Source organism: Haliaeetus leucocephalus, unplaced genomic scaffold, assembly GCF_000737465.1.
Source record: "Haliaeetus leucocephalus isolate CR32 unplaced genomic scaffold, Haliaeetus_leucocephalus-4.0 Scaffold167, whole genome shotgun sequence".
Lineage (NCBI taxonomy): Eukaryota > Metazoa > Chordata > Aves > Accipitriformes > Accipitridae > Haliaeetus > Haliaeetus leucocephalus.
Window position 1 is genome coordinate 925,946 of NW_010972603.1, and position 64,996 is coordinate 990,941.

Sequence of the window (64,996 nt, forward strand, 5' to 3'; positions counted from 1 at the left end):
GCGAGCCGTCCGGGCGCGGGGCAGGGCCCGGCCGCCGCGCCTCTTTCCTCGCCTCCAGCCCGCCCCACCGCCCGGCCCCCCAGTCGTGAGGCGGGAGCATGCGAGGAGGGCCCCGGGAGCGGGCCTCGGCGGCAGGCGGGGCTGCTCGCCGGCGGGTGGCTGGGAGGAGGGGAGGCTGCTGGCTCAACAGGCCAGAACGGGCTCGCTTAGCCGCGTGGGCGGCCCTGGAGGGTGCCTGTGCGTGTGTGTGTGTCCCCTGGCGGTGCGGCACAGCCCCTCCGTCGGATGGAGGGAGGCGCGCCCGGGGGCTGAAGCTTTTCCTTCTTCGCTAGATAAACCAAAGCTCAGCCGCGCTGTGGGTAGCTGCGGCTTAGGGTTTGAGGGCTGCAGCTTTGGGCGACGGTCCATTAGATCGTATTAAAACATCCCTTGCACGCAAACAGGTGAGCGTAATTCAGCTCTGCAAGGTGAAAGCCCGTGATACTGACTCTCTTCTCGCTGTACGAAAAAAGCGGTTTCAGTGTAGAGAAGCAGTAACAAACCAGACCTGAATCGAGCGAGTACAGTGAACAGCAGAGTGCAGACGGCGTAGACCTTCCTGTGCCTTTATGGTAGTCTTTTAGCATTCAGTCCTCTCGACTTTCTCCACAGACTTTGAACTGAAATAGTAATGATCATCACTGGGCAAAGGTGACTGTAACTGAAGCAAACTGTCTGTGAACGGAGATAAGATAATAACATAGTGTGTTTGTAGTGGAAATAAAGTAGAAGCAGAGACAATGTGAAAACAAATTTGCCCAAGCTCTGCAAGGTGTCTAAACGTGTGCTTAGTTTCCCATGCTGCCTTAGGGTAAAGTACATAAAGAAGCACAACTTACTGTTGCTGAATCGTTGTCTTTCGGCAAATATATTGTCCCATTCCTTTCGACTTTCCATCTGCGGGCTTTCCTGTCGATACTGTTGTAAACTAAGATGAATAATTTTTCTGTCTTGTGAGGCATGCAAATTCCTTATCCAGGTTGGTTCCTAGAATTTTGAATTTCTGTTTATAGCAAATTCATTGCAACCAATCACTAAAAATGCCTTTTTAACATTTTCATTGCAGGTGAAGAAACTTGGTATTGTTGCTGTGAGTAAGTATGCACAGATTGTTCATGTCTGGGTGTTTGGGTTTTTTTTCGGTAACACATCTGACATCTGCACTTGATTCTCAACTCAAAAATGGAAAATTAATTGTGTGTACTGATAGCTACTCTGAAATATGTTGAAAGAAGTCTCAGAAATATCAGATATCAATTTGGAAATAAGACTGCTGTTGCAACTGTAACTTAGTTCTCTTAGGGATATACCTTGTGAACCTCCTGTCCTTGTCATCTTGTTCTTCCAAGAACACCCCTAGGCCTTAAGGAGTGAGCGGTGAATAAAGCTGTTAATTCCAGATCCCTTTTTTTGTTGTTTTTGTTGTTACTAGAAGGCTGTGTTACAGGAAGAAAACAATTACAGGAACAGAACAGGTGTGGATGGGACTAGAAGTCTTCAGGGAGTGTTAAAAACTGGCTGGACCACTGGATACGAAGGATGTGAATTGATGGCTTGCCATCCAGTTGGCAGTTGATAACAAAGCGTAGCACCCTAGGTGTCAACAGCAGGGCCCGTGTTGTTCAGCACCTTCACCAACAGCCTGGGTGATGAAGTGGCATGCACTCTCAATAAAAATTTGTAGACAATACTATGTTAGGAGGAGTAGCTGACATCCCAGAATGGCAGAGCTTCAGTCCGGAGAGGTGTTGCAAAACACTAGGCCTGGGCCAACAGAAACCCCGCCAGGTTCAGCGAGGGCAAGTGCAGAATCCTGCACCTGGGACAGAACAAGCCGGGAACTGACTGGCTGCGTGGCATCCTGCTGAAAGGGAGCTGGGGCTGTGCTGGTGCCAAGTTGAACATGGATCAACAATGCAGTAACTGTGGATAAGGCAAGCCGCGTACTGAGCTGTGTTAGGAATGTGGCCAGCAGATCAGGGAAAGCTGTTATTCTCCTGTACTTTGTGCTGGTGAGGCCATACATGGACTGCGATACCCAGTTAGTGTGGTTCTCCCCCTCCCACCACTCACTCCCCTCTCTGTTTCAGGAGGGATGCTGAGGAACGGGGGAGTGTCAGGGGGCCTACAGCACACAGTATGAGAGGGGTCATTGATGTAACGGGATTTGTTCGTTCTTGCAAAGGGAAAAGCATGGGGCAACCTAGAGGCAGCCTGTCGTCTGAAGGGCAGCTACAAAAATGACAGAGCTGAATTTGTGGTAGTAATGGTAGACAGAGTAACAAGGGGCAACAGCCACAGATTGCAGCTGGAGAGGGTTGCAGTGGAGGTGAGGAAAAATGGCCCTAAGAGGGAACTGTAGTACGGTGTAGAGCTTGAGCAATCTCCTTCCCCAGAAGTTTTCAAGACTCAAGTGGGCATAGCTGCAGTTATCCTGATGCAGTAGTGGTGATAATCCAGCTATGGGAGGAGCTGGGTGGCAGGTTGAACTAGATGATTTCCAAAGGTCCCTTCCAGCCAGCGTTTAGATGATTCAGTGAGATGCACGCTGTCTTGAAAAGCAGCTTTTTTACTTCAGTAAACCACAAAGTTTTTACACAGACCTCATAAAGCAAAATATTCTTCATTAACAGAGCACGTATAAACTTGAGAATAAATAACTGTCACACAACTGGGACTAGATTTAGAAGATCAGTGAACAGTGACAGCTGTAAACACATTAATGTAACTTCTGTTTTCAGCTTACAAAATTGTAAAAACATTGCATGTTCTGTGAAGTCCTTTTCGGTAGGCTACATCTTCTTACAGACCTAGTCATTTAAGCTTTCTGAGAAATTGAGATGTTTACATACAAAATTGTGATTGAAAGAATAAATTATGTGCCCCTCAGTGCGGTGTTGTTGGTTTATTGATGTTACGTGGTTAGTGCTCTGAACATTTTGATTGGAGTGTGCCTAAAACTGTCTTGGCCTAAGCAGACTCACATACAACTCATGTGGAGTACCAGGTATCTGTAACCTGATTATAGACCTAAACCACTTCAGAGGCTCTATGGGAAGATGTCTGACGTGCTCAAACAAATGAAACCTCTCATAAAGTGCAACCTTTTTTATCTTCTTAGTTTAGTTCTTCCCACTGAAGCTGTGCTGCAGAACAGCAAAGGGTACAGCATTCTTTCTGACAATAATTCATAATACAAAGGAACATTGTGGGGAGGGCTGCTGGGTGACTAAGTTTGTACCATAGGTACGCTCCTACAGTCACTGATTTTTGATCTGGTGTTTCTCTGTACAATTGCTAAGCTCTGTGATTTGCATTTTTATATTTCCCTAGATTGAGAGTATTTTTCCCTAGAGTACGTTTCTCAGTTTTCTACCTTTTGGGACCACACCAGCAGCTTCTCAGTGTGGTCTGGAGCTTTGACTCTTTTACCATTTGAGCTAGTAAAGTCATAGATAACAATAATAGATACTCTTTCTGAACCAGTCACAAGGTGGGGAGTGAGATGTATTCTTAGAGCAGTAAATTCCCCGTGTCTTTAGCTGTAATTGGGGAACAGTTGCAGGAGTGGGTCACTAGCTTCCAGGTCTGCAGAATGGCTTAACTGAATAGGCATTGCTAATTCTGAGAGTTGTTATCTGTGTTTCCAGTCCAGTGGGCTGGGGGGATCTGACAGTCCAGAAGTGTTATGTTGGGATAACTTCTTCATAAGCCCTCACAAAGCTAACGCGAGCCTTTACTTACAGTGATAATTCAGTAATTTATTATTCAGTTTTTCAAAAGAACCACCTTGTGATCTGTCAATCTGATGTTACTCATGTTTTTGTTACTGATGTGATGTTATTTATAGTAATGCTTGCATTCATCTGAAATGTGTGCATGTCTCTCAGAAATTCAACAGAACATTCAACAGGAGAGCTTTCTTGGTGGGTCACCATGATAAATAAATGCACTGTCAGGCTTTCTCTCTTGTTACAAACCTGGAACTTGTTGAACTTTTCTTCTGTTTGATTAACAGGTAATGCTTTGCCACAAGACATTACATGTTTGGCAGCAGACCGCATGTTGATATTTGCTTCGTACGACAATATTCTCCATGCTTTTGCCAGGAACAAAGAGGTTTTTTATTACTTATTACTACAAAACAGTTGTGTAGTGTTTGTGTTTTCAAGGCACTTAATTTTCTACAAATACCTATTTTTGTAGATGTTTATTTGTGTACTTCAAATGTAGGGAAGCAAAAACTGTAGAAGGAGCAATAAAAAGCTTAAAATACGACACTGTAAGAGCAAATTCTGCAATGGCTGATCTGTGTTTTATGTATTAATTATAATAAGTAGTTAAAGATAAAAAATAAATCATTAATTCATGTAAATTAAATTAATTAAAATTAAACTAAATAATTAAAAATACTTAGTTACAATATTTTTGCCAACAGTTTTAAATATCAGAGAAAATTACCTATCTTCCACTTAAAGTTGTGTGACCTTTCCATGTATTTTATTTAAACTTGTTGCTGACTTGTGTTAGCTGTCCTCAAGTACTATGTTAACATGATATGCTACATGAACAGCATATATTGAAAACATTTCTATTTTGAAACTCTAGGTGGTTCATACCTATGAAGGTCACAAGGCAAGAATACACCTTCTGCAGCCTTTTGGTGATCATGTTATCTCTGTGGATGTTGATAATGTTCTTATTGTCTGGGATATACAGTCAGAAGGTGAGAGACACTTTATTTTTGTTATTACTTTATAAGACAGCATTGTTAAACAGTAATTTTTAAAAAAGTTTTTTTTTAAATGTGCATGTTCAGAAGTAGTTTGTTCTTAAAAAAGGAAAAAAATCATTAAATGATAGCGCTCAAAAGGTAATCTGAAGTCCTAATCCTACAATAATTTTTCATGAATGGATCTGGCACCACATGTAGAGACTCAGTAAGGTTCCATATAGGCCTAAAAAGATATGCTTTTACAGAAATTGCATTTTAGTGTTGCATTTTCTGGTAAAGACTGTGGTACAGCAGCTTTGGCACTGACTCTGAAATCCTGTAGTTCCTTGATACTTACTGGTCTGGGTAAGACTAAATTCTTACGAATGATCTTTTGATTGTGTCAGCGTTTCTCGTGCCATTGTAAAGTGCCTTACGAAATCCTGCTTCAGTGCCCTGGATTTTTTTCTTTAGAAAGCATCCTCATGGGTGTCACCAATGTCATTCCCTGGATGCTGGGTCTTGAAAGTCGCTGCAGACAGGCTTTAGAGATTTGAAGTTGCTATAACAAACAAAAAGCATGCTAATCGGGTGAGGTGTTTTGCTCAGGCAGGAGCAGGAATCCTTCAGAAAGATATAAATCACTACACTTTTGCCAGAATTGTTGTGCTAGGTAGGCTTATGGGGAAAAAATATACCTTCAAGCCAACAGATGTTATAACATAAACAAGTTTAGTCTGTCCTGTTACGCATTAGCTAATCCTTTAATGCAAGAAACACCAGTTATGGGATTTGTACAGAGTAAACATCAGTTCTGCCTTTACATTTGCCAAGGGATGACAAGCCTGCAGATTTGTAGGGATAGCCACACTAACAGTGTTTCTTACTTTTTTGCAGAGGAGTATCTTCAAGTGGATTTTGATAAGGCCACTTTTGCAGTTTCTGCAGTTCTGCATCCCAGCACCTATTTGAATAAAATTCTCCTTGGGAGTGAACAAGGGAGCTTGCAGCTATGGAATATAAGATCCAAGTAAGATTCTTAATAACTTGGGTATACTTCATGCTCCAAGCAGTTTCACATGCAACAAAAAATACTTTTAAGTACAGTAGGTTTTGAACATGGAATCTTTTACTGAGTCCTTTGGCACAAGTTTTCAGTTGGTCTACCTCCAGGAACAAAGAATGCTGCTGCTCCCTGAATGCTGATGCCTTTCAAGTTGCGTGTTGTTTACTCTCCCTGCAAAATGTCAGGGATTGTTCAGGAATTTATTTTTTTTTAATTAAATTTTTTTTTTAATTTCTTGGAATCACATACCTTTCCAATGAAAATAATTAAAATAATAGTAAATGCATGTTCAGGCCTTCTGCCTCCCTTCTTACAAGCTTAATTTTTTGATGATTGTGGGTCCAAGGAAGTGCTGGCAGGTAGCATGGAGGTAATTACTAGCATTTGATCCTTACACTCAAGTAAGAGGTGTGTAGATATGTAGTTGTTCCTGAGCACATCCCAATAGAGGATCATCCATAATGGCAGTATTTCATGCCTACCATGATCAGCTGCTTTTCTAACTCATGAAAGTTACAGCTACAGTTAACTTCCCTGCATGTTAATGTGCATACTGCAAGTAGATGTTAACTCAACTTGAGTAGTTCAGTGTTTTATTCTCATGACTACTGTATATTTTCAATGATATCACTGCTAATTTTTTTGTTCCATATTCTAAGGTTTTGGAGGTGCCATACATGCTGTGCTATATAAATGAGGAAGTAGGAATAAACTAAAAATACAGAAAAGTAAATGTCTCTACTTACAGTAGTCTTATGTCTCTTCATCGCCTGTTGCAGCATCTGAGATCCAATACATCCTAGATGACAAAGAGTCTTCCTTAGATGGCTTAGTTTCTCTTTTAATTGTGTGAAAACTTACAGGGCTGTTACTGCTCTTTTAGCAATGTTGTTGGTTTAAGCACTTTCTATTTTTTGACTGTTTGTTCCCTTCATAGATTATATTGTAGATAGGTATGGGCGCAATTAGACAAAAAAATAAATTGGAAGAACTGAGGGGAAAGTCTCATGGTCTCTGGCAAGAAAGGACAGTGAGAGGTGGTAACACATGGCTGCTAGCAGTCTTTTAAGAATGACAGCCTCTATCTGTGGTGATGGAATAATTTTTTTAATCATGTCTGTTCTTAAATACCGTCTTCATAATTTCACCTTTAAGTACTGCATGACTGCCTTGTTTCTGAACTGTCCTGCTTCACATTTTGGCTGTTACCATTTCTGAAAGAAACAAGATGAGGTGTGCTTGTAATACGTGTTAGTGTCTTCATTTAGGGAAGGTACTCTGCAAATGAAGGATTTGGTTTTTATTAGAAGTTGGACCAAGAGTGGCTTTTTATGTTGATGTTAAGAATTCTGAAAAGGTGTTCAGAGCAGAAACGTATGGGGAGCAACTGGTGGAGAATGGGTCTTCCTCCCTATTCATGTTATGTAATTATGTCACCTTTTAGGTATTAATCATGACACTAACTTGTTCAATAAAAATTAACCATAAGTTTTATTCTTAACCTCACTTACTAGTATTACAGGGGTTTTTTTCCTTTTAACTGATTTATGAGGACAGAAGGCTGATGTGCTTTCCTGTGTAAGTGCATAGAAAGCATCCATTTTGTTGTGAAAAATCCCCAGGGGTTGATTGATTTATGTTTTTTTTTTGTTTGTTTTCCAGCAAACTCTTATACTCATTTCCAGGATGGCACTTAGCAGTCACAACTCTTGAACAAGTTAGTATTTTTGGTATCTTATTTTCTCACATAACTGGTCAAGAATAGCAGGCAAAATATCCTTGCTTAAAATTACAGCAATGAAGATGACTTGTATTCTCTCAGGTAATTTTAATAGCCCTCTCTTGAGCATGTTAGGCATTGAAGAGAGGTAGACTTGGAGGTTTATTATCTGCCCTTCCTCTAGTCCTAGTTCCGTTGCATTTAGCATCTTAGCTATCTGGTGTTCATCACAGTTGTAGTGTTTTTTCACTGAATGATGTAATGAATCCACAGAAACAGTTTGTTTGAAAGATGCAAGTGTATTGTGTAGCTTCTGTTACACTGGTAGCTTTTTGCTAAATTTATTTTGCTTTGGAGGTTACTAAAATGTAGGTTTTACTAATTCAAGAAAATATTTTGTAATTTTATTTGCTGTATTTTTGTAGATATAAAACTTAATTGAAACGTATTGGTAGCATTGATGACAACTTTGAAAATGGTCTGCAGTTGTCCTGGATAAAACTTGTAAATATGGGGGTCTGTGGCAGGGTATGTGTATAATGACCCACGAGAACTACTGAAAACTTAGTGAGGTGTTTTTCAAAGGAGTTCCAGCTTCTGGAAACAGAATTGTTTCATCCAATGGAGACTAAGCACAAAATCTTGCATCTTATTTTTTGTGCGTTAAGGTAATATAGATGTCATGTGAGATGCCTGATTTGTTTCTTTTTTATTTGTCCTGGACTTATATACATTGTCTTGTATGTATTGGTATTACTAGTGTAGCAGCAAGCTTTTCCTTTTTCATTTCAGTTGCTGTTCAATTTTTCTTGCAGGCTCCAGCAGTGGATGTTGTTGCAGTCGGTCTTGTATCTGGTCATATCATTGTACACAACATTAAGTTTGATGAAACTCTGATGAAATTTCAACAAGATTGGGGTCCCATCACAGCAATATCTTTTCGTACAGGTAAGTCGTAGCATTTTTAGTGAAAATATGTGTAAAATCACTAAAACTAAGTGGAAGGTAGGAAAATATGTTTTGATAAAATGTTTCAAAATCAAAATTGGGGCTGAGATTTTTAGTTTTCAAAGGCGTCAGATAATCTAGAAAAGTTACCAATAAGTAAGGGACATCATACATCTGCATCATACTGGCTGTTTTGTAGCATTTTCTTGTGTACTGACTCAGTGTACAGGAAGTGTGACATACAGTAGGTACTCCTTTTCAAAGAAAAGTAAGACAGTTTATATTTACAACATGCCAAGAACTAACTAACACAGTACACAGTTACCAGTTACTGCAGAGAAATCAGTACACTGCAAGTTAGCATCCAAACCTACTTGTCAGTAGTGTCTTCACCCTCCAAAACAAAGTTAGAATGTTAATAGTTGGGTGACTACTGAATGGATGTTACTGGAAAACACTGTTTGTATTCACAGCTTTTTTTTCTGTAACGAGCTTGTACTAATTACTAAAGCTAGTTACTTTAATGATGATCGTGCCTACAGAGCTGTTGATACTGAATCTGATCTCTCATTTGAAAAGACAAATTTGGAAATCTTAACAGAACATAGATTGATGCAGACCCTGTTGAGGAAGAATGCTCCTGGAGAGACTTGTGGAAAGACTTGTTAGAAGTGGAAAGAGTGCCTTTTCATGTCAGCCATTTAACTCAAAACCTTAATAAAGTTAAATAACTTCCATTGCCTGCCTGAAGGTGTGGCTTTCAGAGATTCTCTAATCTCTCTCTCTTCCTGTCTTTAGAGGTAGGAAATTTAGTGTAAATATAACCTGGTTGGTTTGAACTCGGGTACTCATGTTAGTCTTTGAGTAAAGTGCTCTTCATTTAAATTAAAATGAACTTGGCATTTACTTACCTGTGAAGCTTTACCAAAAAAGAAAACGCTAGGCCTGTCTGGTTTAGTTATCTATGATGTGTGTAATTGCAAATTGGAAACTGGCTTTTTCCTGTTGTTGGAGCGAAAAGATTAGTTACCAGTTATGCAGGATATTTGGTGGAATTTTATCTTGATATGGTAAGTTTTAAAACTTGAATATTTGTAGTACGTTTTTACGAAGTTAGTATGATGTGTTTACCTCTTTAATATTAGACAGGATAGAGCAAATAGAAGAAAATTAGAAATTCTGTGAGCTGAGGTTTTTATTACTTCTTAGAATGATGGAATAAGCATATAATCAACTTTTGGAATTTGTTTTTGCAAGCTCTGGAGCCAAAAACTTGAGAGGTTTTTAAAAAAGGACTGGTAACTTCTAGAGTGCTGATAGAGTAGCTCTCACATCCTGAAGTGTGCAGGCTAGTAAGTTTGGGGGAGAATCTGGGATGGAGAATAACTTTTGAAAATGGTACAGGTACAATATTTCTTGTGCTTTCAAGCAAAACCTCCAGCATCGGCTGCTGGATTTAGATATCTCTGTTATTATCTGATATGATAACAATCCTGTTTTTATTATCAGTGAACTTTGTTTCTTTTCCGCTTGAAATACTAGAATATTTCAGTTAAAACATCCTATTTTTAGAATCAGCTTGAGTATTTTTTTTCTTGTGATTGTAGCCTTTTCTTGCATCAGTTTTAAGATGTGAGAAGTCAATAAGGATGACCTGAATGTCAATAAGCAAATTTTTTTTTTTTTTTTTTTTTTTTTTTTTTTTTTTTTGAGTAGATGGACACCCAGTAATGGCAGCTGGTAGCCCAATTGGACACATTGCTTTGTGGGATCTAGAAGAGAAGAAACTAATGTGTCAGATGCAAGAGGCCCATTCCACAGCAATAGCTGGTATGTCGTTTGTCCCTGGAGAGCCACTTCTTATTACTAATGGTGCTGATAACGCTATACGGGTAAGTTACAATAGCTGCTGCTATGTGCTGTTACTTTTTTTTTTTTTTTTTCTCTTGTAGTCCTCCAAAGTGTAAATGTTTAGTTTGGATTGAAGTAGCAGTTCTCAAATGAAACAAATACGACAAAACTCAAGTTACTGAAGTTGCCAGCTCTCAGCTGATCTCTAGTGGGGCAGTTTAAGGATTTGCTACCATGATGTCATTGCTTCATGACAGCCTTGGAGAATAAAGCTTTGGATCCGCTTTTCCAGAACCACACTTTATATCCTGGTGCACGATCTTAAATCTTGATCTATTTTTATAATGTTCTGGGTCATGAGCAGTTACTGTTGATAAGTCCCTTGTGCTGCATGTCCTCTGATGCCATTAGCCTTTGGTGGCGGGGTAGAATGAATAGTGGGAAACTGTCAGCTGCTGTGGTGGAAACTTCCAGAGTTCTAGGATTAAGGATGAAAGCCAATGGGTGAAGTTTGCTGCACCAGCTCCCAGCTAATCCTGTTCCACTTATTGGCAGGGCAATGTTCATCAGCTTTGTTTTTCTGCTTTTTTGGGGAGGCAGGTGTGGATTTTTGATGGACCTGGTGGTACAGGACGTGTATTGAGAAGCCGAATGGGACATAGTGCACCACCAACAAAAATCAGATACCATGGGCAAAATGGAGAGCAAATTCTTAGTGCAGGTATGAATTCTCATTCTTCTTATTCAGTCTGATTTCCTGCTGTGGGAAGGAAAACATGCAGAGCTAAGTGTCTTTGTTTTATTAATACAATAGATTATCTTTCATGTGTTGTGTATGTGTATTTATGAAACATAGTAAGTGATTAGTGTAGACAGTATCATTTATTACTGTATCAAACTGTTTCACAGTTTCCCTAGAGGAACATACATCAGCAGGTAGGCTGACAATCAGTTACGAGCAGAAAAGCTTAGGAGCTGCTTTTGTCATCCATATTTATATGTCTGATGAATAAAAATTGTTGCATTATCGCCTAAGGAACTATCAGCTGGACAAAATGAAAACCTGTAGCAACTAGGGAAATTCTGTTGTGACAGGGGAAAAAACAAGCAGCATAATGCATTTAAGTAACTTAGAGGAGCCACTCCACTTTTCCCAGTAGTTTTAGCAAGTTTTGTGTGTTGCAATGTCTTTGTAATTTGTTACAGCTCAGTTGTGTCTGTAATAAATATTCCCAAGGTCACTTGTTACTAAGATGTTAATCTAAAAGTGTAAAAATGCATAAATTACTACCCTTCCTTAGAAGCTAGCATATTTAAAAATCTGTACATAGACCGCTTAGGAAATGAAGTACTAGATCAGACTGTTTTGTGGCCCAGAACACTTCAGTAGTGGGATAATAGAGACTCTTCACCTAGCCTTTAATTACTCTGAAGTAATGAAATTGTGTATATGGGCAACATTTGAAAACATTACACCACATTTTGATGAAAGTTACACCTAATATGGCACAGCAATACTCTGTGCTAAAATCTTGGTGGTCATCCAACTAGTAACTTGGATTCAAGTAACTAGTTACTTGACAGTAATTCAGCTCACACCAGATGAACTACAGTAACAATCAGGAGTTGCTTAACAAATCCTCACATTTGCTTTTGCTTTACTGCTTTGTTAACTGCAGTGAAACATACAGAGAGGGCACAGAGGCAACTACTAACGTGAAAAGGGTCTCAAGCTTTGAGATCTCATTTATCTGCAGTGTAAGGAGACTGACTCTCTATGTTCCTTTCTGAACCAGTGGTAAAACTTTGTGCAACAGGAATGCAGTAGTAATGCTGTGGGGTGCCTTTCAAGTACTACTGGTTTCCTTACAACAGGCATCTCCACAAATCAACTGTATAAAATTTCACCAATGTCACTGGTTTTCATCCTGCTTAACATTTCTCCCAATTCCCAGTATATACATCCTGCCTTACTTCTGCAAGGAAGGGTTACTTGAATACTATAATTGTTCCATTGTCTTTCAGATTCTCTAAGTTCACTTTGCCTAATTTTCTGTTTCCTTACTTGTTTGGCCAGTAAAAATGTTCTGTGATTCTTCTGATTTTTAAAAATCATCTCAGTGCCTTTAATTTTACATACGTTGTGCAATTTAATTTTCTGTTAGTTTCTGGTTCTGCCTTGCCCACATCTCCCTCACAAAGTGGACCTGTTTGCTAGTTTCAAATTTGAACCTTCTGTCCCCCTATTAAATTAAATTCCTATCAGTTTTGTGAACATTGGTCACTGGGTAGAGGAGGGAAGTCCCATTAGCGTCCTGGTTTACAGGAAAGATGGACAACTCAGCTTTTGCCATTTTTGTTTGGGTTAGCTTACTGGCTAATCTAGGTGTAGTCCTTAACCAGCCACAGCATGTGTTGGTTAGACAAAGTATAAAGAAAGGAATATTGTAGTTGGTGAGGGAGTATACGGGGTCATGGGAAAGCTTTGGAAGTATTATTGAGGTATTTGAAGGATGTAACAGTTTATTTAAGGTTTTAGTCATTGAAAGCTAGGAACAGCTAGATATTGTGGTGGAGAAAGGAGGGAGGATAGAGGAATTGAACATGTAGAAGATATCCATAAAAGAGGTGTTATTCTGATCACGTGTGGGGCAAAATAGTAGGAATGGGATATAGGCCATAGAAAATTAGGCTCCATTAGTTCTGCTGCTTATAGTGTATCTGTGTTTTTTCTTGGATGAGAATTTTTAATAAACACTTTTATTATGGTGTTTGAGGTTTCATACCTTCTGCTTTTCTTGCTCAGATAGCTTGAGCAAACCCTTCACTGCTCTCTGCTAATATTTTGTCAGGTCAAGATGGAACATTGCAGTCTTTTTCAACAGTGCATGAAAAGTTCAATAAAAGTTTAGGACGTGGTAAGTATTTCAGTGAAAGTACAAATATTGGTGAAAAAAGCCCTGAAAAGTATTTATGTAAACAGGAGCTAAAACAGTCCTTATTTTCACTTTAACTGTTGTATGAAAACTGTTCATCTCAGTTGTTCTGCAAACTCAGTCCTTCCTCATGTATATAAAGTGTATTCTGAGATTCGTTTGTACTTAAGATAATTAATTTCTCTAGCCTGGCAGTGTGTGTTATTTCACTGTGGGAAACATTGGGCATGATTTTTTTAATTGAAAATGTGCAAAGCAGTAGCTGACATTTCAGCACGCATAATTACAACTGTTTACCTCATTCCCCTTCTATTCAGTTGACTAAATTATTAGTTAATTCATATTTCTTGACCTTAGTTCCTTTGATTTAATGTAGAATTTAATTTAAAAAACACATCTACCACACAATGCTGTGGTTAAGGGACACTTTCTTGAACAGTTCAGAGAGCAAGGCTCAGAAAGACTAAAATAATTATTATTTTTAAATATCTGTATGTTGATATATATGTATTTAGATAGATTTGAATAGACAGATATAGATTAATTGATTGTATATATCCTTTGGGCATAAATCTGAAATTCCTGACTCTTTGGTTTTTGAAAGGTCTGGGTGTTATACATTGCTTTATATAGTGATGTCTGTATGACCATTGTTTTAGCTGTGATGGGGGAACCTCTGCTTCAGGTTGTAAGCACAAGATCCTGCAACAAATAGGTTGAGTAGTACATCTGTGAATGTTATAGGCTAGTGATGGGCTCAGCATCACATGAATTTTGACAGGAACTCTAATAACATTCTTAGCTCTTCAAACCCTAGGTAACAGCAATGCTGTGTTAATGTAAGCCAAATTTTTCTAAGTTTTATAGGAACTTCACATTTAGTAAACAATCCTTTTTAAAGCATTATTCTCAGATCTAGCCATGAGACTGAGACACTTCTTTTTTTTTAAGGTTCAATTAACAAAAAGAAGTCAAAAAAGAAAGGTCTTAAGCTTGATACAATGGCACTTCCACCAATTACAGTCTTTGCTTCAGGTAAGTAGTCTTTGAGATGTGTTACATAGCTCATTATATCTTCATTTGGTTGTTTAACCCTCAAGACACTACTATTTTGAAATCCCATGCTGTATCAAGATGAGATTATTGAGATTCTGTGACCCTTCATGAGCTGTTGAGTGACAGTTTAAAATGACACTTTACTTGGTAAACTTTTCTATTATTTCAAAAAAGAGCATTTTATTTCAAATGTCTTTGTGTTTAACTGGCTCTTTGCTTGAAAATCTCCAGCATGGGAGCCAGAATCTTCTGATGTAGATACTGTTCCAGGCTGGAGAATGAGCAATAAGGGGGCTGAAGATCTTTGTCAGCTGAGGAAATCTTAGTTATAGTGGTTGATCTGGATTCCCCAGTTCCTTTATTTAAGTCACTTTTCAAAGTCAAGTTTCAATTACTCTGTCTGTTTGTAATTCAGTATGCAAATAGTGAACCTTACTTTTTGAAGCAAAATTGCAGTTATCTTTGCTTCATCAAAATGTGTTTCTTTAAACTAATGACCTCCTCTTCAGACTTGAAGTCTGTTTTGTCTTAAGTCTAGCTATGCTTTGGTCTTCCAAGAATGGTTGATTGTTTCATATGTTGAAAGGTTTGGATTTACAATTTCGTGTAGCCCTTTGACTACTTATGGTATTTGTATTTGGAGACCTCAGTGATACAGACTGTCTGTACATACTTGTTGCAAATATGTGAGTGTGTGTGTATATATATATATGCACTTTTAAAATTGGTATTAGACATGCCTGATTGATTTAAGGTGGTAGAACTACCTTAAATGTGTTTGGAGACATGAGAAAACAATTATTTAAGTACATTTTAGAGTGTTTCTTTTTTGCTATCTTGTCTTTGTTTGGTGAAGTGAACTAGTTTGTATCCAGTTGTTTTATTTTTTGAAGTTCTAGAAATACCCAATTTCAAGCTCTCAATTTTTTTAAACGTATGAATTCCAGGAAAAAAGCAAACTTGCTCATTATTTAGATCCTCACATATCATATTTTACTACAAAGTTTGGACACTGAGCTTTTGAGGAATGGTTTTCCTGCAAATGCAGAAAAGTCTTTTGCTATGTGAAGCAGACTTAGCTCTTAAACGCTGCTTTAAGATGTTAATCTAGTGGCTTCTGCTGCTTCAGCAGCTGAAGAAACCGTTAAGAGACTCAGCTGGAAATGTGTACAGATTGAGCAGTTTAAACCATTTAAGTTTAAATATGCTTTTCAAATCACATAGACTCAAATATACAAAGACATGAAATACACCAAAAGAATGCTTGTGGGTTTGTTAGCGTTTTAGTACACTAGCATATGCACAGTGGTTTGCCAGGTGTTTTTTATGGTTTGCCACGTTTTTTATGAATGGTAGCCTTTTGACTGTCCAACAGGGACACTAAATAAGAACTGTTCTGCCTAAAGGTATTTCAAAGTACTCTTTCTTATTTAGAATGATTCATTGTTACTAAAAGGAATATGTGTTACATTGCAGAAGTGGCACATCAGAGTGACTGGGATAGTATTGTTGCCTGCCATCAAGGGTATATAACCTGTACAACATGGAACTATCAGAAAACTTCCATGGGAGCTCATAAACTGAGGCCAGAAGAATTTAGCAAACACAAACCTATTGATATATATGCAACAGTAAGTTTATTTAGGATAATGTTTCTTCAGCATTCCAGTATATGCTATTTTGGTTTATATTTGTATAGAAGCAATATTTAGAATGAAAAAACACTATCTAGACATGTTCTAGTTGTTTTGCAGAGTGCCTTCTGCCAGCTCAGTGTGGCCTACTAGCTGTTTTGTAATGCATATGGTCTTAAGAAAAATGCTGTATATGCATTTTTCCTTAAACATCCAGGTTAAGTGCAGATTTTATTTTCTGATTCAGATAGGTGGTTGGTGTTTTTAATCTGTCAATGGGATGTAGAGCTGACTGTATGCCTGTGATGATAAACTTGCTCTGTGATTGCAAATTGCCGAAGATAGTTGGTTTTTGGCAATATGGAAAACTGTATTTCCAAATTGCAGGCAGGATATTCCCTTTAAAATGTCTTACAACTTGAGCTGGACACAATGAAAGTCAAATACTCAATGAAAGAGATTACAAATGTTTACTGAGGCTTATGGGCTTGCAAGACAGGTAGTTGCTGTGGCATACTTCATGTGCTAGGTGTTCATACTACTACTGTATCTTGTGATAAATCATTTTTCTAACCTTATGCTTAGTAGTTCAGTGATAGACAAAATCAGTTCATTTGTAAATACCTGGTTTTCTTTTAACTACTAGATTCTTTGGGCTTTATCTTTCCAGAGACATCTAGACCATTGTTTCTTTGTTTCTTACTATTTAAACTCTGTGTGAACTTAACCTATTTTGGGGTGCCATTGCAATACAGGCATTGAAACAGGCATGCAGTCAGCATGCTTGGACTTTTTCTTAGGGATTGAATTTGCGGATGTCTTGATTATATAGGTTACTCATTTAGGTTACAGTGTTGATATTATTAGATATGACTTCTGATGGGTGTCACTAAGTCAGTATTTCATTATCCTTCATAAGGATATGCACTGCCATATTTATTATTTGCTGACTATTTGCTTATTTTAAGAGCTCCTCTACTTTTTTGAGGTGTAATCTGTTGTTTGTTTTGTGCAATTTTCCTTGAAGTCTAATAAAAACATACTAGTATTTTGTATTCCTGATATGTTATGTTTCTTAACAACTTTGCTAATTACATAACACTTAAAGAATTGTTTTCATAGGTGATTGTTTTTTCCCCCCCCCCCCCCCCCCCCCGAAAGGCAGTTGACATTACCTCATGTGGGAACTTTGCTGTAATTGGGCTGTCAACTGGACGGGTAGATGTGTATAACATGCAGTCTGGCATTCACAGAGGGTGTTACGGCAAAGAAAGAGGTAAGAACTTCTAAAATACTGACTCTTAACAGAACAGCAACAACTTGGTGTTCTGTCTTCTAGGAAATTTATCATAGAATCGTTTAGGTTGGAAAAGACCTTTAAGATCGAGTCCAACCATCAACCCAACACCACCATGCCCGCTAAACCATGTCCTGAAGTGCCTCGTCTACGTTTTTTTTAAATACCTCCAGGGATGGTGACACCACCACTTCCTGGGCAGCCTTTTCCAATGCCTGACAACCCTTTCAATAAAGAAATTTTTCCTAATACCCAATCTAAACTTCCCCTGGCGTAACTTGAGGCCATTGCCTCTTGTCGTATCACTAGTTACTTGATAGAAGAGACCAGCACCCACCTCACTACAACCTCCTTTCAGGTAGTTGTAGAGAGCGATAAGGTCTCCCCTCAGCCTCCTTTTCTCCAGGCTGAACAACCCCAGTTCCCTCAGCTGCTCCTCATAAGACTTGTTCTCTAGACCCTTCACCAGCTTTGTTGCCCTTCTCTGGACATGCTCCAGCACCTCAATGTCTTTGCTGTAGTGAGGGGTCCAAAACTGAACATAGTACTCAAGGTGAGGCCTCACCAGTGCCGAGCACAGGGGGACGATCACTTCCCTGCTGCTGCTGGCCGCACTATTTCTGATACAGGCCAGGATGCTGTTGGCCTACTTGGCCACCTGGGCACACTGCTGGCTCATATTCAGCCAGCTGTTGACCAGCACCCTCAGGTCCTTTTCTGCCAGGCAGCTTTCCAGCCACTCTTCCCCAAGCCTGTAGCATTGCATGGGGTTGTTGTGACCGAAGTGCAGGACACAGCACTTAGCCTTTTTGAACTTCATAAAATTGGCCTGAGCTCATCAATCCAGCCTGTCCAGATCTCTCTGTAGAGCCTTCCTACCCACAAGCAGATCACCACTCCTGCCAACCTTGGTGTCATCTGCAAACTTACTGAGGGTGCACTTGATCCCCTCATCCAGGTCATTGATAAAGGTATTAAGCAGAACTGGCCCCAATACTGAGCCCTGGGGAATGCCACTTGTGACTGGCCGCCAACTGGATTTAAGTCCATTCACCACCACTCTTTGGGCTTGGCCATCCAGCCAGTTTTTTACCCAGCGAAGAGTGATTTAGCATGGCTTCTGAGTTGAATTTGGGAATCTTTTCAGTTTCTCTAATTACCCTACAGTGTCCTATCTTGCACTGTAATCAGAAGTAATTTGAAACCTGCTTTGAAGGACAGGATCCCTGCTAGTTTTAACAGCTCTGATGTTAGCATATGTTTGGTTTTATTTAACACAAAATTGTCAGTTACCAAAATAAATGGTTAGCACTAAAATGAGATCCTCTGGCCTCAGCTCTTTTTGAGATAATCACATTTCCAGTACTCAGCTTCTTGTTGCGGAGTTCTATCTCTGAGACAGATTTTCCCTTCTGTTTTGTGCTCCTTGCTTAAAAATGAAAGAATACTTGGGAAAGTATTCCCATGAAAGACATGCATGGGAAATGGAAATCCTGAGGAAGTCCAGTTCTTTGCATGTGCTACTGTTTTCAATTATGCAGCTGCAAACTCAGGGCTTAATGTAGGCGACAGTGTTCAGACTTTTCCTTTTAAGGGTTGCATACATGTATTTCATGTCATGTATTCTCATGTATGTTTGCTGTTGCTTTGTAAGTCTGCAATTTATAATAGGGCCCTCGTGATCTGTATTATTTTGTTGTAGAAACAAGGAAAGAGTCCTGATGAACCCTTAAACCTTACTGGGTTTCTAAAAGCCATCTAGTGTAGCAAACATGAAGTGATCTCCCAATAACATCATTGCTTGATAGTGGGATGCATTTTATAAGTTTGATTACTGGCCAGTAGTCCTAGGCATAGATTAAGAAATAAAATTGATCCCAAACCAGAGGAGCTATGCCTTATCCTTAAACTGCAGTGGAAAGTAGCCTAGGAAAACTCTCAGACTTTGGGCCAGAACTGAAACTGTTAAATTCAGTCTGGAGTGGTCACCCCTGCTGGAGGCATTCCATAAGTGATTCAAAAAGCCCCTCAAATCTCTCATTCAAAGAAAGCCCCCCAAACTGAAAGCAGAAATAAAAGCTAATATTCAGCTTCAGTTACTCACAACTTCTGTATTGTATTCTAGGTGCTTACTTGAAAGAAATTTGGTTTCCGTACTGATAAAGAAACTTCCAATATTCGAGCAGTCTTGTCAGGTGGCTTTAGAATTGTTTGTCACATGCTTACTGCTTAATTAGTTTAGTTAGGCAAAGACATACAGAAAGGTGTTTGGCATGCTGCTGATTTCTGTGCTATGTTTAAATTCTTAAACAACTTTCTTTTCCCTTGATTTGCAGCACATGAGGGGGCCATTAGGGGGGTAGCAGTGGATGGATTAAACCAGCTGATAATCACAGCTGGTAGTGAAGGATTAATTAAATTTTGGAAATTCAAAACTAAAGATCTAGTTTACACCACTGAGCTTTCTTCTTCTCCAAATGGAATTCTGCTTCACAGAGACAGGTAAGAAACTGAAGCTATTTCATGTGCTTATTGTTTTGCTGAAAGTACATAGGTCTAGGTTGGCAATCAAATACTCTTATAAAGTTTAAATTTCTGATGCTTAGAAATACAACTGACTATGAGTTGACAAAACAAAATGACTGCAAGACATTTTATTAGACTGAAGGAATGTAATGCTGTTTATCTGAGATTATCTTGGGTTAAAAGATTTTTGGAGCAATGTTAGAATGTTGTTTTTATTTTTTTGTCTCTTGGGTATTTTACTATCGTGTGCTAATGATTCTTGACAGTGGTATTCTGGGAATTGCCTTTGATGACTTCAGTATTAGTGTTTTGGATATAGAAACCAGGAAGATTGTCAGGACATTTGCAGGACACCATGGACGGATTAATGACATGGTAATTGTTAACTCATTTTCTGTAACAGGTGACATACAGATACGTAACTCATTTTAAAGATGCTGAATTTCTCTGTGTATATTAAGTCACTGAGTATTGTGTTCAGCTGTGACTAGTAAAGTTGTAGTTGAGCTCTACAGCAGTTTTGGCAGTGTTAGTTTTCAAGTTAAAATGCATAGCGTTCAAATGGCCATGTATTTTTAGTGTGCTTTGGGATTTTACTATAACTTTGCAATAAGCTTATTCAGGGTGTAACAAAAAAAACCATTATCAATAATGAAAACCACCTTGAGGAGCAAAATTGTGCAACAGTCTTAACTGTATATATAGAAAAGATAAGCCAGGTAAATAAAAGGTGTAAACGTGTCTGAGATTATGCAATGCACTGGTAATTCCTTATTTTACATCTTGTGTAATAGTGCTTTGTAGTGTTCATTGAAATAGTTTTCAGTTTCTGATTTAATTCTAAGTGCTCATAAGTAAGTATTTATTTGATCAGTTTTAAGCTCAGTGGTTTTCATCATTAACAAAAAAGCAAGGACCAAAGTGCTTTTAATAACAGCCAGATGTATCCTCTGTCATATATTTAAACCTGTTCTGAAATAGTTTCCATTTTTGTCTGTTTCTCACTTTCAATAAGGTAGTGTCAGTTTTGGTTTATGGCCAGACCATTTCATCCTGATGTTAGGGAGTAGTCTAATCTTGAACTGTGTTAAACAGGACCTCCTGCAGGGACTGACTTGTTAGTTGTGTCTTTAAATGGACTATTTTATTTCAGACTTTCAGTCCTGATGGTCGTTGGCTGATAACTTCATCAATGGACTGTACCATTAAAACTTGGGACCTTCCCTCTGGATGGTGAGTCAGTTTAAAAACATATAGGAGAAATGTATTATAATCCCCTTTCTGTCTGTTAAGTGGTAAAAAGCCTTCTGGCTTGATTTTCTGTCACCCAGTTGTACGATGTGATATTCAGTTGTACATGGTGTAACAACTCAGTACCCAGTATTTTGGTTGTGTGTGATGCTAGCAATGTGTGCCTTTTTCTGGGTATACAGAACAACAATGTCCTGAAGATCTAGTGATGAAACCTGGAGTTTTCATGTAGTGTGAATGAGTGTGAATTTGTTCTTTGTCTGGAAGCAGCACTATGATCTAAATGGCAAGAGATTGCTTAAGGTGAATTGCTGTGTGATATGCTGAAGTATTCAGAGTCATAGAATGGTTTGAGTTAGAAGTGACCTTCAAAGATCTAGCCCAACCCCCCTGCCATGGGCAGGGGACGTCTTCCACTAGATCAGGTTGCTCGAAGGCCTGTCCAGCCTGACCTTGAACACTTCCAGTGATGGGCCATCCACAACATCTCTGGGCAACCTGTTCCAGGGTCTCACCACTCCCACAGTAAAAAATTTCTTCCTTATGTCCAACTTAAACCTACCCTCTTTCAGTTGTAAATCATTGCCCCTTATCCTGTCACCACAGACCCTTTTAAAAAGTCTGTCTCAGTCTCTCTTATAAGCCCCCTTTAAGTATTGAAAGTCTACAAGAAGGTCTCCTCCCAGCCTTCTCTTCTCCAGGGTGAGACTCTGACTCTGAGCCTCTGGTGAGGCTCCAACTCTCAGCCTTTCTGCGTAGGAAACATGTTTCAGCCCTCTGATCATTTTCTTGGACCTGCTCTAACTTCATGTCTATCTTCTGCTGGGGGCCCCAGAGTTGGATGCAGTACTCCAGTTGGTTGTGTAAATAGAAGGCTGTTCTCACATTCATCTTGGCAACACAGTAGGCTTTACCTCAGTTATATTTTTCATTTGTGCATGCTTGCAACTGCCAAAAACACTCTTTTATGATCCATTGTGAGTAGTCTTCTCCCAATATGAAATTTGGCCAAGAAGTACACAAGTACACACAAGAAGTTCAGGAGCCTAGAAAAAACAGGCTGAAAAGTAACTTCAGGTTCTGTCAGTGCATTCTTTTAGCAGCACATAAGGTAGATTTTTAGTAATTTGAAGTAGTGCTATGCAGTGTGCAGCTCTAGTCGTACGTGGGACTGAATGGTTTCATTTGGATTGATTACTTTTGTTGATGTGGTTTGGTAAATAATTTTGTATACTGTAAAAGTTTTCATTTTACTACAAAAAGTGTGTTGAATCTCAACAAACAATTGACGTATTCTTACATGATGAATGACACTAGTCTAAAATGGGATGGGATGGACAGTAACTGTCTTCTTTCCAGTATAAAAGGGAGGGAAATTAGCATTCTGTTTGGACTTCCTCTTTCTAACCCTCTTTCCCTTCCAAAATGATGTGCCTACAAAAAATTGCAGCATTAATTAGAAAACTTCAGAAATGTTACTTTTATCTTCCATTTCTATAATAACTAACACTTTACAGTAAGAATCCACCCATACTGGTTTTTAAAAAGTAATCTAACACTAGTTCTTGTTCGCATGTAACACATAAGTAAATATTTTGTGTCTTCTCTCTTAATTAACTGCAAGAAATTCTGGTAAAGTTGAAATCTAGGCAGGTACATGACAAACCCTGTTTTTGAAAGTAGTTAGGTTAAATTGTTCTTCCAGAATTTAAAGGAGAGGTTTTCCCATAACTGTAGGGAGAGGAGTGTGTTGAAAAGGAAGAACAGCTTTTAATAAAAAGCCAGATGCTTGATTAACTTCTACTGTGGTATATTTGCTCATAAATAGAAGACATGAATTACAAACTGTGCATTCTAAAGACTCAGCTTTGATATTGTCCTTCTAAAAGGATGGAACACATGTTTTTAGATGACCAAGTCCTACATTATGAAAAATACCAACTGACTTTAATAGATGTCATACCATTTACTTACTGAACATCTGTTTTTACTTGGGAATGCTGCTTAACTGTCCTTACATAATGTAAGTATTCCTAGTGCATGTTTTTTAGGTAGGGCTTTTTGAGAAACATGTTGATACTGTAAGCTCAGCAATTTTATACTTTCCATTGCCTCACTTTTGCAGTTAGGCAGGAAGTGTAAGGGTCAATGCATTCAGTCCCCATGCAGGATTCATTTAGCAATTACTGTACGTTTTGTGTAAAAATCGCAAGCATGTCTCTCCTTGTCCTATAGTGGATTGATTCCCCTCCCTGCGTCCTCCCCCCAGTCTGTAATTTTAATCATGGTATAAATTCAGTAAGTAGAAAAATTTAATTTAGTGTTAACTTTGTTTTGCAGTTGTTCCTTACAGTTGCTTTATTGAACAGTATTTCTCAGTTACTGATAAAGATTGTGGTAAAAGGATAGGTTTGAAACTAGAAACAGTATTTATGGTAAATTTTCTAGCCATTATGCACTGTGTGCAAAATGTGTCATGTAACTGATACACATTCTGGCATTTATGGGTTTAGTGTTTGTATATTTTACGTTGAAAGTGATGAATGATGTGGCTCTTAACCTGATTACTTTTTGCTTGTAACGTGTGTCTAACAGCATGCAGAAGGAATAAAACGTTCCATTTGGTGAAAAAAATGGCTTTTATTTTTAACATGGTTTGTCAAACCGTTACAGGAGTGCTCAGTACCTAAGAAATACGTGCCTACAAGATTTTACATTTTAAACTGCTTTGTTACATCAGTATTTTTTCTATGCTTAGTAAACACAACAGGGTTGTAGAACTAGTTGCTCTTGTCACTTCTCACTTTGCTTTTGATTTTGGTCTGTAAACAAGAACAAAGTATTCGAGCTGTCCATTTGTTCTTTTTGTTCTCTCAGTGAAGTAGTTGTCAAACTTAACTGCTTCTTACAGTTTGAAGTAACTGGAATTTATACCTCAACAAGTGACAAGCAGTGCTATGAACCTGGGGTTGAGTGGAAGTCTACTAGGGTGTCCATCATCCAGGATTTGTGGCATCATCCAGAACTCAAAAGTGGCTTATTGTTAAAATAGTCATGTACTACTGAATATTTAAAATTCCTTTTTATGTGGTATTTTTTCAGTTTTATGCAATAGGGAAAGAAATTACCAAGCAATGGTATATCAGGCTGAAGATATGGTAATGTCAAAACAAACTGTTGCAGATAATCAAATTTTGCAGCGTACGGTTCATTCATTGCTTTAGGAGCATTAGGTTCTAGTGTTACCCAGGTGTATATGAAGTATCTTGAGAGAGGGAATTGACAATTAATGGTAGAGCATTAAAAGATTAGCTCAGAGCAGCATGGGGCTGATTGGAAGTATGAAATTTATGGCTCCTGAGAAGGTTAGTGTTAGGCATAAGGAGTTAAATGTGAACAGATGGTTCATCTTATTTTCTACGGAATGTGGATGTCTAAGGAGGTAGCTTTAGCTGATTTTGGAGAATTTCATAGAGGTGGGTGGTTTGTTGCACAATGCCATACATTTGCTAAGTTTATATGTCGTATTTGAATACTTCTAATATACTAGTTCGTATAAATACTTCCAGTCTCCTGCTTGCATTCAGTCTCTGTTGTGGTTTTTTTTTTTTCTCCTTAGCCTCATAGATTGTTTTCTGGTAGACTCTGCAGCTGTGAGCCTTGCTATGTCTCCTACAGGAGATTTTCTGGCTTCAACACATGTGGATGATCTTGGAATTTATTTGTGGTGAGTATGTAATATAGCTATTTCTACACAGAATTTCAGATGGAGAAGAATTCTTTTAATCACCTTTATTGCAAATAGAGAATTGTTCTGCGAGGTATCATGTCTGGGGTTTTGTCTTCTCTGGTTCTAATTAAGACAGGTGTTCTGCATTGTTGTGGTTCATAAATCTTAAAATCTCTTGCAGTTAAGATATTTATTCTGATAATTAAATGTTCTTTTTTTTCTAAATGTTTCTTTCTTACTCTGAAGAATTTGTATTATGCCATTCCTAAAGTTTTTCTTTTACTCTATTTTTTTTTTTACCCCTTTTGAAATGTCAATGCTCATATATTGTTACTTTCTGAAGGGCTTTTCTTCTTGCCCTGGTATACAATGTTGTCTGAGATTTCTCAGTATAATTTGGAAATTGTGATTATTTCTGTTTATTAATGATAGATCAGCACAGATGTAAAATGTGTTTTGGTTCAATTTCCTCCTGATACGAGTTTAAAGCAGATGACTGGTCACATCCAGTACTGAAGTAACACACCTTTTAAGTGGTTTGTTTGATTTTTTTTTTTTTAATTTTTTTTTTCCTTTTGATAGATAGATCTTTCAGGTTACATTTGTTGCCTGTAGTTTTGCCTGAGGGGTGTTCAGCTGTTAAACCTTTCTATGCTTAAGTAAAAGTGCTTCACTGTGAATAATGACAAATTTTTTTCCCTAGCCCTGGTTTATATTGACAGAAAAGATCATTTGCCAGAATGACTTGTGTGCATGTTCCAAACCCCAAGAAAATTTGCTAAGAGTACTACTCTTAAATTCTGTGAAAGCAGGATGAATCATATATATTTGCATAATGTATTGTACATATTAAGTACAAAGCAAGCTTTTTAGATGGGCAATTTTGCAATTTCAAGTAAGTACAGTACCTGGCAATGATTGAAGTAATCATACTTGATAATGCTGTATGTATTAAACATGCTTGGCAATAATACTTCAGCATAACTTTTATGTTTCAGGCTTTCAGATGATGTGTATTGCTACGTTTCATATCTTGTTTATCTGGTAGATGAGGAAAACTAATCTTGAATAGAACCTGTTGAATTACCATAGTGCAGTAGTATTAGACTGTAGTAAAAATTATGTCTAAAATACTTGTTGCCATTCACCTGAAGATTGTTTTTAAAATGCCTGCCTTATTTTTCAGGTCAAACCGTTCTCTGTATTCACTTGTCTCTTTACGGCCTCTGCCGGCAGATTATGAACCTTCTATGGTGACACGCCCTAGCACCTGCCCTGTGCAAGGTAATCTTCAGGTGAAAGAGTATTTTATTTTCAGTTTGGTATTATATTTCAAATAGAAGATGGTTTGCTTCCTCAGTAAAAACTCACTGCATCTTAGTATTCTTTCTCTGAGCTGTTCCTGTTGCTTCTGCTGGCTTTGGCATACTTACTCATATGCTGATATTATTTACTAAAATCTAGTCATGTTTCTATGTTTAGACATAAAGAATTACATTGTTATGATCTCTGCATCTTCAAGGAGATTTTGTAGCTAATAAAAACATCTGTGCTATTTGTTGGCTTTTTTTAATCCCAGACTTGTGTAAATACCTTCTGTTTTGACATCTGTGAGGCCAGTTTGAAATTAATGTTACTGTTTGGCTTTGGGAAGTGGATTGTTCTTTGTTCCACTTCCCTCCAACTTTTTTGTCTGCCAGTATGCCATCGTAGTTTCACTGCTGTATATTGTCTTGTTGGCACAAGAATTCAGTTCAGCTGACCTGCCGCATGTCTGTGCTAGATTCCCAGTGAAAGAAAGGCCTAAATTGCATTTGTGATATTTAATAGAAATGGTTGTGCTTCTGAAGGCCTCTAGATGGAGATCTTGTCTGCCCAAGTTTAGCAGTGCCTACATTAGATCTCCATCTGGAGGAGAAACACACCTAGCTATTGACTGTGTAAAAGAGCGAGGAATATACTAGATGATGACTGCTTTATTAAGCACACACTCATTTTAGATACTTAAATTAGGGAGACAAGATTTAATCCGAAAACTTTGAATGTTTTAATCCTATAAACTGATCCTGGCTGAACGGTTTAATTCACTGTCTGTCTTCAGCAAATGTAAAGTTCCTGTTTAGATGCTCAGAGCTTTTAATGGTTTACATTTTTATGTTGTTTTAGGCTTTTCTATCACATCTGTGGTTTTAGCCACATGTATTTTGCAAAAAGGAAGGGAAAGTAGAGGTGTTTGGTCAAGACTACATAGGAAGTCTAGAGAAAACCTAATGACAGGCTGCATATCTTCTGTTGTGTGATGCTGTGCTTTAATGTTGAGATTTTCTTCATTTTTATGTGCCACTTCAGTCATACCTATGAAGAGGTTGTGAATAACGTGTGTATTTAAATGCAAAGATTTTGCAGATTTGTAACTAAGAACTAAAATAGTCATGCATATATTTTGAAACAGTTAACAAAATTTTAAAAGTAATCCATTGTTCTTCATTTAGGACTTCTATAAATTGCTTTTATATCATTTCAGCCAAAGCGGATAAATCTCGTTAGTCTTCAAAATCTTGTTTATCCAATTCTGCATTTTAGCTATAATTGTTTTCAATTTAAATTTCATATTTCATAGGGTTAATAAAGATTGCTTCTGTAGCCTTTCAGCTATACGGTATGCTAGCACCCTTTTATATAGCTGTTATGCATGTGTTTTTCAAAAATTGCAAAAGAAATAATCGTGTTGTTTTGGTTTTTAAACAAATAAATATGAAGTATGTATGTTCATAAAAGATATCTGTTCTTGAAAGATGTGGATGTGGCAGGAGATGAAGAAACATGTGATGAAATGGTAGAATATGTCTCGCCTGAGCAACTGGGAGAGCAGCTGGTGACCCTTTCCTCATTACCGGAATCAAGGTGGAAAAATCTCCTCAGTCTTGATGTTATCAAGGTAATGATATTAGGTACACCATTGCTTATCTACTGTAGTATTTGGATTGTATTTTTTAAGAAGGACATAAGGGCTATTTCCCCTGTAACGTAAAACAGACAATTGTCTTAACCATTTTCTTGGACATTCAAGAAGTCTTGAGGAGGAAATGTTTCATAACTTTCGCCATTACTATTTCTGCAACATGCAAAAGAGATGTCTGGAGGCAGATACTTTGATGTCAATGCAGCTAGTAAGTGCCTGTAAAGCTGTTCGAGGTTATGCCTCCAAATCACTGTTGGACATTCTCATAACCAGAAAAAGAGGGAATGTGCAAAAAATAGTAATATACAGCCAGATATATTTGCCCTTGTTCTATGAGCTGCATTTACCTAATCACAATATTTGATCCCACTTTTCAGGTATTTTTCAAGATTTTGCAGTAGAAGATTATATGGTGCTTTTCACAATCTCTGGGATTTGGGAGAGGGGCTGTTTTTCTTCTAGATAGTAGCTTCCTATTTAGTGGTAAAACATTTTACCTATGTATTTACTTTGCAGTTAGTCCTTGCATTTTTCATAGTATTTAAAAAATAAAACTCCTGACAGACAAAATTCCCACATGTTCTTACTATGATGATGATTTTAATTCAAATATCTAATTAACAGAAAAAAAATAAACCGAGAGAGCCACCAAAAGTTCCCAAGTCAGCCCCTTTCTTCATACCAACAGTTCCTGGTCTTATACCCCGATATATTGCTCCAGAGGAAGAAAATGATACACAGGTAAAAACAAGAATCAATATAATGGTGTTTATATAGTGTATTTTAAAAGAAAATTCTTAAATGCTTTTTAGTGCTGAGTGAAATCTTGCTAAAGACTTCAAAGTACCAGTTTTAACACATTTACATTAATGCTTTCTTTCTGAAAGTCTTTTATTCTGTCAGTAGGAAAAGAATCTAATGGAGATGTAAAAATATGTTTGCGTATTCATGTACACTCTTTTATACTTTCATGGTCTAGTCAAAGGTCGTAAACCTTGGAGTATTGGCACAGAAATCTGATTTCTACATTTATCTTGAAGAAGCCCTGAGCACTAATGAATGTAAGTTAAGTAAACATTTCACTAAAAATGTAGATCCTAATAATATTTTGATATATGTTTGATTTCTAATGCCAGAATTGTGTGTAACACTTATGAGGGAAAAAATATGCATAGTACAGTAGCAAAGGCAAAGAGAATGACCTGTTATGTATAAAGCTGGCTAATACGTAGACAGCCAATCTAGATCAAAGATCCTTTGGTACTCCAGCTTGCCTGCAGCATGGAGCCCAGTTCTGGCTAAAACCCACACAGAGAAAGAAGGTAACGTTCCTAAGATTGTTAGACTTTTTTGGACATTTTGATGATCTCATGCAGAAGAGGTGCTATGTATTACTTCTAGGGTAAGAAAGGAAGGGAATGATCTGGTAAGCAATAGTCGTGATTCACCGAAACATGAAAAAAATAATTTGCCTAGCAAGTTCTATTTTCAAGGGCTACTTCACTAAACATTCAGCAAATATAGAGCTTTAATTGATTGCTTTGTAATTTAAAGTTTAAGAAGAAATAATTGACATAAAAATAAGCTGTTGGATTTTTTTTAACATTCAATTCATTTTGAAATTCAGTCACTTAAGTTGCCTGTGGAAAGTACCTGCTGTTTTCCCTGTTTACCTTGTGCTGCTACAGAATCATTGAAAATTCAGATTTTTGGAAATGATTGATAATATAGCTGCCTTTGGAAATGTAAATCGACAGTCACTGATAGCCTGTCCACAAGGCAGTTCTTCTGGGAGGTTTTCTACCCCTTCTTAAACTCTTTTGAGATGATCAGCTTGCTCAACTGCACTTAAAACATTTTGTGCATAGAACTTTATTACCTGTCACAAACAGGGTGTGGGTTTTATGCTGTGTTTTTAGTATTGCAATTGATAGTGTCTATTAAGCTGCTTCAGAGCTGCTCAGAGAAGAGTGAAATATCAGGTGAATATTTAAAAACCTAACCAAGCACCTAGAGGCTGGCTGTACCTGGGAGCAAGTGCACTCTATGGTGCATTGCAGTAGTGGTCCCATGGGCCTCCCTCAGGCCACCTCTCTGCTGTAAGGCAGGTGTGCTCCAGGATCTGTGCTGTAATCCCAATCCAGGGAGCCTGTTGCTCCTGACTCAGGAAGGTGCTGGTGTGTAACATGGCTCTGTGTTTGCTAGTTTACAAGCATCTTTTATAAAGGTGACTAGGCTATGCAAAGAATTAGTATTATACTCTAAGCCATCTTGTCTTACCATTGGGATGGAGACAGGGTTTCGTACCTCACATCAGGACTGTGAACACAGATTGAGCTGGGCATCTTTTCCATATTGTATATGTACCAACCTCATAGTATGTTCTATGCTTGGTTTTTTAATGTCACAGTACAAAAATGAGTTAATGCATCTCTTCAGTACTGTTAATATCACAATTACATTTAAAACTAGCTAATGATTTTCACAGGAATCAAATACAGGTGGAAGCAGATTTATACTACCAAAGGAATATTAGCCAGTGCCTGACACCATTATTTACCATGATGTAAGAGTATAAGAAGTCGTACTTCTTAGCAAAAGAAATATTAATTAGAGGACATTTTTAAAAATGTTTTTACCAACAGCTGTCTTTGCAACCATACATATTTTTATTTCTGCATTTTTAAAGCAAGTGGACGGAATTCTCAAAGATCAGGTAGGATTGTAGAAATCCTGAGGAAGAACATTTACGAAGAGGAGGAAAGAATTTGTAGATTGCATGTATTTCTATTAGGGAAAAGATTTCGACCACCCACCCCCACCCCCCCCAGGTCACAGGAAAAGCAGGAGGAATTCACTTTACAAAAGTAATAACTACCTTAGAGTGCACCAGATGATCCTCGATTTAGCTTAATGTCAGTAAGAGTAAACACTGTAAAGATTCCTAGTAAAAGTAGAACCTTGTCTCTTCTAGGATGTATTTGCAGTAATAGCTTGAAGTCCTGAGTATATAAGTGATTCTTGCCGAGATGTAAAATGACAGTGTTACATGGTTAATAAGAAATTTTGTTCTGCTTAAAAGACAGAAATGGGAAAAAAAGTGATACAAAGATGTTACTTGTATTTTTCAAGGTGAACTTACAAATAAAATGCAACTGTCTTATTAGAGATACACTTCTCTGTAGTATGTGATGGTACAGTAAATTAAAGGCAGGATGGCATTTTGTGGAAGATGAAAAAATGAGGAAACAGTAGAAGCTTCAAACATACAGTCACTGCTTAAGAATTTTGGAATAAACCTGTCCACATGAAGGATTTGTAAGATTCTTTTCTGCAAATATTACTGATAATGTATCCCTCGATGCTTTAACACAGATACAGCTCCACTTAACTTACTGAAAAGCTTGGGACCATCTAACATTGAGATAGAACTAAGGGGTTTGGCCCCTGAAGGTGGTGGCTCAATGGAGGTAATGCTAAGCTTTTTGAGAATGATTGGGATGATGCTGAATAAGAAGTACAACTTTGAACTTGCGCAGGCATACCTTGCACTATTTTTAAAGGTAACAATTTTCTTATAAAATTCTATATTAGTCCTGTTTAAAATGGTTGTCCAGTAAAAGGATGTAAATTGTCTCCTTGAAAGAATTATCTTAAGTGGGTTTTGTTGGGGATGGTTTTAAAATGACTGACTGAATGTATTGGATAATTTGGCAACTCATCAGGTCACAGTCAAGAAAAACTTGCTAAAACCAGATACTGTGAAGAGGACCATGCCAGACAGTTTTTATTCTAGTATTTGTTACTTAGAATTGTTTTTATTTTTGTAACATACCTAACTTTTTTTTAATGGTTGTTAATTGCTAAGCTAAGATATGCTGTCTTCAGTAAGACAAGAATTCAATGCACAATATTTGGGGAAGTACAACAGGCATTTTGTTAGACTTATCACTAGACACAGCAAGCCTGACTTTCATCTTCCATGTCAGTGGGCTGCCTTTCTTCTGTCAACTGTTAAGCATCACAGAGCTAATGAAATTATTCCCAGGTTGTGGAAGTTAGAAAGTTATTGTGATAAAATACAGTAGCAGTTACTCTTAGAGAGAAGGTGGTTCTGCAGAAGGTTGAAACCCTTCTGATATACAAATGCTTACCATGTCAAGATACTGTGATTTATGAAACTGTGGGAAAGCAAATAATTACAGTTTACTAGTAAAAAAGTTGTTATAAACATTCAGACATGTGCAATACTGTCTATTTAACTGACTATTTCTTGATAGCAATATTGCAGGGATTGGTTTTCAAGGTAGAGTGTAATGCTGGACAAATACGACTTGCTTGTTTCCTTTTGTTGGGGTTAAATAGAATGCGTGGGACAGCTTCCACGAGAATAAGTAGTGCAGATGAATAGAAGTAGATCTGTAAAGTGAAACACTTAGGGTTGAGGTCTTGATATTCATTCACCAGTGGCTTTTTATCATGTCTATTATTAGTCTGGTCCTATGGACTGGATATGATTAGTAGTTGCAATATTAGATGTTAGAATTCATCTTTCTGTTTAGTTTCACACAAAAGAAACTTAGCTGTTGTAAAGTAGATTAGGGACAGCTAGGTAATTTTCTTCAGAAATGTACTCCGGATTTGAACTGCAGTAGAATAATATAAACTCACCCTGTGACACATGCACACCAATATCTTTTGTTGTAGCTTCCAAGTAAAACAGCTCTGAGCTTAGCAAGACTCCTAGGTTTAAGTGTAGCCAGGAGAATAACTATTCCATCTGTTAAGTGGTAATGATGTATTGCCTCTCTATGAGATTGAGAGGTTTCTTTTCTTTATGCTTTACCAAGGTTACTGTTTATTACATAGAAAGATATCATCTCTATCAGTATAGAGTGTGCTGGCATCATTCTTCTTGCTTTATGCAACATGGATAATTAAAATAATAATCCTGATTGACCTCAGGGCATCTGTTTACCCTTTCTAGCCTAAAGAGGAATTTGTGATGCAGGTTAGAAAGAGGAGAAGGTTACCTTCTAGAGAAGTGTGTGATATAGATTCAGCAGCAGCATCAGAAGATCTAGTAAAGCAATAACACATATAAGACATTTTGCTGCCTTATCCTATCTAATACATATGTTGAAGTAAAATGGCTTGTAAAAGACTAGCAAAAGGGAGGCAGCGTTAAATGGAGGGAATTAATTGAAGGAAGTGTGTCCTTCCCTTACTTGGGAAATTCCTGATAGCAAAGTATTGGAATTGAATGAGGAAACTGATCTTTTAATTTTTTTATTATCTGTATTTGTCTCACTAACTACTTGTTTTAATTTTCAGTTACATCTTAAGATTCTGTCATCAGAGCCAAACCTGTTGGAAGAAGTATCCAGATTGTCAACACAACTTGAGGAAACTTGGATTTATTTGCAGACTCTCTTCAATCAGAGCCTCTGTGTGTTAACATATATGAAAAGTGCTTTGCTGTAAAATACTTAAGGATTTTGTCTGCATCAAGTTCCCCTTGGAATAATAGTACAATTTATTACCAAAAATACTGGATTCCAATAATTATACCAGGAGTTCTGATGCTGTATTTTATACATCTGTGTATGGTAAAGTGTTTTAGAATGTGCATAACTGAGTATTTTTGTTCCCTTCAGTTGGAGCAAAAATTAATATGTGCAGCTTAAATATTCATGTTGTATTAGTTTGTGCTATCAATGAACAAACAGTTGGATGGCTACAGGTAACGTAGCTAGCTACCTTATGTTTTCATGACCAAAAATGTTAATCAGCATGAAGAAATTACTTGCAAAAAAAAAAAAAAAGCGGGAATGTAATTTCTGTGCAGGAAACCAAAACCTATATTTTGCTTAATAAACAATTATTGTTGATGCAAAAATAAAACAAAAAGTCTGAATTCTTAACAATTTATTAACAATAGTTTAAAACAAATGAATATAAAAACTTCATTCCTCTGCAATCAGACTGTTTCTATAAAGCTTGTAAAAATTAGTTTTCTTCTCCCTTTGGCAAGCTGTGTTCACTGTTTTGCCTCAGACACCTATTTCTGAAAGCAGAGGTTTCTAGCTGCACTAAAAATGACAGAACTTGAAAAAAAAAAAAAACAAAAAACCCACCCATTTTTTATAACCAGGTTACTTGCTCTAATTTTGGAGGCTCAATTTCTTAGACAAATTAGTATTATTTTCTTAAGGAGATAAAGATTACTGAAATAAAAGCTTTGAGTTGTGGGAAATTTTTGAGTCAGGTGTTACTTTTATGAATTGATATTTAGGTTTCACATAATAAGGTTTGGGCAGATTTGGGGAACTCAAAAGTGGGATTATCTTTAAACTTAAACTTTGCTGTTTGAGAGTACTGCCTTGGAGCGGAAGAATCTCCTGGACAAGGCCTTTGCTGTAGTTCACACGCTTCAGCTACAGACACAGACTAACAGAGTAACTAATACAAATGTATGCAATTTTCATGAGAAAACTTGAAAGATGGTGTTATGTTTTCCTCTGTACTGGGCACTGGTGAGGCCACACCTCGAGTACTGTGTTCAGTTTTGGGCCCCTCACTACAGGAAACACATTGAGGTGCTGGAGCGTGTCCAGACAAGGGCAACCAAGTTGGTGAGGGGCCTGGAGCAAAAGTCTTAGAAGGAGCAGCTGAGGGAACTGGGGCTGTTTAGTTTGGAGAAGCTGAGGGGAGACCTTATTGCTCTACAACTACCTGAAGGGGGCTTGTAGTAAGGTGAGTGCTGGTCTCTTCTGTCAGGCAGCTAGAGATAGGACAAGAGGAAATGGCCTCAAGTTGCGGCAGGGGAAGTTTAGATTGGATATTAGGAAAAATTTCTTTACTGAGAGGGTTGTCAGACACTGGAATAGGCTGCCCAGGGAAGTGTTTGAGTCATCATCCCTGGAGGTATTAAAAAAGTGTGTAGACGGGGTACTGCAGAACATGGTTTAGTGGGCATGGTTGATGGTTGGACTCAATGATCTTGAAGGTCTTTTCCAACCTAAATGATTCTATGGTTTAAACCCAGCTGGCAAGTAAGCACCACACAGCTGCTCACTCCCTCCTCCTGCCCCCACTGGGATGGGGGAGAGAGGCGGGGGGGGGGGGAGTAAAACTCATGTGTTGCAATAAAGACAGTTTACTAGGACAGAAAAGGAATGGAAAATAGTAATAATAGAATATACAAAATAAGCAATGCACAATACAATTGCCCACCACCCACTGACCGATGCCCAGCCAATTCCCAAGCCATGGTGCCCCTTGGCGAAATCTCCCCAGTTTATATACTGGGCATGACATCATATGGTATGAAATACCCCTTTGGCTCGTTTGGGTCAGCTGTCCTGGCTGTGTCCTCTCACCACGTCTTGTGCACTCCCAGCCTCTGCCGGCAGGGCAGTATGAAAAGCTGTGAAGTCATTGACTTAGTATAAACACTGCTTAGAAACAACTGAAAATGATCAGTGTGTTAACAACATTCTTCTCATCCTAAATCCAAAACACAGCACTGTAACAGCTACTAAGAAGAAAATTAACTTTATTCCAGCCAAGACCAGGACAATGAATTCATTGCATTTGGCATAAGACTGAAACAATAGTGTGGTTTTGTTGTTCTATATATGTGATTTTTTTTTTTTAATGCCACCACTTTTTAGTTATATATCCTGGAAGAAATTATCTGCAGACATGTACATGAAATGTAGAGTATGGAATACTGCCTGAAACAAGCAACAATTCCATATGTATCATGAGATCAGCATCCTTTTGGCTGCTCAAATTTGCAAGAAAAGTCATCAGGGTTATCAAAGGAGTGCAAAGGTGATGGGAAGTCAGCTTTTACAGCTTCTCTGTTTTCTGGCTGTTCTTTATCCATAACTTTGACTCATGTTAAAGCTTGAAGAGAACAGAGAAATGCTACGGAAGTTTACAGACTGTGGCATTCTAGCCAATTAGGACTGAGAATGTGGAGTCCATGGGAAATGATGTACACTTGAGGGTTTTTTATAAGTTTAATACTGAGATTTAAGAAAATCCTTTGTACCATAGAATGATTAGCTTCTGGTGATACCTGTTACTCCTAATTTCTTGAATGGATCTGAAGCAGTCCCAAATCTCTCAGTCTCTCAAATGTTAATACATAATAAACATCTGAGCTTATAGGTGTTACTGTAACAAATTTAGAAGATTTTAAAGAATCATTTTTTGAACCAAGACATTAGAATATTAAAAGATTAGTAAGTCCATAGTTGTGGACCTGCCTCAGTAGAAGAAGGAACAGTGGATAAAGAACTTTCCTCTTGGATCAGAGCAAAGATCTGTCAAGCCTAGTGTCCTTTCTCCAGCTGGAGCAAGGAACAGATGCAAAGGGTCTAGCAAATAGGTCATGTGTAAAGTGATCCTTTCTCAAGCACATCACACCAGCTTTCAGCAGACAGCTATTTAGGTACTTCATGACCCAGCTGTATTCTTAAGAGTTGTGTTTAATATTCTGTGACAGACCTGTTCGTTCTCTGTGAGTTCATCTAATCTCTTTTGGAACCCATTATCCTTCACGACATCCTGTAGTAATGGGACCTACTAAATACTAAGGGAAATAATGTATTTCTATTAGTATACTCCAGACCCCCTATGTTCTAATGTATGCCCCTGCTACTTCTTGAATGTGAGAAATAATAATTGTGCTCTAGTCTTCATGCTTCACAGACCAGCTGTGAAATGGTTTCTACTTGTGAAGGAGATACTTCGTTTTACTGAGCGCACACATGTTTTTTCACCGACATAAAAGAACCTTTTTTGGGCACAGATGTTTAAATCTGTATGTACAAGATTTGTCTACAAAACTCGGAAGATTTGTAGAGGGTGGAGGTTTTTTACTTACTTTCTTTTTTTCTGGACTACTTGATGTAATCTGGAGAAAAAAGACATACTTTTTGCCAAACAGGCCATTCTTCTGAAAGCAGAACCAGCAAGCTAATTTTCACGAACAATTGATGTATAATCGTGTTGACATAATATTTGCAGTCTGGGTGATCTCATTAAGTGTGTTAATGCAGTTTCTTATATCATACAGAAATGTGTTTGAAGTCTACCTGGAAGACTTCAATTGTTTCCTTCAGAAAATAGTCTTTAGATGCTAGTGGTATCCCACCTCCTTTATTCTTTTGTCTTTTCCTCAAAATTCCTAGTCATCACTGCTATTTCAGGATATTTGACTATTCTTAAAGCTGGTTCCAGTCTTACACCAATAGCTCTGATTGCTTCTTGTTCTTAGCCTTTTATTTTGTTGTTTTTCTCCCTGCATCAAAATGGTGAGCAACTGTTTGCCATTAATCTCTTCTTCAGAAATAAAAAATAATCTCTACTTGCTAGTGGATATAAGTGGATATTTCACCTGCTACTTCCTGTATTATTCCTTCACTCAAGACATCAAGGACAATATCTTGTGATACTAGTCAAAAGTTGTTGATTACAAGTGGTAAGCCACATTACAGTGGCATTTGATACATTGGGCTTCATGTTGTCTATAAGAACTCATTTTAGCCTATTGGCATTGTAATGGCATATGCAATAGGGTGTGAGAAAAATCATTAGCTGTATTAAGGGTTATACTTGTTAACCCTAGGCTTTCTTCTAAGCAGGACAAGTAAAGATTTTACTGTTCTTAAACAATGCCAAGCTCGTTTTAGGCTAGCTTTTACTAGCAACTTGTTACGATTCTCCCCAGTACTGTGTGTCACAGCACTCCTCCCAGCTTCTTCTCAAGTCTGTTACTTGCCTGTGCCTGCCTGTGTTCCTGTGCTCCGTTTTCACCATGATTTTCTCTGCTCTTTGGCTTCTGAGCATACCTGCTCCTCTGTCCTGTACACAGCAGTCCTGTCAATGTGGGTCCCAGTACTTCCACTATTTTACTTTGACTGTGTTGTACTTTCCAAACTGATTTGGTACTCAGGTGAGTACCAAACCAATTAGTTGGACCTTGTTCCCTGAATTTGTTGCTGGCTGGATTCAAACTCTGAACAGTGAAGGTTGCTCCTCTCTAAGCTATAATAAGTTTCACTGCAATCTTTACTTTCCTTTTTATTTCAAGTAAAAATAAGGGTATTATGAGGAAAAATAGGCATATGTGAAGTGAGAGTAAACAGATGCAAATGTTTACACATTGTTCAGTAGCCAGCATAGACCCCTAACTTGAAGCACTTGAACACTTTGTAAGTTTCAAATTTTAACTCTTGCTTCTTCAAAAGAAATGTTAGGAAAGGTCTCAAGTCTGTGCAAATTGTCATAATGCAAGCATCATTGTCCCAGAGTAAGGAAACTGGAAGGTACTCATTTGCCTTCTGTGAAGTAGAAAAGCCAAAGCAATTCTTGGCGTATTTGAACTCTTTTGATGAGCTGTGTTGAAGGATTTTAACATTGTTTAAAGATCACCAATATATAAGTAGTTTCTCTTTTTGGCCATTGACATCAGCAGATGTTTCCTGAGCATGGCATCTTAGCATATCAGTATTTTCAGCACATCACATCACCAGTTGTAAAACTTGTGCTTCTTAAGAATTACTTGATGAAAAATTATCTTTAAAAAAAATAATTTTCCTTTTTAGAGATGAGGAATCCAATCAGTGCCTTACTTGATGTCAGTGTAAGGAGTCTGCTTTACTTTTTTGATGGGTTTGCAGTATGTGTTAGAAGAGAATAAAATGCTGTCGTTAAATGTCCTTAGCACTTGTGCTTTTCATTTTGTGAAGCAGTTATAAATTGAGGAAAGAAAAACGAAGGACAAAATAACTACGATCTTTCTGCCCTAGCTATTCCTTTTTCCCCAGAAGGATTGAGTGAGCAATCTGATGCTCTGTAGCACATCATGGAACTTTGCTGGTTAGTGGCAGTCTCTGGAAGATACCTTTTCTCCAGTGATGAATGTACTGCTAGTTCACAAACCAGTCCATGTGGCTAAGTGGAGGTACATCCTATTGCCCTGACTCTCCAGTGTGTTAAAAGGTCTGATGTACTGCCTGTGTGGGTGTTAAGAGTATGCCAGTGTTAAGGGTCATCCCCCTGAAGGATGAGACCACCTTGGTGATTGGCAGTTACCTGAAATCACCCATAAAATAAATCAGAAAAAGGTAGAATAAAATAATGTATTTGTAGAATCCTCACTCAGTTGCTATGTTTGTGAAGGCTGTGGAAATAAACTTACCTACTTAAATTAGGTCCAGAGGATTCCTTCATCCTGTGTTAGCCTGTAGCCAAGCCACTAGTTGTAGCCTTACAGCTACATAGCTGAAGATTAGCACTTACTGTCTCTTGAGTTGCCCGATGTTGGTCTCAGAATAAGACGTGAATTTAGCAACTCATCCTATCTGTTAGCACCCCAAACTCTCCTTGAGAGTTATTCAGATTCACATGTCTCAAAAGGATTTTGTAAACTTAGCTCACTAAAAAAGTGGTTATGACATTCCTCTCTTACAACCAGTGATGTTCCCCACTGCTTTGGAAATGTTAGCATCTCTTTGGCATGGCTGGAACTGAAAAGTCAAGGTTTGATCACACAGGGTTGGGCAGCTGGCTGTTGTTCACATTTGAGATTAACCTTTATATTTGCCCATTGCTTTGGGTTGATGAAAGGGTAAGGGATGACTGCCCAATTCTCTTTGATGAATTCAATTTCAGCAAAAACAAGATAAACATAAGCTATTTCAGCAGTGCTTACATCAGTGCTTAATTGAGATGGTTTATTGATGGTGCTAGAATAAACAGCATCATCTCTACAGAAATCCCTGCAGCTCCCTTCATGTTGATGGCTGAGGATTACGTCCTAGTGGTGCATATGGAAAGGGCAGAAACACTTGACACCTTTTTTTCTTCAGTCTTCACAGGCAAATCCTGATCCCATTTTCTGTGTGTACCAGCATCCTTTCTGAAGGAAAGGAGCTGCCAACAATGGGGTAGCAATGGGTTAGAAAGACTTTAGAGCACAGTGCTCTGCAGTCACCTTATAACCATGGGACTGCACAGGACTTACGCACAAATGCTGTCCAATATAATGGCATTGCCTATCAGCTATAAAAAAGCATTGTGATCGAGGAGGTCCCCAACAACTGGATTGAGGCTGTTGTGCCCATTTTTAAAAAAGGTGAAGTGGAGGATCCAGGGAACTATTGGTTGATCAAACTTACCTCAGTCTCCAAAACAATCATGGAGCATGTGCTGCATGTGATTTTGGAATCCATGTCCAGTACACAAAGGGGAAGACGATGAAGAACAACCAGCAGAGTGATGAGGGCAAATCGTGCTTGACCAAGCTGGTTACCTTCTAGGATGAAATGGCTGCTTAGGTGGACAAAGGAAGAGCTATGACTTTAATGATAAAATTCAGTGCAAGTATAACAGTATGTAATTACTTAATAGTCTATTATTAAACATTGCAAATTGCTACTGTTAAAGTCAACAGGCACGCTGTCTGTTAAGGTTTTGCACATTTTAGTGCTTGTTCATTGTGTTCTGTGTGCCATGTACCTTTTACTCTGTGAGCTGGCTTATGGGTGATACTGGGTCTACAGCATAGAGGTGTGAATTACTTTTGCAGTAATCCAGTTTAATCAGCATTACAGAAATTAATTTAGTCACGTTCTAATTATGCCTAATGCATTATTATTTTGTTAAATATCCCATAGCAAAGCAGCTCAATAAATTAGATGCAGCAATGTTGAATAATGCTACTGGCATTCAAGAGATTTGCAATGAGGCATAGAAGAATTATACTGCCAAATGAGTTGAAAGTATTTCAAGTGAAAGTCTGATAAGAAAAATTATTCTAAAATTGGTGGGTGCTACAACACATTTGACCATTTTACTAGTTCTTGCCTTTTATCCCTGGAGGTTTCATTCTTGTGTATTGCCACCGTATTATGTCCCCTGCTGTAGTTAGAGATCTTTCTTCTTTTTATAATAGCTTCTACAGCCTGACTATTTTATAACCAATTGGTAACTCAATTTGTGCTTGAGCAAAGACCCTGTTCCTAAGGTACAAGGCACTTAATCTGGGAATGGTGAGAGGTCCAAGAAATACTTAAGAGAGACTGTAAAAACATGTAGCTAGCTGAGAAAGAGACACAAAGTGCAGTTGTCTTAGGGAAAAGAAAGAATCTAGAAATATATTTCTAGAGCAAGACTCCGCCACTTAGGCTTGGAGACAGTAGTAATCTCAAAATTGTAAAAGAAACAGACTGGGATATATCTTTTCAGGAGCTAGGGACTTACTGCAAATAAATCTCACTCCTTAGCAAGGAAAATGCCTGAGGTGTTGTAAAGAACCTGTGCAGTCAGAAGAAAGACTGTCAGCCCTCAGGAAGAGGATGGACCCCACTACAGTGGTATTTGGCCCAGGAGAAGGTGTCCTCTCTAGTGATGCTGTCCCCTTTGCAGCATCTCCCACAATAATTAATGAAAACATCAGAGCAGATACCTGAATACCAGAGCAGGAGTTACGACAAAGAAACCTGCTTGGAAGAGAGCAACGCAGAGCCTCTTTCTACACAGGAGGAATGGGAGACTGTGAAGTACATAGCAGTGAACCTTCAGGGAAACAACAATCTGATTGCAGAAAGCCTATAGCGGGTAGAGACGGGCATCCATATGTTCCTCCTTGTCCCTGCCTGGCATTGGGACCATTGTGGCCATGCTGTAGAAGCCCTCTTTTCCTTTACAGCAAGGTGACTGCAAGATCTTGACTTTATGTGTTACATAGTTCCTGTGGGCAAATCTGCTTAGACAGGGTCACAGAGTCCAAAAGTGGCCCCGGTTGGCTAATGTTAAACATTGAGGATATCATATGCATGATAACATGCAAGTTGCAAGATGTCTCCTGGCCTTCCTTAGGGGACTAGACAGGAATGATTTCCTCATAAACAGAGGAGAGAAAGCTGGAATTCAGCCTGTCAGAGAACTGTAGCTAGTTTTCTATATAAATCGGGATTCGTGTCTGTGTATTGTGATTGCCAATGTCAAGATCTTAAAGGGCAACAGAAAGAAATGAGGTAGTGGGCAAATACAAAGATACTTCCAGAGCATTTACTTGATAAAATTATGTGGAGAATGTACCAGTTTTTTCCCAACAGAAACCTATTATTGAGGTATACTGAATGTTTCCACAAGTTGTCAAGACCTGAACAGATTTGTCTTTATGAAATAGAAGGTTAAGGTAAGATTTTTTTTTTCCAGGAAAATGTCTGTTTCTGTGAGCTTGGAAAATTTGTTAACCTACTTTATAAGTATTTGATTAATCTGCTTTGTAAAGAAAGAAAATACTGAAATTGTTGAAGTGAAAGAAAAAATCAATTGAGGTAAAATAATGAAGTAAATTTTAATGCTAAGGGATAATGATACTGAAAACAATATGTGCTAATGAAAGTTTGATTGTCTTAGATTATTTGCTCCATGCATATGAGAATATTTCTTAACTGAGCTCAGTGCCTGGCAGTTAAAGAATAAATCTTGATTATAGCACACACACATAAAACAGGCTATTTCAACATGACTGAGGTGGTGCTGTTCTTCTAGCACATGCCATTTCCTTTCATGCTGAAAGGTGAGGCTTTGAAAAATCTCATAAATTTTTTTCAAGCAGAATCATAGCACAGCTCAGATACTCATTCTTCAGCTTATTTATCATCTTGATATGTGGGAGGAGGAAATCCTGGAGCCCCAGATCATTACAGATGTTATCAGTAATCTTAAAGTAACTCATCACCCCAAATCCACTTAAGTCTCTGGACTAAGAAACACAGATGGAGTTCTGGGATGAGCAGAAGCTGGCCCTGTAGCTTGATATGCAACTGAACAGGACCATGAGCTCCTTGATATGCCTGGGCAGCCTAAAGAGAAACATAATGCAGTGACTGTAGTATCAGATGAAAATGGTTTGGATAAAATGAATCTAACCTCGTTTGAATTAGTCTAGCAAGAGCTGTGGGCTGGTGCCCAGGAGTGGAGTGTCAATGTTAAGCCAAACACTGATGCTGGAGAAGGAGCCAAACTCAAACTGTGGTGGTAGAACATTCTTACCATCTCAGTGTGTTCCATCAGCAAGAGGGTGGTTACAACAGCCCCTCTGAAGTACAGCTTTATACGCTGGTCCAGATTTGTTGTTCTTCTGATTTAAATACTATTTTAAATACTGGTTACAGTCCTAAAAGAGATGCTATGGTCTAGGTAACTATTAAGCTGTGTTAGTGCTCTGATTTTTATAACTGACAGCCCTAAGTGAACTGTCAATTAAAATGACAGATTCCTGTTGATTAGAGATATCTACAGTGAATCTCTAGCCACTGACAAGAAACAGGCTTCTATGCTAGAAGACAGTCTGCTGTAACAACAGGGAAAAAAATTATTTCTTATAATAAGCCATAAATGAATTTTCTACTGTTTTTCCATAATAAAATAGTATGCTATTTTGAAAAGGAATCAGGTTAAAAACTTTAACTAAGAGACGCTTTTGCAAAGCTTATGAAGACAAAACTGCTAAATAAAGTCCTTGAATAGTAATTAATCAGGAGTGAGAACTACATTCAGAAAAGCCAAGTAACTGTTTTACATATGTTGGATAATATTAAATTAAATAATTCATTGCCTTTAAATAGAAAAGGACAACTGACAGTTTTCAATGATGTTCCAGTCTCTGTTGTTCTGTTGAAATGGGTCTATGTGGCCACAGGCTTTTTTGCCTCTCACAAATATTAACCTAACTAGGTATTGGAAATACATATAGATAGCAACAGACAAATGAAAACAGATTTTAAATCTAATAATATATAAAATCCTGTGCTTGAGAGAACTGTGTAACTTTCCTCCTTTTACAATCAGCTTTAACTTTTTTTCCCAAAAGACACTCTCAAGATCTTCTTAGCTATGACTATCATCCTCCCCAAACCAGAAAAGCAAAGGTTTACTAGCATTAATTGATGACCTTTCCAATTATTTCTGCCATTTCTGTGTCAATTTCTGAGAAATTGTTCTTGCAGTATTCACCCCACTGATTCACTGCATGTATCATCTACAGAAATTTTAAGAGCTGAATAAAACATTGTAGACACATCTGGTCAATTAAGCATTTTCTCTTCCATGTTCCATATTTCTAAACAAGATTCTCTCTTTACATTGCTTAGTTATGCTTTTCTCCTTTAACTAAAAGGGAGGGTGTCTTACTAAAATGACAGGATTGTTCCTCAAATTGTACTAAGATAAAGGAAAAATGTTATTTGTTCCATTAATCTCTTTAATTTCCACCCTAGGATTCAAACTGTAACAATTATCCTTTGTTACCGTCTGCTTCTATTCCTGTTAGAGACTAACTTGAAAGGCAAGTGCTCCTTTTCCTATTGTTATTGCTTTAGCAACCATGTTCTTAAGAGCTAATTCTCAGTCTAAGCAGCACCCGCTCATATTATAATATTGATAACAATTTCCACTTGCTCAATGGGAGGTCCTTTCATCCAAAGACTTAAAGTGCTTGACAGCAACCCATGAATATAGGAGTTATCAGAAGTGTGTGACATGTAGGGAAATGGATCACATAGCATAGTACCATGTAGAAATACCTGTACGTTATCATGTAGGACTGTTAGCTAGAGGTTGGGTTCCCAGCTGTGGCTTCCAGGCCTAAATAGTTTGGTGCTAGCTTGCTCTCTCTTGCTTTTTTCATCATGCAGTCTTGATATATCCATTGTTGCTGAATGTCCTCTACCAAGTCTGCGGAATGACCAGAAATAGTAGAGAGGAACTCCAACCCTTGGCTCCTTGTCCTACTGTTCAGAATTAGTCCTGTCTTGAGAAACTTGGGGGTGGAGGAAGAGGAGCGATAAAAATCAAGGTTTCTGCATTCAGGGTAAGATGGACAAGAGCGAACCCAGTCTTTAGTTTCCATGTTGCGACCTATGGTTTTGACATCTGACCAACTGTGGTTTTGTGAAGATCGCTGCTCAAGCATTTTACCTACGAGTTCCTAATAACTCAACCTATCTTCTCCATCTCTGGCAAAAGCCTTCAGTGCTCACCTGTATTAACTTCAAACAGCACTTCTAGGTTTATAGGGAAAAGAGAGTGATATATCACCATTATGCAAAATAAGTTACCCACCCAGTCAAATGCTCACAGCCTTACTCTACTTCAACTCAAGCCAATTTCTTTCTAGGAAGAATAAAAGAATACTAAATGGTCAAGTCTGGTGCCTAGTAAGACCGGTTCGTATAACAGTGTTGATATTCATAGATGGATAGACAGCAACCTCTGGCTCTGATTCTACCCAGAAATGCAATGAATGAGGAATTGCTCTTTGAATGCTGACAAATCTAGTCATAACGTCATTAAAAACTGTCCCCTCTCTTTCTCCTTTTCACCTATGAAGACTACTCTCTGGATAGCCAAAGTGATAGTAAAGAATGTGTTGCTGTCCCTCAGCCATTTCGCTCTTTTTACATATGATGAAAGGAAATTTACATTTAAAAGATGGGGACAAAGAGCTGAAGATGAAGTGTAGTTGTGCATTTACTTCCCCTTCCTGTGCTGTGGGGCCCTGACTCTGCTTTAGAGCCCACAAATCATATCCTTGAAGTTCCTGTGATGAAGGGTTATAAATGTATATGGAGGGGCAACAAAAAGGCAAGAAGATACGCTTTTGTCATATGCCTGACTTTTTAGTGTGCTTGGTTCTCAGGATATTCATTATCTGTGGATCTAGTAGTGTGATGCATTATTAAAGTGGCCTAACATTTCCCCTAAGTTTCTGGTTTTCTTCAGTCATACAAGACATGGCATGAGAAACCCCATGTCAGACTTCTTTGCAACTCTTAGGCCATAGTGAAGCACCATATGGAGTTCCAAACATGGTGGGCTTCAGGATATATACATAAACATTTAGCTACTAACTAATTAGCTGTGCAAATGCCTTACTGGGAGTGAAACCCATCAGTCTTCAGAAGGGCCTACACAGCAGGAGATTTTCTTGGCCAAAGTTTTTCTCTGTTGTGATGAACTGAAAAGTTATTTAGGAAAATACATACAGGAAAAACCACTTCAGTAAGATCATATTTTTATCTGACCTGCTGCCTAAGTTTTGCTTTAAGCTGAGATAACAAATGTGAAATTTTAACGTAACAATAATAAGGGCTCTGTTAGATCTGACTGAAGTGGCCAAAAGCAGATGCCAAGGAAAAGTGAAACACAGCAAGCATATCTGATACTTCCTCTGAAATACTTTCTCAGCCTTTACCAATTTGAAATTAATGGACTATCTGAGGCAAAGGTGGTTTCTAACTGTTCTGGGATATTGAACAGTGGGTTTGTCTTTCATGAATCTGCCTGGCGTCTTTTGAATCCATCTACATTTTTGGCACCTGCAGTATCCCATGGCAAGGAGTTCCACAGCTTACCGGCTCACAGCTACCTCCTCTTGCTTGCTTTGAGGCTGGCTGCTTGCTCACTATCTTATTCCCCTTAGTTCTTTCACTGAAGAAAGCAGCAAACAACTAATCCTTATCCATCCTGGGGTTCCCCCCACACCTGCACTCCTCTCTTGGTTTTCTAGTTCTTTAGTTTGGGTAAAATTAAAAAAGAAACAGTTGCAAAGATGACCGTGTAATGGGAAGGAAAATATTCTACCTAAGCAATGTAGATATAGGTATGTATAAACGCTGAGCCGTGTAGGCACTCTTATTTAGAAAATGAAAAATAATTTTTGTATGACTTCATGTTTTGAATGCTTTGATAAACAATCATGAAGGCTGATTATTTATTGAGTTGTAGGCAGCCTAGGATAACTGTAAACAACAGAGACTAAGTCACTGGCTGCATCATCCTCTTAGTTAGCTGGCAGTGTATTAATCCTGAAAGAAAACATAGGCAAACCTTTTGGAATCCCTATCCTGGTTTTCAAATGTATCTTAAAAAAACATTCACAAAGCAGCAAATGAGAGAGAAACTGCAGGTAAAAAACTGACATTGTTGTTTTCAGATACTTCATGAACTAACAAGTACTGCTTCTGGAATAAAAAAAATGCTCATTCAGAATGTATCAGCATTTTGTCAGCAATATCTGACAAACTTGTCAAACTCCAAAATCTCCATTTTGTTTCATTGCAGGGAAGACCATTGCACAATAACATTGGTTTTCCCTGGAAATTTTATAGTAAACAATGATTTGGATAAGATCCTGGCCCAAGAGGACAGGACTTCAAGATGTGCAGATCCTCTAAAAGATGGAGATTGTGCTTTTGCAGGTTCTTTGTAGTGTATGGAGCCATTAGCAGTAATGGTGGACAGCCCCATTTGGGATGTCATGATCAAAGCACTCTTTCTCTGATTCACTGTAGAGGAGTTAGCAGGCAGCTGCTGAAGCATGTTTGGTTATGGACTATTACCTTGGAGCACACATGTTGCAAAGTATGACATGGTTTTTAACACTGAAACAGGCGGAAAAATCACTGAGGATATAAATAGTTTATTGTGTTCTCTCTTTTGCATACATGTTTAAAAGTTTTTTATTATTTAATGGGTTCGCTTACGGTATTTGAGAACCCAGTAACTGCTCTGGGACTCTGTACAAACTTTAAAAAACATATTCAATGTTTTTGTTTAATGTTCAAGTGCTGTAAAGTGAATGCTGGGTATTGATAAATTATATGTGACATTTATTATGCTAGATTCTGTGCTGACCCAGAGCTAATGGAAATTACAGAGTATGGCCTGTATTTGTTCCCATTAAGGGTACTTGTTCTCAGTAGCACTTCAGGCTGCTCTTGTCTGATCTTGTTATTTGTTTAGCGGTTTGAGCTGCCTAAAGTCTTTTTAATTCCCAGGATCAGTTCCACTCCTGTAAGGATAAATACAGTATGCAAGGATGCCAAGGAGCAAAGTTGAAAGAAAGTAAAAATTTGCAGTTAAGACTGGGGTTGTGGAAAAACAGAATTTTCTTATGTTGCATGCAAAACTGGAACAGAAAGTTTTAAGTTCTGTTCTCAGATCTGTCACCATCTCTCAGTGCCTATAAATAAATCAGTAATGTATTCCCGAGTTCCTTCATCAGTGAAGTAATGCTCAGTGTGTTACTGTTACCAGGGATTTAAGGGAATTTTTAAAAAAACGAGCAAAACAATGTGGCAGACTAGAAGGGAACATCCTGCTCAACATGCAAGTAATACTTTGGCACCTAAAGGTTGTGGCCTGCTCTGTGCTGGAGTATCATATTGTGCTTATACATGTCTTGTTAGAACAGTTTCATTTAGCTCTCACAAAATCTTTCCAGCAGTTGGCCTCCCATAACTGTCAGAATGATTGAGTAATTTGGATGCCTTCCAAGGCTCCTTCTATTCCCAATAACCTAGATTGTTTCAGATTGAGTGTGCTGTGGAGAAAAAAATTTGCCAGGAATTTCTGTTACAGGAACTGGTGGAAACATCACTGAACCTGGCTCAAACCAGACAAGCATATGGTTTACTACAAATTTATATTAGCAGCTCTTGATCATAAGTATCAAATTTAGGCATATTAAGATTCCTGAACAGTTTTAATGTTTGGCCTTTTGCATTATGGACAGTGAAATAATTGTCTGATGACAGATAGTTAAAAGACTGCCATCCCATGCATGTGGGCAAAACTTGAAATAATATTGGAATTCTGCACAGACATAACAAGGGAATGTTGGTGGCCGGTCCCATCTAGTGAATGGGAGAGTTATCATCCTCATGGTGAGTGACAGGTGTGAGGAGCGTCGTCATAGGCTCTGAAGGGATTCAGAGGCAAAACCAAGTAATTTTTATATTTGATGACTTGAACTAGAGGAGTTATATAAACAAACCAACACTCTGGGAGAGAAATTATTTCTATCAGCACCATTCTGAGTAGGCCTACATTGTATTTGTTGAAGCCCAGGAACAGAAACTGAATTAATGGAGGTATGAATAGTTTGGGTTACATGGATAGGTAGGAAAAAACATATCCAAAAATACAATCTGGGAAGAATCTGCAATACTTAGACACAGTCTGTTTTGTGGCCAGGGAGATAAGGGTCATAGATGAGACCTAGACCGCAGGCAGGTGTGGTAGCCATCTAGTAGCAGGTAGCAGGTAGTAGATGTCATGTAGTTGAAAGAAGGTATCTACAAGTAGGACTGGTCTGAAAGTGCTTTGTTCAGTAGAAATCAGGTGTTAAGAATCATATCCAGTTCCTAAGCCATCTGCTAAAATGTCTTTCCATAAGCACCACTCCTTCTTGACACACAAGGTGGCAGGTAGCTCTCATTCTTCCCCATCTGCTCTGAAGGTCCTAGGCTTTACAGTAATAGCGTGCTGTCACCCTACCCTTTTCCCCTTTACATGTGGAAATTCTGATGATTAAGACAAGTTCTTGTTGTATGTTTGCCCAGAGCACTGAATCACTGTGCAGCTTCCCCACCTTTAATACATCCAGTCCAGGAGAGGCTCAGGGGCAAAAGTCACTCACTCCAGTGGAGATGTGGTCAGTCTGTTCAGGACCAATTTCTCAGTCTTAAAAAAGTCCAGATGTTCTTCTGCTGTTGTAAGCATTATCATGCTTTAAGAATGATATTTTTATTACACGTTGTAGCAATGTGAAGGAATTGGATTACTTTTCAAAAGCTGATGACTTCACCATGGCTGAGATACTGTCTGAGAAAGAAAAGGAAAATCTGATGTGGGATATGGTGGATCTGGAGGTCAGGCATCATCTCTGATAGTGAATGCAAAAAACCTACTCACTCGTGAAGCTGGTGTTAAAAAGTGACTTATTAAAAATAATAGCAGAAGAAAGTCTGTAGTGCTTGAAGAAGAAAATGTGGTTTCTTTAGCAGCCCACTTCATGTTTGGATACTTAATCCAAGACCCATCAATCAATAGGAGATTGCCATTCATTTCAATAGGAGGTAGCAGAGGGAGGAGAGGAGGGCACACCTCCCCAGTGAAGGCTTTTGAGATTTATAAAACAACTACTGCAGGGTTTTTTTCTTCATTTTTGCATTCAAGATGCTAACTTTTCAATTTTTTCTCCCATAAATGTCACAACCATAAAAATCTCCTTTTTTTTTTTACTTTTTGAAATTGAAAGTTGAATTTGGATACAGTCCAGTTGCAGCTTCTGGGGCTGTAGAGAAAAGACAAAATATCACAAGAGTCAGTTGTACTGGTAATGACAAGTTTGTGTACCTAGTCAGTTTTTAATAATGCTCTGTATGCTGTCTGCAATGTGTTAGCCAATTCTTGTTATGTGTTCACAGATTAAAATCTGTCCAGCATTTGTTTTTAAACTGGAGGAGAGCACCACCCATTTAAAATCTTCGGATCTTCAAATGAAAGGAACGTCAGTAGCTGCAAGGCAGCAAAGATTTGCAGCCACGTTAACTCATACTGTTTTCTGCCTTTATCTTTTTTAGGGTAGAAAACATTTTCAGCAACTCTGCTAGATCATGGTCTTAAATAATTTTTTGTAATTTCACATGGTAAACTATTTGACCCCTGCTGGGAATAAAATTTCATGCTAGCTAACGTTGTTACAAAAGGAGCATGTGCTATGTCGGTAATAGCAATGATGTGAGCACTGAGTGCGAGTATTACAGTTTTTCAGGGAGTTAAGCAGACTTGAGATGCAGAAATGTAAATTCACTGAAGACTGCCAGATTTTAATGATAAACCATATGTGATAAATTGATCAGGAAGCTCCGGATAGGGAAGGGGGGAGAAAAAGAGCATGTCGATAGCATCTAACTGGTGGTACTCTCCTTACATTGCCAGGAGGCAGCAGATATTTTTGACCTACCATTTAATGAGAAAAAGAGATACCACTTGAAGATAATTTTGTAACTCACATGTATTCATTAGTATCCTTTTGCTTTCATCTGCTAGTTTGCATTCTGGTTGTAAAACTCCTGGATATATTGTAAGCAGTTAAAGAGCAAGTGGGGGAGACTGGCCTGGGGGAACATACTTTCATTGGCTGGAAGTTGCCTGAAGCCACTGAGGCAGGAGAAGTTTAGATTTGGTCTGCTGTAGTGTCTGTTTTATTTCCCAGATGAGGTCCCCGACGAACATTTCTCCGCAACCCCACGGAGCACGGCAGCAGTCTCAGCGCCTGCGTCCATCCACAGCCGCTTCATCCTCCACTGAAAAAGCTCTCCTTCCTGCTGCTGGGATCAGCTCCCCTCCGAGGCGGCCTCTTTCCCCTTTCCCTTCCCGAGAGGCAGGCACGTCCGTGCCACCGGTGCGGGGCAGCCACGGCCCTGCGGGGTTGCGTGGTGCTGGGGCTGGCCGCCTGGCGCTTGCCTTTCGGAGCTGCGGGTGCCCCGTCCGGTGCGGCAGCCGGAGGACATCGGCAGCGAAGGGCAGGGCCGGGAAGTGGTTTGCCGCCACTTGCAGCGGTCTGTTCCTCCTGCCTCCTCGGCCGATTTCCAGCCTGTACCTGCTCGGTCTGCAGACCAGTAGCCTTCTAAATTAAAATGTAGCCGGTTTGGCCCACACAATATATTGCATCACTGCTATGTCAGGCTGCAGAAAAAAATAATTGTCTTGTATTGATGTGCTGAATACACAATACTACATTTGGCATTGTTGCACAAGACTCCTTATTTTCAATAATAAATATAAATGACTCCGCTCCAGAAGCAGCTTTTTATTTGTTAATTGGTTATTCTTTTCATGGAAAAAATGAACCTGGCTGTATTTCAAGCATGTGAACTATGGCTGATTGTTCATAGATGTATTTTAATGAATTAAGACTACTATGAAGTAATTAAACCTTGTCATGGAGAACATCTATCTGGCAAATGTACTTATTAGCAAAAATAAGTTGTAGAGCCAGTCCTGGAGCCTTTCTTCACTGAAATTTATGTGAGCTCCTGCTGCTGCTGTCCTGTTTAGGGGTCGGCAGTGCTTCCATTTTAAAATCAGCATTTTTAGGAATTCAGTCTGTAAACATGATTGTGGCAGAAAATTGTAATATGTATAGATAACTTAGACAGAGGGCCTTTTTCTTTTCTTGGTTTCTGTTTTGTTTTGGGGTTTTGGGGTTTTTTTGTTTGTTTGTTTGCTTTTTAAATATAGATATCTGATCCTTTGCCCACTTTTTTAATCTACGAAAACATGGCAGAGACTGCTGGTTGTGGGTGACACTTTCTACAGTCTATAAAAAAAGTTTGCAGTTCTTCTAGCTGCTGTTTTAAACAATGTACATTTTTAAGGAAGTTGACAGGAGAGGCTGGATAATCCGGTGGCATGGAACTAAGTCTGCTCCTTTAAAATTTGAAAATTTTGCTACTGGAGGTCAGAACCTAAGTTTGTACTCACCAATCTACCTAGTCTTTGACTTTGTTCAGCAAGGTCTACACATGTGCTTAAGTTCCAATAAAATCAACAGAATGAATCGAAGCCCATTTTTTATGCCTTGCCAAATAAAGATACTAAATGTAGAACGAAAGCCTGTTTTCCAGGATGACTATGCAGTGAAAGTGAATGGGAGCTGAAAAGAGGGGGACCTACCCTGTTCTTGGTGTGGTACATGCTAATTAGACACCTATAATCAGTCAGAAGGAATTGAAGAACCTAATTGCCTGTTCCTGCATTAAAAACTTTAAAGAAACATTTCTGGGAAGAACAGATCATGACAAAATTACCTGTGATTACAAGGGAGGGGATCTAATAGTGCAGGTGCACTCTCAGAGTCCCATAGATTGAGTCATGATCCAAATTCAACTGAAACCAATTCATGTTATTTCAGCAGATTAATACAGTCATCTGTGCTGCCCTGACCAAACTGAAAGCAGATAAGCTTGTTTACAAGAGGTGGTCACATGCACCTGTATTTATGAAGCTGTGCATGGTCTGTGTGGATACCATCTACACATGTCATTTTGGTATTAGTTCATGGCAACAAATTCCACTGACATCACTGGGACCAGGCATTCAGCCTTCTGTTTGCCTGTCTCTAATTTGTCACAGGCACACATCGAATATAGGGTGTTTAAGAAGTGCTCTTTGTCTCAGTTCTGTTCTGTATTGCTAGTCTGGCTGTCACAACTTCATTCTGCTTTTCTCGTTTGCAGCCTTTGGCACTGTCTTTTTCTAGATGCATCAGTGTAGTAGAAAATTTCTATTTTTGCTGAGGAGTGATTCTTGGGTTCAGTTAGAGAAAAAGAAAAGGTTTTTGCTCTGAAAATCTATCACTAGCCTAGTATCAGTGGTATAACCTGTATCCTTGAAAATATGTATGTCGTGGTGAGTGGAGTTCTACAGAAAAAGCACTTCCTTAAATGGTCTTAAATCGAGAGCTGGCCTTGGTATTTTTTTTAAAATTGAGAACAAAGTTTGTGTTGAAATTGCTGGGTTTTGCCAAGATCTAATAACAATATTAGAGTTCTGCAGAAGTGTATCATTCTGGGTATATAAACTGGCATGGTGCTCTACAAAAATATTACGTTTGTTGACCAAATTGCTGAGGATTTACCAATCTGACAATAGTACAACAGGAAGGTTAGATTCTTTAAGAGAAGCTGATCATAAACACAACATGCACTTTTAAAACTGTAACTTAAACTTGCTTACTGGCACAGTCCAGTTATATTTAGAATAAAGACAATCTTATCTGTCTTCCTCAGTGATCTGTTATTCTTCAGACCTAGTTTCATTGCTGTGTTTTAAACACTTTACACACATTACAGTGACTTTCATAGGAAAATTCTGGGGTTTTTAGGTTAGATAGAAGAAGCCCAGATGTAAGTTTGGAGGTTGGAGAAAAGCATCCCATATAGAATTAAGTGAATTGCTGTAAACCCAAGGATACCCTGAATTTCAGTATTCTATTTGCCTAGCTTTCTGCTCTAACAACAGGCTGACTGATGTGGCCTCCAAGTTAACTTAATTTTATTTGTTTTCTAGAATTCCTGTTCCTGTCATTTACATGCCATTAATCAAAATGCAGGCCAGTTACTGAAGAAACCATTTTTGATGGAAAAGCTGCACACAATATATAAAGGATGCAGGCAGAAGATACTAGGAATAGTTATACTGGCAGTTACCCTCTCTTCATTACTGTGCCTAAAAATGGTGAGTATGACTTGGCCAAATCTTGCACTTATATCTTGCCATTAGCACTTTTTTAACTAGGAAACTGTTTTTCCTCTGGTGGAACATCGGGTCCCAGGTGAGGCTATTGAAGACTAGTACAAGGAGAAATATACAATTTAAATGTTGACTTCTGAGAGCAAAGACTCCCAGTGGTGTCAGTGGATCTTGTATCCGCCTGTAAGAACTTCAATATTTGGCTCAGAAATATTGTACAATTTTAGAGGCAGAGGAAGGGCAAGCAACAGATCAAGATATAGATGACCTGTGTAGTTTCCAAAGTATTAAATCAGTCTCCTACTTAATAGCTGTAGGTCTATTGAGATAAATAATATTTGGGGATGTAGTACTTATGAAGATGATACAGCATCCACTTCACTCAGTCCTTCTTGTGACAAGGTGTTAACCTAGATGCGTTGCCCTTAAACTCCAAATGTCATCACTTCAGGAAAACCTCCACACCTTCACAGCACTTACACTCATGTTTCTTTTTATTATTTCCACTTGTTTGAATGTTGCAGTGCCTTTGCCACAGAGGCTTTCTTGGTCTCTCTTCTCATGACCTGCTAAACAGTTTCCCCACTGACATCCCAACAAGGAAGAATTACTCAAGAAAATGGCTGTGAGTGCTACCCAAAAGCATGTTGTGTTTTGCCACGTTAAGCTACATGACTGAAAGATGTAAAAAGCCCTAGCCAAGATAAATATACCAACCAGATGGTTCTTCACTTTCCTATCTTTCAAGCTGTACAAGTCTGGGAACAAAGTTTCTTTTTGTTGTCTCTGCTGCTGCTAATTGTCTGTCATAGAGCTGGGGACTTTTTAAACCAACACCTTCTCCACAGAAAAAAAGCCTTGGTAGGAACCCAGTGTACTGTTTGAGCTAAACTCAGTTAATAATTTTGTATTAAAAAAAATGCTGGAAACAATCAAATGTTTTGTGTAGGTACTTTTGAAGTTAAACATTTTGCTTCAAAACTAACTTTTGTTGTTATAAAAGTTCTATTGAAAAAGATAAACAGAGCTGAGTCAAATGAAGTATTTTGATTACTTGAAATAAGTCATTTGCATTTTACCACAAGACCCAGAAATACTAATTTCAAGTTGCTTTGTATAACTTTGTGTGGGATTTGGCCAACCAACCAGGAAGTCTCTTGCAGAGTGAGTCTCAGACAAAGAGCAAACACACACACTGTCTTCACTCTGGTGAAGAGCGAAGAGACTCTTTGGTTTTTTTCTCTCATTTCAGATTGAAAGCACTTCTTTCCAAATGCAGTCAGCAAAACTTTATGAGCTCTGCTATTCCTCGGCTCGCTTTAGATAGCTCACATTTCCTTCCCTATATGAGTTAAGATGCTTATCTACATAACTGCTGACATTTTGTAACAGTGTCTTCTACAACTGCTAGAGAAATGTGAAAGTGGCAAGTAAAATGGAGGCAGTCTTGTGTGATTATTTTCTGGAAACTTAGTGTAGATAAAGGCAAGATTAGCTGGTTAGCAGATAGATATATCAGTATCAGTGCACTTCTCATCTGGTGTTGTAAAAAAACCATCCTCTTCCAAATCAGTTGTACAGCTGCTGACACTGGAAGGGAACTGGTGACAATCTTAAACTTCCTGCAAGGTGTCAGGCCAAGTATTTCTTTCACTTACATCTGCTATCGTGCTTAAAGTTCATTGGCATTGCCGAAGTATAAACAAAACCAACATTAGTTTCTGATCTATTATTAAATCATACAATAGTTGTTTAACCCTTAACAAGACAAAAAAAAAACCCAGTATCAAAAGTCTCCATCTAGGACACAGAATGCAAGAAGCATTGAGAAACATGCAGCAAGAATAGCCTGGAGAGTGCCTAATCTTTTGGCTGGTTTGTTTCCACATACTGGTCAGTGATTTTAGTATTGCCTTACTGCACAGCAGCCCTATGGAAGCAGGAGGAATTGTTTTGTAAGTACAAAAGCTTTCTGTACATCTACAATAATTATGTGCAGATCAGCATTCAAATTATGCATGATTTTTTGCACACACACCTTGTCATTTACTTGTAAATGCTGAAGGAACACTTATACCCTCTGGGTGAACTCAGCTTTACCATGAAGACTGGACCAATGCAGCCTTTTTTTAAATATATATATTGAACATCCATGAATATTTAAGCAAAAAATGGACAGATTCATTTGAACAATATACTAATTTGTAATCATAGCATTTTGATTTAGTGAAGAGTTCTTCACTGGAGTCAATGTTCGGTATTTCACTGATTGCATTTCAGTTCAGATTAAAAAGAAAGAGATAAGAAATACTACTTGAGAAAACCAGAATGCCCCTAATCACATGTCCAAAATTTCATTGACAACAAAAGGAATTTGTAAGTCCTTGCAAAGTGATTTGTACAAGTCAGATGTTACCAAAGCTTTTAGATACATTACATAAATCAAGGGTCTAAAATATAGTAAGGGTATATATAGTAGCAAACTACTGAGTGAGAAATAAACAAGAAAAACTGTTTACATAACCAATGAACCTTTCTGGGTTTTGCTTTGCTTTTGACTTACTGTATTGGGTTTGTATGGCAGGGTTTTGGTAGCAGGGGGGCTACAGGGGTGGCTTCTCTGAGAAGCTGCTAGAAGCTTTCCCAGCTCCAAGTCAGACCCTCCTCTGGCCAAGGCTGAGCCCATCAGTGATGGTGGTAGTGCCTCTGGGAGAATAGATTTAAGACGGGAAAAAAGTTGTGGCAGGCACAGAAACTGCAGCCGAAGAGAGGAGTGAGAATATGTGAGCAAAACAGCCCTGCAGACCCCCAGGTCAGTGAAGAAGGAGAGGGAGGAGGTGCTCCAGGTGCCGGAGCAGAGATTCCCCTGCAGCCCGTGGTGAAGACCATGGTGAGGCAGGCTGTCCCCCTGCAGCCCATGGAGGTCCACGGTGGAGCAGATATCCACCTGCAGCCTGTGGAGGACCCCATGCTGGAGCAGGTGGGTGCCCGAAGGAGGCTGTGACCCCGTGGGAACCCCGCGCTGGAGCAGGCTGCCAGTAGGACCTGCGGATCTGTAGAGAGAGGAGCCCAAGCTGGAGCAGGTTTTCTGGCAGGACTTGTGACTGTGCCATGCAAGGGACCCACGCTGGAGCAGTTCATGAAGAATTGCAGCCTGTGGGAAGGACTCAGGTTGGAGAAGTTCGTGGAGGACTGTCTCCCATGGAAGGGACCTCACGCTGGAGCAGGGGAAGAGTGTGATGAGTCCTGCCCCTGAGGAGAATGAAGTGGCAGAGACAACGTGTGATGAACTGACCCCAACACCCATTCCCTGTCCCCCTGCGCCACTGGTGGGGGAGGTGGAGAAAACTGGGAGCAAAGTTGCGCCGGGAAAGAAGGGGGGTGAGGGGGAAAGTTGTTTTAAGATTTGGTTTTACTTCTCATTGTCCTTGTTTTGATTTGATTGATAATAAACTAATTTCCCCAAGATGAGTCTATTTTGCCCTTGATGGTAATTGGTGAGTGACCTCTCCCTGTCCTTATCTCAACCCATGAGCCCTTTGTTATACTTTCTCTCTCTTGTCCAGTTGAGGAGGGGAAGGATAGGGCAGCTTTGGTGGGCATCTGGCATCCAGCCAGGGCCAACCTACCACACTTGAGGAGGTCATACAGGTACGTGAAGGTGGAGATTCTGAAATACAGTCTCCATACATGATATCCACCTAGCTGTACTGGCAATTCTACCAGATTGCTTTATAATTCTTCATTTAATACTTGTTCAATTTTATTGGAAAAACAATAGTTGAAGGGACAAGTGTAATAATAGAATAATACATTTGTTCTGTCTGCAAATGTGATCATCATTGTTAATCCCCACTACTGTAATTAAATGAGGGGGACAGAGTTTAAAAATTTAGCTAAATGTGAATTTATATGAAAGAAACTGCAGCTGATTTTCACAAGGTGCAACTAAAACTCACCTCTTGTGCTTGGAAATGCACAATTTTGTTGGTGTAACTTGTTTGACTATATATGTATATCATCTAGAGAAGAAATGTCGGTGCTGTGACTTGGAAATACTAAGCTCTGTTTTGCGTTGCAGAGATTCGGATTTTTTTGTTTTACTAGATGTAGCATATCTTCTATGAAAGTATAATCTCATATGATCTTGAGTTATGACTGAATTAGTTAGGTATTTCCAATAAAGTTGGTTTTTTATGAAAACTGCAGAAGTTATCTGTGCTGTATGTATTTAGTCCTGCATCCCTACCAGTGGGTATAATGATAATGGGTTGCTGAATAATGCTAAGACCTTGCAGTTCATCAGCAGCTTAGCATAAGGTATCCCTGTGTACACTCTTGAATTACAGTAATTACTCTTGAATTGTAATAAATACAGGGTAAAAGTATTTATGTGGATGCTTATCAGAGAGCAGATGAGGTGCTGTAAGTTCTTTCACCTAGCAGTAACCAGTTCTTGTCCCTGAGAGTTAAATTAGTTGCAGTAAATTTTCAAGAATCAGAAATGAATGGTTGTGGACAAATCCAGGGATGAGATGGAGAAAGATGATTGCAGCGAGGAAAGTTTTATCCTGGATCCCCAGGGCTTTTATACAAGAACTGTTGAAGAGCTGAACAGTTAGGTAAGAGTTACATGTCTGAGGAGACAAAGTGGAGGAAACCTCAAGCAGGCCTGAAATCTGCACCACATTTAGGTGAGACCATATGAGTTTGAGATTGTGCTTTCCTAATCCTTTCCTCTGCATTTGTCTGCAGGTAAGCTTATAAACATTACTTTCTGGGACAAGGATGCTCTTCTGCTGTGTGTCTCTGGTCAGCCTGTGCAGGCAGATATCAGTAGTGATGACTAGGGCCATGTGGATCCAAAGAGTAAAGGGATTTGTTGGAAAAAAAAAAAGGACATAGACGTTCAGTCTAGAGGGGAGTAAATGTAGGAATTACTCTCTGAAATACTCAACTGCAGGCATTTAGACTCCTTTGGTTTTCCCCACTACCTAAGGTTTTCCCCACGACTGCTGTCTCATTGTGAGATCCATCAGCAGAAGCATCAGGTCTGACACTTGAAGTAATTGTCCTCATGAAGACCAGTCCTGGTGCAGTCTAGTCCTGGACGAAAATATGTAGCTAAATAGTAAACCTTTATTTTTAAATTGGATGACATTGTAACATCTGGGTTTTTTTCCGCAGAGTTTGATCTCCTCTAGAAACCTTTTTGCTAACACATAGCAAGTCTGTTATTATCAATATTGGGCAAGGCACTCAAAGAGATTGTATTGCAATTGAGCAAGGCCATATCTGGATGTTTAATCAGAAGGATGTACAAAACAGTATCAACAAACCACAGCCATTTCCTTGCTCATAAAAGGTGCAGTTTTCCAGAATTTACAGTACTGGCAGCAATCCAATCAGAAATCACTGAAGTAAATGATGATAGCTATTTTTCCTCTTCTGTACCATGTCCTGGGTAAAAGCAGTTTGTGTTTCCCACTGTTTTAACTGGCACTCAAGTCACAAGAAACCCAGTCACAACTACACTACAGCTAGAGCCCTCTCAACTTGTAGCCACTCAAATAATGAGGCAAATGATTGAAATGGAGAAGACCTGTTCCATACTGGACAGCAACAGTCAGAACTGATGGTCATGATTGTTTTTCACAACACAGTGGGGGTTTATTTACCTTGTTTGGGATGAGGGGAGGTTGCAAAATAATACAACTGGAAAGGCAAGAATTACTAGCTAGCCTAGTTAGTAAACTAGCTGCCTTATGGAATGGCAGTAGAGATGAACCTTGAATTCTAGCTCCATGACTATAGCCATGGCTATTAACTTCTCTGTTCATGGACGAGCTACTGAACCTACTTTACTCCTACATAAGCTGCTGAGGTGCTGGCAGCGAAGAGTTCGCTTTACATCTGTAGCAAGAAATCTTGCACTGCTGAATCTGGGTATAGTTATGGAAGAAAATCAAGAAAATAGTTTAGACTGCTTCTCTCTGTTGGGCAATGTAACACTGAGGGATCTGCTGAACTTTTAGCTGGCGTTTGTTCATAAATCAGCAAAGGAGGTGCACATCCACAAAGGAGTCACTTTTAAAATTAGGTGAGTGGCAGCTGTTTCCCTTCATGATTCCTTAATGTCTGCTTTGACAGTGAACAAAATATAAATTGTAGGAATTAGAAAAAAATATAAGTTTTTAAAAGTATGGTTTCCTAGTTCTTCAACTCATTGCATACCCACCCAAACTGCTAATGCTCTCATGCCTAAACAACCTTCTAACCTTCCTACAAAATGACTGATTTACTACTGAATTAAGGTTGAACTCCAGCCTACCCTGTGAAAGTGAGTTTGCTTCATACAAATGACTATTTCTCAGAACCTGCTAACTTTGCCTGCCTCTTACAGTTTTTATATGATTTCCTGTATGTAGATGTCTTTTTCCAAATACCAAAACAATGATGAAATTGTCTTTTCCTTCTTGAAAGGGAAAGAAACAATATTAAACAATGTCAACTTTTTTTTTATTTTAAGAGTGCTTGGCTGTGACTAGGACTTGTCATGTCTGTTTTCATAATATTTTCTGTTTTTTCAACTTTCTGTATGGCTGGCATCATCTTAACCCTAGCAGAAAGTTTGTATCCTTATGTGTACATTTTAGAGTTCACTTCATGGGTTGGGTTTCTTGAGGAGTGGGGCAAGAAGGGGGTTCTTTTTCCACCACTCTGTGATGGAGTGAGTTTAAAACTGCATAATAGCATTTAAGGGGGAAGGAAAAAAAAAAAAAAAAAAAAGAGAAAAAGTTCTGGATTAGAAACAAGGAAGCATTTTATCCTAGAGAAATTTCTTGAGCTGCTAATAATAGCAGAGGACCTCCAGCCAGATTTTGTTTGAGCAGGGATTAGAGAGGCAGAAGCAGCTAAGTGGGCTTCGCTCAGGAAGGGCTATGTGTAACTTCTGTGAGTCCTACTAGGTGACTTTTGGTTTGTGAAGCCTGCCCTCAAGGGGCTGGTTTATTTGGATTTAATGACTCATGTAGGCTTGTGGATCAGCTTTATTTTCTTTAGTGAACCAAAGGATGCTGTTTGATCCAGCAAAATGAAAGGGAATGCTTCAAGTATGCTTCTACATTTTAGAAATCCAAGGATTGATTGAGTCACATAAAGAGGGACAGGAAAGGTGAGTGCTGTGACTATGTTGCAAAGATAACTGTTCTGTGTGTCCCCCTGCAATGACTATAAAATGACCCTATTGATACCTGGGGCTCACATAATGTGCTTCAGGGATGGCTGAATCCCATCGTTTTCTAACAGTTCATCTTCAGGGAATCACTTTTTTTATCCCCACTTACATGTTTGCTTTTCCCAGACATTGGAAAAAAAATGGTCTTGACTTCAAAACATACGAGTAGGGGTTGAGGCAAAAGCACATGTTGCTACTGTTCTTCTCCCCTATTGCCACTCTACAAAGGATCTCTCTGTTCCAATTTGTTTTCTTGCATAAACACATCTCCTCACTGCCACCACTCTTCTGCTGACCTTCCCCTGCACTATGTTCATTCTTACCTGATTTGATCTCTCCACATACACAGCTGATGAAAGAGTCATCTTTATCCAGCAGCTCTATAAATCATTAACTAGGCTTAGATTTACAGATAAAACAGCATGAAAGATGGTAAGTTAAGAGAGTGTGATGAACTTGTTCAACACAAGTCATAAGGCTTCCTCTACGTACATAAAAATAAAGAAATTAGCAGAAGGTTTTGGCATTCCTAACTGATGGGCATTCAATGGAATCTTGCATAATCATCCTGAGGTGCTGGAAGTTAAGTGCAAGAAGAAAGATGTTGCAGAAAATAAAATGTAATGCAAAGATTTGTATTCAGCAGGGAAAATCAGAGACAGGAAAGAGAAGAGAAAACTTCTGGGATTTGCCCTGATCTGAACTTCTTTGACTTATATGTGACATGGTTTGAGTAACTTCTATTCCTGAATTCACATTACACATATAGCAGATAAGCATCAGATATAGCATGGGTGCAAACATGGACTCCATACCAGATGATCTGTGCAAAGAGGGAAGCTCTAGTATCTGCAAACTATTTTGAGATAAATGTTCCTTAATGAGGACAGTGTCTGACAGTTTGCTTCTTATAGATGACATTCTCTTTTCTACTATAGGTGTGGCGCTTCATTATTTTGTTTTTAATAAGATAGCAGTACAGGATGAACAAATAGTTTTTATTTAAGTGTCTTGAAGATGTATGCTGCAGTTTGTCCAGGAAGAAAAATATTAGCCTAAGCTGGCAAGGAACTAACATGCTGCTCTTTCAACTGATGCCCACAAACTGGGAACTACATATTAAAAACTCTGGACAGAATTTGCTTGTTCTCAAGTTTCTACTGAAGGTCCAGCTGCTAGAATTGTATGAAAATTTCAGTAGTCAAGTTTTAAAAGTTCTTATCCTATACTTATTTTTTAAGTTAATCCTGGAAAGTGTGGACTGCTTATACCTGATGCAGTAATGTCTATACAAAAGGACAAGAGCATTCACAAAACAGAACCACAGCAACTAGGAGGGCAGAAAGATTACTGATCCCACCTCTGCCAACACACCAGATTAACTTGCTGTTTTGGGTTTAAATTTATGGGTGGCAAGAGAGGGGCTGGAGGCTGGACATCCCTTGCATGTATTTTTTGTGAATAAAACTGCTTCCTCTGCAAAAGATGCATGCCTCCTTGACCTGCTTTTTTCCTCTGAGTTTGTAACCTGTGTTTGTTGGCAGGAAAATGATGATATTTGTAGCTCCATAATAAAATTTCAAACATAGTGTGTCACAAATACATAAATGAAGTTTTATCAGTGGTTTAGTTTCATGTTCAATAATGACAGTGCAAATCTCCACATTCTTAACACAGATCTGATATGGGTGGAGTACTGTGTGTTTGAATTGCTGCCTTTGGTTTCCTGGAGACTGAGAGTGGCATTCATGTGCTGGTTACGTGCAGTGTACAACCTGAAGACTTTCTTTAATTCCATATGGACATATTTGGATATTGTTATTTTAATATTTTAAGGACGTGGAGCTCCTGGAGAATAAGGTCCAGTCAGTTTTCAAGTACTAGGTTGTCAGCATGGTACGATCCAGCTCACTTCAAGACAGAGTTTTAAGGAAAATCAAATGCCTTTCACATAGGTAGCCCAGTACAAAAAAAAAAAAAATCCCCTGGTTCTATGTTGTTTAGCAAGGAGCACATAAAGGCTCATGGTAAGCACGTTCAGATCATCTGAGATGTGAATCGGATTGCAGGTACCTGGATAAACATAATCTTGCTAAAATAATTGTCACAAAACCCCCACCACAACAAAACTATACATGCCCTTCTGGTTACAGGATATGTTAGGTATTTGACTAAACAAAAACATGATGTGGTATACCACTGTCTTGTAAGTGTGCTGATTGGCTATTTTGTGTGTGTGTGAGATTTTCATCATCAGTTACAATTTCTTCTCTCAAGAGATGCTGTCAGAAAATGTCATAAGAAAAGAGGAAAAAATGTCACCTAGCAACCAAAGCTTTATGAAGAAAAGTTCCACACTGACCAGCAGAGACAAAGTGAGCTGGGGAGTTGGGAGGAGGCACGAGCAACTGTGAAAAGGCTGCTTGTCTGCTGCTCTGGCACTGATCTCAGCCCTGTTACGGTAGGTGCTCTGGGCACAAAGTTCTTCTCAAAGGAAGTTCGGAGTTCCTGTCAAACTGGTTTGCATAGAACTTGGCTTGCAAAATAGGACTTTGGGTTACTTTTTCCTGACTTTCAAATGCGGATTTGAAAATGATAATATCTCAAATCATGATGGGGATCTACATTTTAATTTTGTAACAGCAAAAAGTAAACTTGAGAGGAAAGGGCATTATCTCTCTTTTATCTATTATTTCATTTATCTCTTTTATCCTCTCCTACCATTAACAAAGATGAGATTAGTGGATGTTTCTTCTATTATCTGGTAGAGCAGAGAGGAGCATTTATTTTTCAAGGTCTTTGAGAAATTAAGAGATTCGGAGTTAACTTGCCCCCTCCGGGTACTGTAAGGAAGCTAGGGAACAATAAGAGACAGCCTTGTTGGAGGGGTGGGGGGGGGAACAAAACATCTTGGAAAATATTAATACACATGAATTAACACAACACTGAACAGGATACTGTGCTTTATCAGAGCAAGGAATACAACGCTTAAAACCAGGCTCACAGATTGTGGTTGAAAATTGGAGGATGATACTCCTGTCACTTCTGCAGCGCAGGCTTGCACATGGTCCATTTTACCTCCTGCCTGTGCTTGCATGACAGTATGGGTGGGTGTAATAGCGTTGAGAGGATGTGAGTAGGATTGATCTGGCATACTATGCATGCGAGGCACACACAACTGCTGCTGTTTTATTTCACCACTACACCAACAGAAACTGCCCTTATATAGACACTTCTGGCTAAGATTTGTACAGTCAGGGATACAATATACTTTATTATAATCGCATCCATTTCATAACCTGCAGATTTCATAACCGGTTAAGAGCGGCATTGCAGCATGGCAATTTTATTTCTTTATGGCTTCTTTTAGTTGCATGGTGGGCAGGGAAGCTGTATTTTTTGGATTTTTGCAGTCGCGTTTGAGCATTTGTCAGCCTCTTTCCCACTGCTATTTGTCTTGGTCAGTCTCTGCCTCCACACCCTCCTCCCCGAACTGACAGCAAACGCCGAGGGAGGAATCCTGAACTCCCCGGCTGCACCCCGATAACCGATCCCAGATCGGGAACTGGCAAAATGGTGCAGCATCACGGGGTGGCGCCCACCTCGCTGCGGGCTACCCACCGACGGCGGGTCCAGCCCGGGCGGCCCGACGCCGGCCAAACCCGCAGCGGTCCCTCCAGATCGGGGTGCCGCTTCTCCCTTCGTGAAGTTGCCCCCCCCCCGACCGTGGGGCTCGGTCCCGCCGTTCGCGGGGCTGCGGGCGGCTGCGCTCCCGCTGACCGCCTCCGCCAGGGTGCTTTCAGTGAGCTCTCAGGGCGCCCGCCGTCCCGGGCCAGCCCCCGGGCGGGCTCCCGGCCGGCGGCGAGCGCCCGCTCGCCCCGGGCCAGGCGGCT

General features: G+C 38.9%; 1 protein-coding gene across 1 annotated transcript; it reads left to right on the forward strand.

Annotated features, from left to right (window-relative positions):
• Positions 1 to 1,109: 1,109 nt before the first annotated feature.
• On the forward strand, positions 1,110 to 33,604 carry WDR36 (WD repeat domain 36). Its single transcript, XM_010563451.1, has 22 exons — positions 1,110 to 1,133; positions 4,058 to 4,158; positions 4,648 to 4,765; positions 5,651 to 5,783; positions 7,482 to 7,536; positions 8,355 to 8,487; positions 10,204 to 10,379; positions 10,939 to 11,059; positions 13,191 to 13,256; positions 14,226 to 14,309; positions 15,807 to 15,961; positions 17,126 to 17,240; positions 19,598 to 19,763; positions 20,054 to 20,162; positions 20,941 to 21,020; positions 24,658 to 24,765; positions 25,955 to 26,052; positions 27,564 to 27,706; positions 28,355 to 28,471; positions 28,710 to 28,791; positions 31,106 to 31,293; positions 33,065 to 33,604. Exons 2-22 carry the CDS (start codon positions 4,102 to 4,104, stop codon positions 33,212 to 33,214), a joined length of 2,454 nt encoding a protein of 817 aa, XP_010561753.1. The 5' UTR covers positions 1,110 to 1,133; positions 4,058 to 4,101; the 3' UTR covers positions 33,215 to 33,604.
• Positions 33,605 to 64,996: the final 31,392 nt, after the last annotated feature.

Bases quoted from the DNA above. Each gene is read 5' to 3' on its own strand.
- WDR36 (XM_010563451.1), top strand. From the start codon at position 4,102: ATGTTGATATTTGCTTCGTACGACAATATTCTCCATGCTTTTGCCAGG. The intron at 5,784-7,481 runs GTAAGATTCTTA...TTTGTTTTCCAG, and splicing joins CTATGGAATATAAGATCCAA to CAAACTCTTATACTCATTTC. The intron at 11,060-13,190 runs GTATGAATTCTC...ATATTTTGTCAG, and splicing joins AGAGCAAATTCTTAGTGCAG to GTCAAGATGGAACATTGCAG.